The sequence below is a fragment of the Parasteatoda tepidariorum genome, chromosome 9 (genome assembly GCF_043381705.1).
Source record: "Parasteatoda tepidariorum isolate YZ-2023 chromosome 9, CAS_Ptep_4.0, whole genome shotgun sequence".
Taxonomy (NCBI): Eukaryota; Metazoa; Arthropoda; class Arachnida; order Araneae; family Theridiidae; genus Parasteatoda; species Parasteatoda tepidariorum.
Genome location: NC_092212.1, coordinates 60,420,550 through 60,492,638, shown reverse-complemented (window position 1 = coordinate 60,492,638; position 72,089 = coordinate 60,420,550). Strand labels below are relative to the sequence as shown.

At 30.0% G+C, this 72,089-nt stretch overlaps 6 protein-coding genes across 10 annotated transcripts in view; 3 read left to right on the top strand and 3 right to left on the bottom strand.

Annotated features, from left to right (window-relative positions):
• The window catches only part of LOC139426557 (uncharacterized), a 3,696-nt gene extending 2,540 nt beyond the window's left edge, over positions 1 to 1,156 (bottom strand). Inside the window, exons 1-2 of the mRNA XM_071185830.1 lie at positions 1,075 to 1,156; positions 52 to 76 (exon numbers count right to left, since the gene is read on the bottom strand). Of these exons, the coding sequence (XP_071041931.1) occupies positions 52 to 76; positions 1,075 to 1,156 (107 nt within the window). The remainder of the gene's footprint in view (positions 1 to 51; positions 77 to 1,074) is intronic.
• A 239-nt stretch (positions 1,157 to 1,395) lies between these two features.
• On the top strand, positions 1,396 to 2,592 carry LOC107437554 (23 kDa integral membrane protein-like). Its single transcript, XM_016049611.3, has one exon. The coding sequence runs from the start codon at positions 1,547 to 1,549 to the stop codon at positions 2,216 to 2,218; it is 672 nt and encodes a 223-aa protein (XP_015905097.1). The 5' UTR covers positions 1,396 to 1,546; the 3' UTR covers positions 2,219 to 2,592.
• A 10,448-nt stretch (positions 2,593 to 13,040) lies between these two features.
• Positions 13,041 to 29,987, bottom strand: LOC107437550 (3 beta-hydroxysteroid dehydrogenase/Delta 5-->4-isomerase type 3). Of its 3 annotated transcripts, XM_016049605.4 has the most exons (6): positions 29,778 to 29,917; positions 27,399 to 27,454; positions 24,671 to 24,809; positions 22,747 to 22,911; positions 19,910 to 20,125; positions 13,041 to 17,126 (listed from the first exon to the last, which is right to left on the bottom strand). In XM_016049605.4, exons 3-6 carry the CDS (start codon positions 24,801 to 24,803, stop codon positions 16,567 to 16,569), a joined length of 1,074 nt encoding a protein of 357 aa, XP_015905091.1. In that variant the 5' UTR covers positions 24,804 to 24,809; positions 27,399 to 27,454; positions 29,778 to 29,917; the 3' UTR covers positions 13,041 to 16,566. The 3 variants fall into 3 exon arrangements, with proteins under 3 accessions (XP_015905091.1, XP_015905092.1, XP_015905090.2); XM_016049606.4 differs by lacking the exon at positions 27,399 to 27,454 and having other exon boundaries at positions 29,778 to 29,987; XM_016049604.4 differs by lacking the exons at positions 27,399 to 27,454; positions 29,778 to 29,917 and adding an exon at positions 24,939 to 25,060.
• An 8,163-nt stretch (positions 29,988 to 38,150) lies between these two features.
• Positions 38,151 to 38,834, top strand: LOC107437545 (CD63 antigen-like). Its single transcript, XM_071185829.1, has one exon. The coding sequence runs from the start codon at positions 38,151 to 38,153 to the stop codon at positions 38,832 to 38,834; it is 684 nt and encodes a 227-aa protein (XP_071041930.1).
• A 2,143-nt stretch (positions 38,835 to 40,977) lies between these two features.
• On the bottom strand, positions 40,978 to 61,900 carry LOC107437544 (NPC intracellular cholesterol transporter 2 homolog a-like). 2 transcript variants are annotated; one of them, XR_011637674.1, is made up of 2 exons: positions 44,961 to 45,089; positions 40,978 to 41,519 (listed from the first exon to the last, which is right to left on the bottom strand). XR_011637674.1 is itself a non-coding variant. In XM_071185182.1 (2 exons), exons 1-2 carry the CDS (start codon positions 61,779 to 61,781, stop codon positions 41,043 to 41,045), a joined length of 495 nt encoding a protein of 164 aa, XP_071041283.1. In that variant the 5' UTR covers positions 61,782 to 61,900; the 3' UTR covers positions 40,978 to 41,042. The 2 variants fall into 2 exon arrangements, 1 of the variants encoding a protein (XP_071041283.1); XM_071185182.1 differs by lacking the exon at positions 44,961 to 45,089 and adding an exon at positions 61,764 to 61,900.
• Positions 58,045 to 66,364, top strand: LOC107437549 (uncharacterized). 2 transcript variants are annotated; one of them, XM_016049603.3, is made up of 2 exons: positions 58,045 to 58,606; positions 65,181 to 66,364. In XM_016049603.3, the coding sequence occupies exon 2, from the start codon at positions 65,200 to 65,202 to the stop codon at positions 66,229 to 66,231; it is 1,032 nt and encodes a 343-aa protein (XP_015905089.1). In that variant the 5' UTR covers positions 58,045 to 58,606; positions 65,181 to 65,199; the 3' UTR covers positions 66,232 to 66,364. The 2 variants fall into 2 exon arrangements, with proteins under 2 accessions (XP_015905089.1, XP_071041282.1); XM_071185181.1 differs by lacking the exon at positions 58,045 to 58,606 and adding an exon at positions 63,689 to 63,787.
• Positions 66,365 to 72,089: the final 5,725 nt, after the last annotated feature.

Genomic DNA, 72,089 nt, shown 5'->3' with positions numbered 1-72,089 from the left:
TCAGTCCACTGCGGGACTAAAGCACAAATGAAAATGCATAAATGGACATACCATAGTTTCAGTTCTTTCTCGAAGTCTAAACGTCAAATGAAGTTAAAGAAGTATAGAGACAAACACGTGTGAAGTGGTTTAACCAATACGAACAGAGAAATCACTTGATTTCTGATGAAACTGGCACATTTGTATTGGGAAAAAGAAGTTCCATGCTTGGGCTTCAAATGGGCTTTTCATTGGCAAGGAGGAGATTATATTTTCTGAAGAACATATGAGAAATGAATACCTAAAACGATACTTACGTATTCTTTTCTCAGCAAAAAAGTTAAATAAAGGTGTCATAAGATTTCCTTTGGGTTTCCGAAATAAAATGAGAGAAAATTAATTTTCGTAAATATGCCGAATGGTCAAGAAAAGTTTGACAAATAGTGAAAATCTTTAGCTGTAACAACGACCTCTCAGAATCCCAGGGCACCAGGCCCTTGATGTTGCAAGCAAAATTTATCTCCCTTTTACTACCAATCTAAATTTCGACCATTTTTTGACAAAACAAACTAATCAACACAAAATCAAAAAGAAGAAAATAATAAAAAAATAACACAATGTTTTTCAAATGGAAAAAGAAAGAGAAAATAATTCTACTTTAGTCTTCGTCTAAACAAACTTTCATCAATATTGAATATTTCTTTTACTTTCAAAAGCAAAACGTTTTCAGTTTAGATAAGAATATTATCGTTTTCTCCCTTTATAAAAAGTGGTTTATAAAATTTATTTTATAATTTTCTTCCTTTTAGTTGTTTGTCTTTTAGTTTATTTCAGAAATAAGTGGTCGAAATTTGTTTAGAGATAAAAAAGGGAATTAATTTTGCTTGTAATATAATAGAAACAAATATAATTTGAACAAACTGAAAAATATAGTTTTTAAATTTTATAGAGATGTCTAAGCTGAAGTCACTTCACTTATCCCTGTCAACGCAATCCATCACTGATCATTCAGTTAGATAGTAACCAATAGAAATATGTTTCTATTGGGATGGGAATACGTATTATCCAATTGGAATAGTGTAAACAGCTAATTACCATTCCCAACCAAAAAATCACGATAATTGATTGATATATTCCACTCCACTAAAGGATCTTGTTCAGCCTCTAGCTTGGACATCTCAATATTTTATTTTAGGTACCACCTAAAACAAAAAATTTGCAAGTGTTGAAATTCGCACTGATATAAAAGTACACGATACTTTTACCGGAAGTTTAAAATTGGGAAAAGTATTAACTCAAATCTTATTTTTTATTATTATAGGGTATTTTATTTGTTATGACAGTTTACCAGTATATTTTGGCACGCAAAAGCAGAAATTAAGACAAAGGGTTAATATTGCAATATATAAAATAAACTTGCTCGAGTGTTCTAAAGATTATAACCGATCTGTATTTTCTAGTGTTTTTTGCATTTTTCTCAACGTAAGAGAACTGTGTTCTATCTCAGATTTAGAATACTTTAATTTAATTTTGTTTGCATATTTTTGCCTCAGTTAAATCTGCCAAAATGGTGCATGGTTCTATGAAAATCATCAGGAATTTGCTATTCGTAATTAATTTCATATTTGTGATATGTGGCATTGCTCTGATTATTGTTGGAGCTCTAGGGACCAAAAAGGATATGACGCATTTCTTGGATAACAAATATATAACGGTGCCGTACATTTTAATCGTCCTAGGATCTGTTATATTTGTGATATCATTTTTTGGATGCTGGGGTGCTATGCAAGAAAATCATTTTATGGTGATGGTCTTTGCTCTTCTCGTATTTGTTCTGATGATGATTGAGCTTGCTGGTGGAATAGCTGCATACTTTTACAAGGGAGAAGTTGAAGATTTTTTGAGAATGAACATGAATGAAAGTTTGGCCCAACAAAGAGAAGAATCAGTGAAAATTTGGAATTTCATTCAATATCAATTTGAATGCTGTGGTATTGATGGCGCTCGGGATTACATGAAATTAAATCTTAAAATTCCAAACAGTTGCTGCAAAGATAACGCTCCCTGCACTGAAACAGATGCATTTCAAGGCTGCTTTAGTCAAGTACTTGAACTAGTCAAAGGTTCTATTACAATCATTGGCGGTGTTGCTATTGGTATCGCTGTAGTTGAACTTTTAGGGTGTATGTTTGCTTTATGCTTAGCTCATGCAATCAAGAAGGATCAAGAAAGAAGATAGACATAAGGAAAAGGTTGTGTATTTAAAAGTTCTACTAGCTCAATGAATTCTAAAATTTTGATTACAATTGAGATAATTTTTCATCCCATGTACATAATTTCAATTTCAAAATTCTTTTTCTGAAACGTTTATGTTTCTAAGAAGTTATGAAAGAGTAGAAACTTTTATATTAAACTATATTGTAATTTCATGACTTGGACTCTTAGTCTATTTTTATTATTGATTATAAAGTTGTAAATAATCGATCTGAAAATCGAAGTATGCTTAGGTTTATTATTTTTAACATTGTATTTTTATTATTAATTTCAAAATTCTTTTCATTTTTAAAAGATTGTTGACTTAAATACTAAAATAATAAAAGCTAGTTCTGCTGTGATATTTTCTTAGCGTTACCAATGACTCACTAACAATACACGTCAGTATGATATTTCCAAAGTAAGCAAAATTTATGTCATATTTTTCTTTGAAATATTTTAAATAGTAAACTTATGTTTAATTTAGGAAAACCTTTATTAAATAATTAAAAATTTTAACTTTATCTATGTATATCAATCTAATAGTTCATACATACATAACTATACATCTTTCATTATTTTAGTTATATTACGTCAAACGGCCTTATATATAAATAACACTGATTAATACATAACAATTACAAAAATAGATAATTCTGCTGTAATGGTACTAAGGTTTCAAATATTTTTAAAATTTTATTTCCTGATTCATAAACCGTTAACTTACTTAAATAGTTTTTTTTTTTTTTTTTTTTTTTTTTTTTTTTTTTTTTGCATCTGGAAATTACTTTCGCAAGATTTTTACGAATAATAAAGTATTCGTAAAGTTTTTGGCTTTAATAAATTTTCTTGAACTTAAGCGTTTTCTAAATATTTTTGCTTCCTTGTAATAAATATTTAACTTATTTTTTAACTACTGATAATGAGTGTGTGAACTTAAACATAATTTCAATAAATAGGTTTTTTTCTTCTTTTCCTCTTATTCAAGATTATTTGGTTTAATTCGAGGCAGTTTAAAAGGAATATCAACTTGCATTTACAAAATTACCACGGGTGATTAACAGTGCAAAAAGTGGTGTGTACTAAAATTTAAAATTTTAGTTATAGAGATTAAAATTAAAAGCTTTTGATAGCATATTTGTTTTTAGTTTAACATTGAAAACGAATGTAAAGAATGCTTTTGCTTTAAATATGAATAATTTGAAATGTAAATCCTGGTAGTAGTTTAGATTGATTAGTTAAAGAGTAATAATAAATAAATAAATATGAATTGAGTTTCTGCCACTTTTTACATTTTTAGTCGAAGATGGAATCCATTAATTGTAGAAGTTATTCTAAAATTCATCCCCTTTAAGTACGAAACGAAGAAGTTTGTTTTATATTTGGCGACCGAATCACTGAGAGCAAAAAAAACTTTCCCATAATAATTATACTCTAATTAAAACTACTTGACAGAAAGTTAAATAAAAGGAGAAATAAACTGTCACTAATGGTGATTGAAAATTTGCAAACTATATTTCTTCGAGGAATATTACATTTTAGTATGACCTAATGATGCAAGCAACTTAAAACTTACTATAAAACTGGCTTACAGTTCGATGGAATAGTTTTCTGCCCTACGAAAAGTTTTGGCAAAGTATTTAAACTCTGGACTAAACATTCACTCCTTTTAAAGGAGAGAAAAAGTTAGTTTACATAAATATTTTATTTTAACTAAACAATTATAAAAAACAAAATAATTTCGTGTTATCAAAAATAGTTCAGCTGGAACAAATTATTTATTTTCAAAAACAAACAAACTTAAGTAGTCTTATAGCCATTTTTTCCCGTGATTCCCTTGATCCGTTTTATTCTTCATTTTTGATTTCCTTTGATGCTCATATTAAAAACTCAATGTTTTTAAATTCATCATACAATCGAATAATTCATTCAATCAAAATCGCTAAAAATCGATAGAATTTGTTTTTTTAGCATATTATTTATATACTGTAACTTCTATAATGTTAATAATTCTTCTAGACTTACTTAATGCGAAGTAAAAATGTACTCTGTTTCTATACAAGTAAACAAACATATATAAATCTGCGTACTCACAAACTTAAAAGGTGACGAAATCTGTGTTGTAATAAAACTTTCAATATTTAAAGAAATAAAGACTAAAATAACTAATTTTGATGTATAAATAATTAGGAACCTATTTCGGCACCTTTGCGTAATATTTAGTGCAGGTTTTCGAAGGCACTGTGACCATAAAAATATCGTCATTTCTTTGGGTCTGCACTGTATTACTTCCTTAAATCTTAATGATGAATATAAATTTTTTTAATGTAGCATTTTTTTAAGTAATAAGTAAAAACTTTCAATTGATCTGAATAGGGAAATAAGAATGTGTAACAATTAAGAGCATCAAATTTGAATAAACTTATGCTGTAATAGAAAAATATTCTTTTTTCTTTTCTTTTTGGAAGAGGAAATGTTACTTGTATCCATCGACAGTTATTAATTATGAACATAGCCTGAACAACAATCCATGCAATTTTTCTATGTTACGTTGTTACGTAGCTATTTTTCTATGTTACGTAGCTTGATAGCTGAAGCTATCAAGGAAGCTTAGTATCACTCGCCAATCGAATTAAAATTTAGCAAACACAAAGATTTCATAGGAAGGAAATAATAACTGAAATTCTTCTTGTCTAGTTTGAAATAGTCCTACGTTACGAAATAACCATCTTTAATATTATATATTTAAAATACTTGTGAATGGGAAAAAAAGTATGGATATTAGAGGTTGCAAATTAACTTTCAAACGAAGAAAAAAACAAAATAGTCATTGAAATCTAAGAAATCACTAGTAGGATAAGCGGGTTAAAACACATGAAATCCAGTTTAATTACGTAAACAACATAAGCGGAGAGATACACCGGAAGCGGAAGTTTTCAAGATTCCGTTCTGGTTTTAGAATTCATTTGAGAAAATCAGTTTAAAAACAGGAGAAATTTTGCTAAACTCCTTTTTTTTTTGTTGAAATTCGCATTATTCAAACTCTTTAGGTATAACTAAGGCTCCTATACTATGAGAGCTGTCCTATCAAGCAATATTGGAGCAAACAAGTTCGCAAGTTAACGTTATGTTAGTATTAGTTATGTTATGTGCTTATGTTAGCTCTTGCTCCAAAAATGAATGATAAGTCGGCCTGTCTAATTCAGGGGCTCATTTACGGAAAACTGTTTTTTCTTCTTTAAATAAAATTTCCTAATAAATTTTTCTGTTAATAAGGTTAGAACGCAGTTTTTGTGTTCGACGGAATTTTCGCTTTACATTAAAAAGTGTCCCTCCTCATACTTAATTATCTGCAACTGTTCTTTTCAAAAGCATTTCCTTCTTCCTTATAAAATTTTAAATGCCTGAACAACCAAACAAAAACTCAATACAACATTTTAAACAAATAGAAAAATAAGAAAAAAAAAACCACAGAAGAATTCTAGAATAAATCAACCAAAAATTCATTCGTAATGTCCACATTGCAATGATTGTTATATGTATTCTTATTTAAAATTTAATACAATTAGGTTATTGTTTATTCATAACTCGACCTGCCCTATTTAAGGGCATACGAATACAATTAGGTTATGTACTGCATAAAATATAGATTAAAATAGTATTTTTTTTAAAAAAAAGTTGCAGAAAAGAAAGTTTTTAACGTTCGTTCAGTTAATGCAATTAAGAGAATAAAATAACTGACGTATTCTTACCTCAGGTACATCAGCTATTGTTTCGATAGATCGGAACAAAATTTTAATAAATATTGCTTGCAAGTAAAGAATTTTAACAAAATACATTAAACAATACACCCAGACCTTTTATTCAGAAAGAATATAGTAATTCAATAGAAAAGAAATGGCAGACGGTAGGAAAAAAATTAAAAGAATAACTGTAATAATATTAAATTTAAATAATCGTTTAATCACGGCAGTGCAAACGATTTTTATTCTTTGTTATTATAACCAAACTAATATAAAATTTAAACAATGAATTGGGTATAATATAGCCTACGTCACAGGTTGTGTTGTTCCTACTAAATTTAACCCATGAACAATATTAAGCTATAATTTTCCTCAGTGGTAGTAACTAACGAACATGAACAGTGGTAACAACTAATGACATTGCAATACTAAAACATTTGAACATAGTTTCTTAAAAAAACAGTAAGAGATGTGTTAAAAATATCANTCCTACTAAATTTAACCCATGAACGGCATTTTCTGCGAGCCTAACTTCAAGCCACAAATAAACAAACGAAGTGTTCGATCGTTTAAATAGCTGCTCGCCAGATTTTATATTGCATGATAAAGAAAAGTTATTGAAACTAAATGCAACTAAGTAAACAACAACAACTAACAAATAACAACAACTACTAATAACAATAACTAAATAAACAACAACTAAATTCCATTCGTTTAGCATTGCGTCATATGTTGTTCCTACTAAATCGAAGTAGTTGTGTTTTTTTCATATTATATCCAATTAAACGCTGCAGTGCAAACGATTTTAATTTTTTGCTATTAAAACCAAACTAAGCAGTAATTATACATTTCAATAATAAATAACAACAATCATTCGAAAATTCAATGGAAAAAAAAGTTAACACATCCTTTTACTTTTGAGTGATTTATTTTTTCAGTAGTAGTGAACTAAAGTCGAAAATTTTAAAATTAATCGAGTTTTTATGAAATTTTATCAGAACTTAAAAACATGACCCTTTGTGTACCTGACCTTTTATAATATCTGTTTAATTATTTAGATTTAGTGGGGATATTCGTTAAACTCTCAATATCATCATTATTCTCTCATTATTCAATCATTAACTCTATATATTCGTTGAACTCGTATTTATTAAAATGTTAATATTTTACTTTTCCTATCATTAGGACTTATATTTTTTCCGAGATATATTCCGCAGCAGTAGGAGGATATGAATTACAATAAACACAGGGCACATGATTCCATAATACTGCATATGTTTTTCTACTTTTCCCTGTCAGATTCAGTCGAAAACATCATTTATTTAAATAAGTTACGTAATATGTATAATTTATGTTTGGCGAAAAATAACCCATACTGACGCTTGTCTCTAAATTTCATTCATCTGGTGTTAAAGTTTTATTTAAATATTTGTTTATTAATTAAAGCTTCATATTAATTTTTATCAGCTATCTTTATTGAGCTCAAAAAGATGAGCACTTGGAAAATTACGAACATTATTTTAAAGAACACCTTTCCATTAAATTATTTTAGTAAAAACATTTTTTAAAAATAATTTTTTTAAATTTCTTTCTTATAGTTTCTTGATTGATGTTTAAAGGTACTATAAATATATTAAAGAAATGTACAATCGGAAGATTCAAACAGGAACAATTCAGAAATGTAATAAATGTATGCGTGTAATCTTGAAATCAGGGAAATTTTTGAATCATGCGTGTAATCATTATCTACAAAACTTGAGGGTTCTTTGGCGACCTTTTTTGTTTTTGCTTCAAACTTAGTTTACGTCACTGTTAAATTTCTCAGTCTTGAGTGTATCTGAGTTTGGCGCAATAAAGCCGCATCTGGTTCACCAAATATATTGGTTAAGACGTTTTGTATTTCTTGATACTTTTGTAGAGAGAGGGATTCCGTTCCACTGTTTTCTCCCTGCTCGTAATTATAACCATTCTACTATACCTAGACACCCTTCTATTAAGCCGTAGATTTCGTCGCACTGTAAAATAAAGAGTAGTTGAGTTTTTCAGTAGCCACACTGTACGCTTGCATAAAGAGTGCCAATTTTTCCAAATTTTTCTTTCCAAAGAGTTCCAATTTCTTTTTTTTTCTTTTTTTCAGTATCGAGTGATTAAGGATTAACCTTAAATATGCTAATCAATAAGCGCTATTATGTCTTTTTATTTTGTCATATCTCGGGATAATTTTAAGTAAATTAAAATATTTTTGCACAAAGTAATAACATTCACTTATCCAAAGAAAATTCATTTGTTAAACATAACTTCTAGTTATTTTTTCATTTAATAATAATCAAAAAAGTTTTAATTGCAAGGTATGAAATTTTTACTTTATTTTTAGTGGCATAATTTTTAATATCAAAATACAAAATTTAAATGAAATCGGTTGAATTATTTCTGAGTTAGAAATTTCAAAAAAGCCATATTTTGTAAGTTTTTATCTCTCTTGAGCAATTACTACTGATTATTCTAAAATTTTGCACTTTGACAAATAAATTTTAAAAAAATGAAAAAAAAACATATACTATTTTAATTTTTAGACCAACATAAAATAAAAAAATATAATACATAATTATTGAAAATTAATTTCACATTTTAATATCTTACAATAGATGAATGTTATAACTCTGATTTAATTAAGAAGTTCCTGAGTTATGGTGAAATACGCAAAACGTAAAATCAACATTGAAGAAACAAAACTTTTGGCCACTGTCTGTGCTAAATTATTGGGACCATATTTTCCAGATATCTGATCCAAATTTAAGAATTCAAATCTGACGGGAAAAAAAGTACGTTTCTTCCGAGAAAATACCTTTTAAGGTCCCATTTTGTAACCTCATTAATAGTTATCAATAATTAACTAGTAAATTTGAAATCAGTTCCTTGAACCATTAATTTCACCTAGTATGTTGAAATCCGAACTTTAGAATTAAAGTTATTCAGGGTATTAGTTTTTCTTTTAGGCTCATTGTGAGTGTGTGTGTATATACAGTCAAACTTCGATATCTCGAACTTGAAGGGAGAGGAGAAAAAATTCGAGATATCGAAAATCGCATGTTATCGATGGTAGAATAAAGAAAAATGCTCTTTACCTTATTTACTATTCCATACTTATTCTAAAACACTTTTTACACTTTCACTTAAAAAAAGATTCAATTGTTGTTTGCTTTAGAGATGTGTAAGAAAGTTAGCCTATAACACTTTCTAAGTGAACTATAGCTTTAAATGTCTCCTCTGACATATTCGGCTGCCTCTCAATAAATCTCCTTACAGTGTCCACTGCAGGAAGTGCTTGTTCGTTAGTAACATTGGGCGGTAAATCTTCGATTTCCTCATCATCTTCTTCTTCTGATAGTTCACAAGAAGCTTTCGTTTGAGCGTTGATATCATTGTCATCCCACTGACCACACACTGTTACTGCATGATCTACGTTTACAAAGTCATGAAATTCCATGTCATCAAGCTTCATGAGTCCGGTCAATCTGTTCCAATCAATTTCGGTGTAGTTTTCAGCAGAATTAACGATATTGATTGTTTGACTACTTTTGTGATCTTAAATGAATCCAGACTTCTTGTAGCCATTCATTATCGTAGAGGAAGACACATCATTCCATGCCTTGTCAGCCATTCCTAAGATTTTTTTGGGAATATTTTTTTAATTTTAGAAAAAAAATCTACATTATTTATGGAAAAAAATTCAAGTTATCGAGGGATTAGAAAAAAAATTCGTGAAATCAAGTTTTTTTTAACATTGGACACAAATAGGAAATTTGAAGGTAATTTTTTTTTCTTCGAGATAACGAAAAATTTGTGAAATCGAGGTTCGAGTTAGAGAGGTTCGACTGTATATATATATATATATATTTAAATNAAGGGTTGATTTCAAAGATACGAATTACTTTGTGCAGATCACAGACTAATAATTTAAGTAGACTGCTGTCGCAATGATAAAATCACACTCACTTTAAAACTAGTCTGAATCAGCCACTCAGCGTGACGAAAAAGAAGGAATGGTAAGCAATATTGGCTACTTATTCCTATATTTAGCGATAGTAATGGAAAGAAAAATATGTTTTCTTGATGTCATAAAATGCTGTTAGAGAAAGCACCTGGAATTTCGCGTTTTCCACATAGCGAACAAAGGTGACTACCTTTAATGACGAAATTACTTTTTTTTTTAAACGATTTAAAATGGAATAATTATCTACAACATTAACTATTAATCTTTCATTCGTATATTTTATCACTAATGTTTAGCAAGTTGGGCCACCTAATGTATAACATGAAAAAAAGAATGAATTATTTATAAATCGAGTCAAATATAAATATATCCATTCCACCATCCAGTTACAAATAGTAATTTATTAGAATAAATCATTTAATCTTAATAATATTTTTTTATCTTTACAATAATATATTTTTAAAATTGATTTATATATTTTAGAATAATTTAATATTGTAGATATTTTAGTGTAGTAATGTTTAATATTTTGATTTAGTAGCGTTACAATTTCTGCTTCATTTATTTATCCTTTACTTTTATCTATTTATATTCTATAATTTATTTAAAGATTTGAGCCGGGTGATTTTGCTTTTGGCATATTGGCTTCAATATTATCTCTAACATCTTTATCACTTTAATGTCGTTTTTTTATATCCTTTTATGTGTGGCCAATCTGCTGGGACCTTTTTCTTCTTGTTATCGCATTCCGCGTCTTTGGAAGCTGGTTGAATTAAAAGAAAATTTTCTTCCGAAAACTTGGTTTTGAATGTAATATTCATAATAAGTCATTTAGGGCTTTGATTTTTTTAAAGGTTTAAAATTTTTTTTATTTGTGTTCTTTGTCAAATTTGCGTCCACTAACTGTGTTCTTTAATATTTTGCACACCGTCCTCCGACCCATCGTCCATCAAAATAAAATTATTCTCATCAAAATTCCGGTCGGAGAATACTCTTTCATCTTGGCCATGTTGGTCAGTATTGTTTTTTATTTCCTCATCTTTGTTTCTAAAGCTTAAGAAAAAAGATTTTATGTAACATTTTACACCTAAAGCTAGCGAAGCTGTTTAATGAAGCAAATTTTTTTTAATTACAAGACTTCAATTGATAAGACAATATTAACTGATAATTTCTAGAACTGATATCTTATTAGCTAGTCTATATATCTTAAAATAATTTACGAAATTTTTCATATCATTAAATTACCTATTATATATAATTATAATTTACCTTTTTTGATAAATAAAGTTAGATTTTTCATGTCAGCAACCAAGAAATCTTGCATGGAACTCTTTAACTAAAATATTGTCTACTAGGAAATTCAAAAATAAATAATTAACTACGCAGTGTTCTATTGTGAGCAAATACAAAATTCCCTTAATTGAAAAAATTTTAAGACTAATTCGATCAACATTTTTATTTGGAGTAGTTTATCATATTTATACTAGATTGGTAAAAGTTAATTCAAATAACTCTATTTTTTTTCTTATTGAATGTTCCCTTAATTAGAATTAAATTAAAACTGTTCTTATAAATTTGTTCTGTTATTCCTTTTAAAATATGTGTTAAATTGCTTTAAAAAATGGTCAAGTTCCGTTATAATGATACGAAAAAAATCATTAATTTACCTTTGCATATTTATGTAAATCGATCACAGTTTAAAAAGAATATTCCATAGAAAAAAAAATTCTTACGGTTAAAAAACCATGATTTTTAATGTATCTTCTCATAAAGTTTATAGTATAGATGTAAGAACGAACTTGTGTTCTATAACATAACTTGTTTTGAATTTATTAATTTGTTTTTGAGTTTTTTCAATTTTAAAACAATATGCATGTATTGAATACTTGACTGTCTGTAACAAAACTGAGAAGAGCTTCGTATTTACAGTTTAGCTTTTTAATTGAAGTAGAATATATCGATTATGCTTCATTAATTAGTAAGTTATTGTTTAGGAACATATTCAATTTTTAGAACTTAATTTGTGAATCAGTTATGTTATATATCTTTCATATCCCTGAATAAACTTTATTGTTTTAAACCAAAAAAAAAAACTAAGTTTTATATAGTTATTTATAAAACCTTGATATTGTTATTGTGCCATCGAATATGAAAAATAAATAATAATAGTTATTGGAAGGGTGAAAAAATATCGACTTACAACATGCATACGACTAAGGGGGAAAAAAAATCAAAAATTAAGTCCTATTTTTTTAAGAGAAATATGAAACACAAAATATGTTTCCCTTCTAAGAAGAAAGAACCTCTCCCCTTTTCTTTTTCATTGGACTGTGAAACCAAGAATCACACCTGCTTATAGAAAAAAAAAATGGCCCAACAGGAGAGTGGGTTACGAAACGCTTTCATTGGAAAAAGTTTGGATTGGAAAATCGTGAAACAGTAAACGAGTCACGTGATGGGGTTGCTCGTTTCCGCATGTAATGCCTCATGAGCAGTTAATCTATATTATAAGTCTGTGGTGCTAAGAATATTAAAAGTTTCAAAATCAATAAAAAAAAAACTAAATTTTTATAAATAAATATACTATTTAACCATTTTGGATATTTGAACCTAATAACATAGAGGGAAGCTCGAAATTTGGAAATATGATCAAAATAGTTCAATTAAGAAAACTGTCAAAGGATTGGATCTATTAATTCTAATTCGGCATACCTCTAGAACTATTTAAGCAAATCAAAAACTCTCTGCACACAAATTATTTATCCACTCAATTTATCGCGCTCATATCTTCAAAGATAATTCAACTGAAAAACATTAAACTATTTATTTTTATTATTTAATTTTTTATACTCTTAAATTGCAAGGTATACTAATTTTTCATAATTTCAAACTATCCCATAATACATACATGTACGTCAAGATTTTTCTGAACTTTCCCTTATAATATAGTGCTTTTTACTGTTGATTATTTTTGGAATATTTGTTTGGCAGATTGTGCACTCTTGTTTTAAGCTCTGGAATAATGCAGTGGAGATGTAGCTGAAAGTTGAATAATCCATCATGACAAACAATACTGTATTAATGCATAACATTTATTGTTAGACGTATCAAAAAGTGCCATACAAAAATATAAGTTGTATAAAATTTGTTAATGAAAATAAGTAAAAATGTGCAGAACAAAAGTGTCAATTATAAATAATTTCAGTTTTGAAACACTTCAAAATATAGCAAGATATAAAGTAAAACAATTAATACCAAACTGTTTATCACATACACACGTGAAAACAGTGCCAAATAATTAACTCCAAAACCCTGTATGTTTTAAAAAACCTATGGTGAATCCCATTACTTAATAAGAATTATTAAAGAAAAATAATAAAATATATATTAAGTTCTTATTAGGGTAAATAAAAATGTTTATAGATTCTTACAAACTCTTAAGATCTTTACAAACTTTTATATGCATGGTGAGTCTGACAAAACTTTACTAGGTGATAACATCTTTTCCCATTCTTGTGTTAATTCTTTAAATGTGATAGTTTAAAATTTTAACTTCTCACTACTTGTGTTTCAATCATACATTCTATGACGATTGCTCCTATAGATGCGTTCTATCAGGCGGTAAAGTTTTGCAGTCTTATTCAGACACACCCTGTGTGTATGTATATATATATTTAGTATTAGTTTTATACACATATATAGTAACAGTTTTAAATATATATAGAAATAGTTTTATAAATGAATAGTAACAGTTTTAAAAATTGGAGAATTACAAAGTTTAATACAGGATAACTATGCAAAGAAAAAATAATACAAAGCCATCTTGTAACAGTCAAAACATAATGTAATTAGTGTATAACAAAATAACATAAAACAGTCATGTATTCTAATTATTTATTCAAAAATTCAGTGAGCTAAGTGGTTAAGCTTTGAAAATATTCTTTCTCCTACTATGAAGTTTATCCTAACCTAAGTTTTGTATATTTCAAATTAATTAACATACGTAAATAAAAAGTCTAAATAATTACTAATTTATTTTCAGTTTTTAAAGTATTAAAAAAATAATAAAATAAATAAAAAGCTATTTAGCTTTGTCACTACATTGTATCAGTATTTACATAAGAAAATAAAATGAAACAGTCTACATTATTAATTTAAAATTTCAGTGGCTGGATAAAATGTGAAAATATTCTTTGTCCCACAATAAAGATTATCTTAAATTAAGTTTGATACATTTTAAATGAAACAATATGCGTAAATTCTAAAATAAGAAAATCATTGAAAAAGAAACATGTAAAATCTATTGATCGAAAAACAAGTAATTTTAAGTAGATTTCAGTTGAACACAGAAACTAATAACATCTATTAACATAATTTTTTTGCTGTTTCTTTTAATTCAATAAAAAGAAATTAGTTTCCTTTTTATATTTTAAGTTACACTATTGTAGTTTTTTCATTAGCATAGCAACATTAAAGGTTGGAGGTATTGTTCACATCAATTATTTACAATGGCACCACCAACTTTACTTCCTTACGAAGATTTTCAGTTTGCGGTCATGTATTTTATATTCAAGTAATTTGGAACAAAAATAACACTTTGATATTAATTAGGTAGTATTTTGTATAGTACTTGCTTTCTAGCAATTCAGTTATAAAAAATAATGAAAAGGTATTTCTTAAATTACAAGATATTGCATTTTATTTCTTAAGTAAGAAGTTTTAAATAATCTTAATAGGAAATAGCTAAAAAAATAAGACTAAATATTTTCATCAGTAATATAATTTTTTGGTCATTTTTAATAGGAAACATTTAAAAAGCTCTTATATATTCAGCTCTTATATCAAGAAGCTCTAATTTTCACAGTAAATAAAATCAAAATGGGTATTCAGTAGATTGCATCAGAGTAGCTGCCAATATAAAAGGAAACAATTCAGTAAATTTACGAAATAATGTAAATTTTATGTTAACTATTGTGCATGTAATACTTTAACTATTTTAGATAAGGCGAATTTTGGGAATTTTTTATAAAACAGCACAAAAACTTTTTTATACTACATAATTACAAAAATCTTAAATCCCCGTGCATAAGTCAACTTAAACACCAATAACAAAGTAGGACATTCATTGGTAGGGAAATATTGATTCACAATAAAGAATTTCTCTGTATAAAATTATGCCTTTCAAAAATTATTTTTAATATATTACATACAATTAGTTTTGCATTTTCTGTCATCATATTTTCTTTATACATAATTTTTTTAGTAACAATATTTAAAATAGCGTTTAAAAAAATTAGATTACAAAAAGTTTATTTATTCAAGAATATTTCAAAAAATATAATACAGTAGAGAACCGACTATCCGGAATGATCGGGACCATCGCGATTCCGGATAACTGATTTTTCCGGTTTTCTGAATCGCTACAAAATGCCGTTTTTTTAATGTTTATAAAACGAAACTAAAAAATTATTTTGAAATAGTTTTAGAAATAATAAAAAATGATAAATAATAATACACTTAAGTTTAAATAAGGAAAGAAATTATGAAATAAAAATTATATACAGGCTTATATAATGTTATGTTAATTGTTATTAATGTTATTATTAACATTAACATATATAGGCTATTTGTGCTTATGTGAGATCCGTCCTCTAAATCAGTTCTTTCGTCAACTGGATACGCCGTACGCTCTAAATAACAAAATGGGCTCAAAATCTTGCAGGAAAAAAAAATTTTTTTTAATGGAAGAAAATTAATTTCCGGTTCCGAATTTCATTCCGGTTATTTGGTTTTCTGATTTCCGGATAAGAGGTTCTGCACTGTACAATTAAAACACATTATAAGCCTATAAATTTAAAGATTCCAGAGCATCATCTGTACTAGATTCAATATAATTATCTTAAATAATGATAGATATTGTGGAATTTATTTTAAATGGTTATAACAAAAACTTTAAAATAAAAGTGCAGAATTTTGAAAAACAAAAAGAACTGGAAATTTAAGAATATTTAAAAAAGAAAAGTTCAAACTCATCATTGCAAATGAAGCTAACTCCATCATTAGTAGTAATTTATATTTAAATATACAAACAAGCAATAAACAAGATAATAAAAAAAATGTTTCTTTACTTGACAAGTATTTTTTAACAAATTTCACAGTTAATGGTATTCTCTAAAATACATAAATCCTAGAAAATTCTTTATGAAATCAGATCAGCAGAAATAGTTTAATTCTTGTAGAGTAGGCAGCTACACATCAGCATCTTCCCCACTTCATTAATTATATACTACAATGTGCATAATTACATAAATAGTAATTTAGGAAGAAAAAAAGTAAACATAATTTTTGTGTGCCTTACATAATGCACTTGATTAAAACTAAAATAATCTCTCTCAAAAAAATTCAAGATGCTACCCAAATGTGAGATTTAACACAATATTCATAATTCTAAGTGTAAATGAAACAAAATACTAGAAACTGGAATGTTCACAAATTCGAAAAGAATATAATACACAAAAACCCAAAAACAGTAGATTTGATTGTGTTCAAAGGCAAATACATAAAATAGTATGCATATTAATTTTTATAAAGTTAAATTTACAATGGCACCTTAACATAGTATTCCATGGATTTCTCTTTAGCCTCTTCTGGTGTAAATATTGGCTGGTAATCCAGGCGTAGAGTGGCTTTACTGCGATTGTAGAAAAAAGTAGAGCACATATAATTCAATTGTGAGACTGGAGGTATGTTAGGATTAAATTTCACAAAAACATTAATAACGCTGATCAACAAAATAAGTAGGGAAAGAAGTAGCCAAGCCAACCAATAGGGGAAAATAAAGGTGCTTACGGTGAACCCTCGAGCGTTTAAATATTCAGCTGCATGTTCATGTATATCAATTATAGGTGTGTCATCAGTTATGTAGAATGCTTCACCAGAGATTGTTTCATCAACAACTAATCGGTTCTTGGCATTAATGTGCGCCCATGCTGCATTGCCAACATAACAGATTTGTAATCTCTCATCCAACGATCTGATTCGCTGATAGTAACCATGGTAATTTTTCGTCATTTTCAACATTCTATAAAAAAAGTGCTTGTCTTCTTCACCATAGAAAGGTGTAGGACGTATGGCTGCAGTACGTAATTTGTCCTTACCTATGTAAAAAAATAAATAAATAAATAAAGTAAGATATAGTTGTAATTCTTAAGTCAGATTAGTCCAATCAAATTATGTTGTTTCGAAAATCCAAATTTCTCAATTCTTAAAATTAATTTTAAAATCTGCATTTGAATTTGGTGAAAACAGATGTTCCGAACACCCACAAAAATCACGAATATCATTATAAATAAAGATAAAAATATTTTTCACCATGAATATCAGAACAACTACAACCTTGAATGTAGGTATTCAAAAACCATTTTTATAGCAGAAATAATTCTGAACACTGTTTATAGAACCATATTCATTATAATGTTGACATGTTAACAATAAATCTATTTTTATGTACTTATTTTTGTATATTATGAAGTATTGCAACTTGTGCCATAAAATAAATTATAGACAAACATGGTCGTTCTTTTTAAACTTTAAAAATCCTTCATTTTCTCCCCGATAGTATTCAGTAGTAAGTTATGATATTACCCCCTTCCAGTTATGATTTTTGCTGTATTTGCAAAAGTTTCTGAAAAGTGTATATTTTTCTTTTTCGAAGAATTTTTTTTTAACTGCAATGGTGCCAAGCAGGCAATCAGATCAAACTGCATCAGATTCGGATAATTTAGATGAAAATTGAAAAACTTATGCACTTGCGGTGATATACAAGTGATTACTAAAAAGTGAGTAATGTAAATAAAATAAATAAGGTCAAGAAAATAATTTTTTTAAAAATAAAGCATTTTTTATTTCACTGAAATGTCAGAATATAAAAAAATATATTAGAAGTATCTTTAAATTTTCTATTTTCTTTTTAAAGGGAAATATGATTAGTCAGTTAAAAACATATGTGAAGCATAATATTTTATGAAAATATGTATTTGTTTAAACCTACACGAACACATCAGTTTTAAGAATTAAAATCAGCAATAGCAAGATAGTTAAAACACTATTTTCCTTTATAACAGTTAACACTAAAAAAAATAGATTAGTTAATTTCTTCACAATTTTCAATAGTGCACACAACTGAGTTATTATAGAAGTAGAAAATTTTAACTACTAGAAGGTTTAGCCCACAGTTCCCCAAACCCCAGAAAAACTTTTTGTGCTATGCCTTTAACAAAATAAAGTTATGACTTTTTTCTTTCAATTACATAATAAAAGATAAATTTGTATAAAAGTTTAAAAAAAAGGAGAAAATAATCACAGTTTGACATTCTAGGATCATCTTATAATGTCTAATATTTGTTGTTAAATAAAAGACTTATTCAAGGGTCCTCAGTATAACATAACCCACAGAAACATCACTTGACAAACACATTATCATGTCAAATGATTAATACTAAATGTCATATAAATAAGTGAATAATAAAAAATAATGATAAAGAAATGTAGTAACACAAATCATGTGAAAGAGTATGTTGAAATGAAATAAAATAAATATGAGGAAAAAGGGTAAATAATAAGTAACAAAAATAATGATTATGTGGAAGTCGAATATAAACAAAGCATGCAACATAACATTCAGTTTAAAGTATTAAATTATTCACTTTACACAATTTAAATAAAATGTGAGAATTTAAATAAAAATTAAACAAATTTTAAAGATATGCATGTCAGAAAAAACAATACTTCATCACGGGACACACTGCCATGCCAACATGCTAGAGCCTTTCTGTAGCCAGTGGTTATACTAAAAACAGATTGTGCCCCCGAGGCCCCATATTGGAAAACTCTCTTTCAAAAAATTTGAAAACAAACCAAACTACCAAATAAAAAAAAAAAACGTTTTAATTAAGTATACTGCCATTTATATTCACTAGGAACAAAAAATCATAATCTTGCCGCATAAGTCTACTTATGCTCCTAAAATGAAAAATATCATTCAAAATTCATAAAAAAATGACTAAAAAAGGGAGAAAGAATCTAAATATAGAAAATTACCAAGAAAAAAAAATTACAATAATAAATTATAATACCATAAAGGGAAAAAATAATAAAAATATATTTTCAACTCCCTAGTCTTGGTAATTGCACACTTGCTAACTTTTGAAAAAAAAATGTGATTACAAAATATACATACACATACATGCATATGAAGGTTTTCTTTGAACTATTCATAATTTAAATCAAAATGTAAACTTAAATTATAGAAGGAAAGATATGCAACTGCTAAAATGTTATTAAAAAATAAAACAATTCTTTTAAAAAATCTTTCACAACAATTAAAAAAATTAATTCTATAAAGCGCTTGTTTCTGGCATCTGAAAATCAATTTTTTTTTTAAATCTTTAAATACCAAGATAAGTCATTTTTTTTTGTCAGCCTTTTGTTAGTGCTGTTATGAAGCCTTTTTTTATATATATATTTTTTAAATCATCCAGATTGAATTTTGAGCGTAATTTAAAAGTCAGATTTATTTTTATTTGCCAAACATGAATGTTGAGTTTTCTCACACAGTAATATTAGAAAACTAGAACTTAAAACAATGTTTCAAAGAGAGACAAATTTTTTTTCTTGGAATATCCTTATTAAAATGAAAGAATGACTAATTTTATACAGAAATTTATCAACAAAGGGAATGATATCAACATATGAGCTCACAGATAGCAGCTGAAAAACAGAAATGTAAAATTTGGAAACAAATATATTCATATATCGTATCATGAAATTTTAGTGTAATTTCCCTAAAAATTTGAAGATTGTAATTAATTATATATACCAGAAAGGGATAATGAAGTGGAATTGGCATAACTCATTTAGAGAAGTAAGAATTGATATTTACCATTTGATAATGTCTTTCCACTAGCTTCAACCACAAGTTTTTCACTTAAGCATTTAGTTTCCCCATATTTTCCTATCATCCAAGTATTAGGAATGGGAGTTGTACTCTCGGTTCCATAAAATATGTGCTCACTACCACAAACCATGTCTGTCGTGCTGGCAAACACCAGGCGTGGTACATTTGCTTTAATGCAGGCATCAATGACCTTTGCTGTACCTGTGAAAAAGAAAAAATTACTGGAATATTTAAGAAGTATGAATTTTAACTTTACAGGTATAAAAGAGAGCCTTTTGAAAAAAAAAAGGCATTTAAAGATGTATTTGAATAATTACAATGAATAAAGGGAAAATTTTTTAAAAAAAATAAATGATATCTTTTAGATAGTTGAATAGAAAAATATTTTAACAATGGTCTAAGGTAAATACTATACCAGGGATGGCGAACCAGTGGCACGCGTGCCATTTATGGCACGTGACACACTATTCTGGGCACGCCACTGATCACAACGTTCACTATGAAGCATATTAACAATTAAATTAAAATTCACAAAAAACAAGCAAAAAAATAAACAATTATTAACAAAACATTAATATTTAATGCCAAAAAAACAAACAATTAATAACCATAAAAAACAAGCTAATAATAAATATCCAGAAAAAAAAGATGTAACAGTTCTGCTTAAACTAACATCTTACAACCTAATATAAGTTATTTGTCATCTAATCTGCAACAACAGAAGTCACACTGATGTTACTTCAAGTTGAATTACACTTATAACTGAGACATTGCAAAATGCTTTTTTTTCATAGTAAATAAAGAGTTTTGATTTGATAGTATTTAGTATTATTATTTTCCCAATAATCACGAAGTCAAAATTATTTGACGGCACGTCTATGACCTCATTAAAAAATTTTTGAAAAAATGACAAGTTGTTGCACAAAGGTTCGCCACCCCTGTACTATACATAATGTTGTTGAAGGAAACCGTACTAACAAATTAAAACTTATACTTATTTTAAAACTTATAAATATTTCAATACTTTCAAAAATAGCTAAAAAAACTTACATTTTGGATTATGATATATTTTTTTATTTTTATTAAATATTGCTTTGATAATGACCAAACTTCCCACCAAGCTTTAATCATGGGGATCAATTCAAAAACATACTTCATATTAAGTATAGATTACATAAAATTATAGGGAAAATAAGCTTAAAAATGTTCTAACTTCCCCCCCCCCAAAAGGGCACTTATTGAAAATGTTATTAATTAACCATTAAATAGTCAGAGGAAGGCAAAGGAGGAGAGGGAAAATAACATGAAGATCCCCATTCATAGGGGACACCCAAGCAACAACTCAGGAAATCAACTTATTACATAACTAAATTTTTTTAACAAGTCAATATTTGACTCAAACAAAATATTTTATTAAGAATAAAATATGGGATAAATTTAACAGGGCAGTTTTAGATTATACAAATTTAAATATTCTTCACATTTAAGAAAAAAATGAAAAATATTTCTTGGCAAAAATATATTTTTTTACCAGAAAATAATTTTTACCTTAAATTATTTAAAAAGCCGATTTAAAATAAAAATTTTGATTTTTATGGATACATATCTTTCCCACATTTATTTATTCAATTTTTTGCTCTTCTGTTTTGAGCCATCTGATCAAGAAGTTTGTTCTAGGAAACATTACAACCTCTGCATGCCACAGCTGATAATATACATTTAGTAGTATACAGTTAGTACCGAAACAATCGTTTTTGAAGATGTTTCTATAGTAGCGTAAAATGTCTTCTTTATTTGCGGAAAAGTTACATTGTTTTTGAACTCCATATAAAAAATAGAATATTTAAGGATGACTTGGCATAATTTAAATGATTAATAAGAAAAATGTTTCAACGCTAAAAATTAGCGGCTTAAAAGAGTAATTCATAATTCTGTCGTGTGACTCTAATTAATTATCACGATAAAATAAAAATTAGCTAACAAGAAGATGAGGAAAAGGCTAAATATATTGAACTAAACTCTAACCAATAACAGCAGAATATATCTTAATAAAGGTACAGAATTTGTGCTTGATTCAAAGTATATATCCTATCCTTTTATGAGATAATATTCTAAGGGCTAATTATTGCTCAATCCTTTCAGTGTTTGGTAAAGAATTTTTTGTATCGGGTAGCTTTTCTGCATAACAAGTAGGTTCCTTTTTAAATTATTCAATAATTAGGATAAAATATATCTTGTAATATTTTCCAAAAGCTTCATATTAGAGTTTTAAGTGAAATACATAAGAAATTAAGATTAAATTTAGTAAAAGAATAAGTACAATTTTTAAAAAAATTAATGTACAAATTAATATCAATACAATTATGGCTTTTACTCTATAAATTTTAATTTGATAACAGACTTAGATTTCAATAGAATAAGTAATACGAAACAAAAATCAGCTAAGAATTTTATCAAAAGATATATTTAAAATTTTTCTTTCTTAAGTACAGGTACAAACTAATATTTATACAATTATGTCTTCCACTCTACAATATTTTAAAATGATAACAGACTTAGGGATTTCAACAGAGTGAGGAATATATTAATAAAATGAGCTATAAACTTTATTATAAAACAATGTTACATTGTTTTATAACTTTTACTCATTCAAATTTAAATGAAGAAATTAATTCAAATAAAAAATTTTAGAAAAAAACAGCTATTTCCAAACTGATATATAAACTGCCCAGTTTTTAGATTTAAAAAATTTATTTTGAAACAAAAGAAAGTTGATTACAAGATAAGAACACTTATCATGAATAATAATATAAATATATTACCCTCTACATTTGTGGACATCATTTCTTTAACGTCAGGATTGAGATCAAGATCAATAACGCAGGCAGCGTGTATGACACAGTCTGCTCCCTCAAAAGCTTGGACAAGTGATTGCATGTCTCTAACATCAGCTATGTAGTGCTTCATGGGTTTTGTTTCTGAATGGCCTAATTTAAATAAAATAAAAAACATTTTTAAAATTCCATTTCCTAAAACAACATTCGTTTTCTTTTTTTAAATGAAAGCAATTGAAAAAAAAAAGACTATTATAGGATGTATTTATGAAGCAAAAAGATTTTCAAAAGTACCCAAGATTTATAATATTTGATGTAAAAAAGCTTATGAAATGCCTATTGGAAAACACTTGTTAAATTATTTACTGTTCAAATTTTTCAACAAAAAAAAAATTAACTTGTAAACAAATTATGTAAAAAAAACCCAAAAAGACAGAGCTTTCTAAGCTTGAATAATTAAAGCTGTATATGTATTGCATTAAATCTTGATGAACAGCAGTTTAGAATTTATACAAAAATGATAAATTTATACATTGATTAATGTAAACTGTTTAGTTAACAACTCAATTAGATAAGTAACTCAATCAGATAAGGTATTTAATAGCATAAAATATTTCACATCTGAAGTGAAACCTGATTTTTATAGCCATGAAAATTGGCTTTTTAATTTATACGAAATAATAAAAAATCAAAAGTTTTCATCATTCATTTTTTCAAATATAATCATGATACATTTATTTAAGAGCATTTTTATTTCCGAAACAAGATTTACATGTTTGTTAGTGAAATATCAACTATTTTTAGAGCTATATCCAATTTACCCCACTCTGGGATAAATAGGATACATCAAAAAATGCTCTTTTAAATGCATTACGGCAAGAAAACATACAGATAAGTTATACTTCATATTTATTCTATATGAATTCAATGTATATAAAATGTGTCAAAATTTTCGGTAAAATTAATTCAATGGTTTGGTTTTAGAGCCTTTTTTTTTTATAAAAAAAAAGCTTGATTTTATACCTACTTTATCCCACCAGATAAGTAAATAATTTAAACAACTTTCAATATACTCAAATATTAAATTTTTGTGATTCTAATAGAAAGAGATTTAGTGGTTAAAAAATGATTGTATTAAGCTATTAATTAGTTGACATTTATCATAATAAATTTTAAGTTTTATATTACGAAAAAAAATAACACATAGTATACAAAAAATATAAATTGTTAAAAATAATTTATTTACCAGCTGCAATTGATTTTTTTCCTCCAAAAAAATGAATGAATACACATAAATAGATGAACCAGCAGCTATTTTAAATTTCTAATCAACATAGAATTAATTGCAGATAGTTAATAAAAAAATTTCCAACTAATGCATTTTAATTATGAAACACATTTTTTAAAAAGTAATATTTTTATTATTATACGGATTAATTAAATAAACACTCAAGACTTTCATTTAAGAATAAATCTTTGTAAAATAAATAGTATATTTTAGTTTTATGTCGATGAAACTAAATCGATACCTAATTAAAAATATCCAATTCAAAATTACAAATATACAAAGCAATAAATTATTTATCTATAAACAGAGTTCAACCTTTATATATGAAAATATATAAATATTTTTTAGGTGATTTCTTTGACAAAAACTAAATAATTTTAATGAAAGAAATGCATCCAACCTAGATAATTTAACAGCAGTGTGAAGCTTTACTAAATAAAAGAACAAGATAGTGTCATTAGATTCTTTTAATATAAAGTTAATGTAATAACATTATTTAATTAAAAGTTTTTAATGATTTAATAATCAAAAAAGTCATTAAATACAAAATATTATAAGAATATTTATTTCCAAAATTAAAAAAAAATTATATATATATATATATATATAAGTTTCAAAATTTACCTAAATTATTTGAATATGGTTTTTTATCAAATAATATTATTTCCCCACAATTATCATCCTTTTCTTGCAACAATTTTACAATATGCTGTCCCAAGCAACCGCTTGATCCTGTGATAACTATTTTTTCAGTCATTATGGCCTAAAATATGTAAAAAAATTAAATAACAGAAAAATAATATTACAATTATTATATTATAATAATAAACATTAAATTAATGTCCAACCAGGAAAAATAATAGAAATAGATTTAAAAAAACAAAACATGTACCATGAAAAAGGAGACTTTCAATGTCGCAAATTAGAATTTAACTTCTCAACAGCATAATTTATTTTATCCAACCTTGGCAGCATGCCATGAGAATTATCATATTAAATAGATTCATGTGTGTTCAGTTGGAATAGGAAAGCTTATGACAAAGAGTTTTGATAAAAAAGATGACTGGGAGATTAATAAAACTGATATAGAGTCTAAGTACTCTGAGATAAAAGAAAATTCTAAAATAAATACATTTACAGCTTGAAAAATTTGATGCAATGTAGCTGAATCATAAAAAATATGAAACTCTTAGAGCTATATTAGCTTTACTGAAAAATGAAATTTAGTTAAAAACCAGTAAAATAAAAATCAGAATAAAAATTGAATTCAAAATACTTTTTTTAAATCAGTTGGTAAATATCACAGATAAAAATATTCTTTTTTTAAACTTATCAGTAGGGTGCTGACAACTGAAAATATTAGATATGGTTAGAAACATCCACAAAGCTAAAATAAATAAATTTACAGCTTGAAAAATTGATTTAAATATAGCTGAATCACAAATAATATGACCTAGTTTAAGAGTATCAAAATGATTAAAAAAATTTTTTTTTTCTTAATTTCATTTTTTTATCAGAGGATAACTAAATTCAGAGATAAAAATAGTTTTTGAGACATTGCAGGGGGTGTTAACAATTTAAAATAATATTAGATATGATTTAAATCATCCAATGAAATCACTTAATTTAAAGGGAAATAATAATAAATACTATAATATATATATTTTTTTTAAATAAAAAAAAAATAAAAAAAATCATAAATAACAGAAACATAACACCTATCAAGATAATATGATAATTTGCTATCACATTCATATTTGCTTGAAATTTTGCTATGTACTGAGGATATCAGGGGTGATTGTGAGCCCAAGTCAAAATTCCGAAAAATTTCTTAAGTTAAAAAAAACAAAAAAACAAAAAAAAAACCCCATCTAAATTGAAAAAAATTTAAACAATGTTTTTTTTCTTCTTTTTCTCAATATTTCTTAGTTTACTTAAAATATATTTAAAATTTTACACATACCTATACCATTTACACATGCCTATGATGACCTGGAGAAGTAATTAAAATTTACAAAAATGTCTTTCTTGAGTTTATGATTATAACAACTATTTACTAATAAAAAATTAATATTAATCATGAAAGTATCTTTCTGGCTCTCCCTTATAAAAAAATAAAATAAACTGTGTTTTTAAGTTCCACCCTTGAAAATTTGATTTCCAGAAACTTCTGTGATCAAAATTTTTTTTGAAACGTGTGAACCTTCGATCTCCGGAAACTTCCGGATCACTGTTAGCTAAAAATCCGGATTTTTTCCGAAGCACAATCAGCCCTGGGATATTAATCATACTAAAATGGCCTGCATTTTAACCTGACTTGATTCGGATAGAGCATGCTTGGCTGACAAGTTGCAGCCAGACAACCCTCTTCTACATGTGTGTTGAAACTTCGGAAGCAATGTAGCTAAGTAGAGTAATCTTCCTCAAAACCAGCTTCATAATTTGATAGTCAGCATACCTAGGCATCGTACAGATTGTATTTCTTTGTATAGAAGACATACAATGTATTGACCATCCTAGTAACCATGTTATATTTAATGGTTTCAAAGGAGATATTTACACATTTGCTCCAGGGAGAAAAAAAAATCATACTTTTCATGAATGTTATCATACGTACATCATCCGTTATGTTCTTTAACTCTTGTTTAATAAATGGACTATGAATAAGTCATGTTTGTTTTGTTTTTACAACCTTTATTTGGTGCAACTTAATTTATGTACACGAGTGTATTACAGCCAATATGTTGTGAATCCCATATCATAATAATTCATTGGTGCTTTTAAATGAATAATAGTTAAGAAAATAATAAAAATTGGAAGAATTCTGCTTTACAATACAGAGATGTTATTATATGTTGGTTATTTTCATTTCAGAAAATGGATTTGTAGTAACACGTAGACTCCAAAAATTAATTTTAATACATTGCTTTTCACTGGAAAAACAATCCTAAATTATCCAAATTCCATAAAAAATAAAGAAAAAAATAAAAAAAAATTATTGATGAAAGGGGGAAATTTTAGTGTTAAATACAAAACTATAATTGATATTAAATTCAAACTTGTAAGAGTATGCAAAAAAAGGACTTTCCTTTTTCTTATATATATTACTTTCATTAATAAACAAATATTATAATTCTCCAGTTAGAAACAAAATTAGATTTTAAACAATCTTAGGAGAGGAAGGATAAAAAGACCAATGACCAACACAATTTTATATATTTGCAAATTTCGAATATTTCAAAAATTGACTTCAACTATATCATTTTAAATATCAGACTTAGCATACTTGATTAATACATTATAAGTAATTAACAATGTAGGTTAAACAAAACTTTATGAATATATTATTTACCTTGTATATGTTTAGATTGTAGGTACAATATTTCTTCCAACTACCAGAAATACTGTCTATTACAAGAATAAAAAATAAATAAATATTAATTGAGAAAATTGCTCCAATTTTACTAAAAATAGGTTTTTAAGATACCAGTCAAAAACAGAATTAGTTAATGTACACATCTACCACACTTGCAGAATAATAATTATAGTCAGTTAATTTGTTGAACAATATACAAAGACAATGCGAGATTAGTGTACTCTCTATTTTTAATTAGAGTCTTCATCATAGAGTGCAAAATATAACATTTTTCTTTAATAGAGTATAAAATAAAACACAATATTCTTTAATAAAGAATAAAACTTTATTATTAAGAATTTTATATTTTCCAGATTAATTCTTATGATTTTTTAGAACTTGCTCCAATAACTTATACCTACCTTTTGCGAAGTAACTTTAATTTATTTTAAGAATTGAAACTTTACAGTTGAGTTCTGATAATCAGCCTCCTATGAGAGTTTGATAAAATTCTTTTATTTCTTTATTGCTACCAAACTTGTTCAATAAAGAACCTCTCTAGATCTGGGTATATTCGCTAACCAATAATTTTAAACAATACTGGTAAATGTTTTGAAAGGAAAAAAGATAAGAGTATTTTACAGATCACCTATAGACCATGTAACCAGGGTTGGCAAGTTTTTGACACATGACGGTTTTTACCGTCATGTCAAAAAAACCCTCTGTCAAAAACCCATAGTTTTGGTAAAACTGTATTTTTGAGTTTAACTGCTTATAATTTAAAATTAATTCATTTTTGGGCAATAAAATTAGAAAAAAAGTTGTTAAAAGATATTTAAGAACAGATTCTTGCATTTTCCCAACATGATTATATCAAAACATACTATTTGAAGTAAAATATTAGGATACTAAACAAAATTTTCAACATTTCTAAACATCATTTTGTTTGGCATATTACATTACTGAAGAATGTCAAGTCATTCTTGACTTAGAGTTTGTTAGTAGTTGCAAGTTTTGAAAGTTTTGTTTAGCTTATTTCTAATATTTAAGAAATGCCAAATTTTAAATTCTTCTTTTTAGTTTTTGAATTTATTAATAGTTCCAAGCTTTTTTGTTTGTTTGTTTATTTCTAACAATTAAGAAGTGCAAAATTTTGAATCCTTTGCAAATCAAGCTATAATGATAAAAGTATGAATGTACTTCTTAACTATATATGAATGTATGAATGTGGAACTATATTAATGTATATCCTTCTATTAGAATACATGTATATCGTTGCAAAATCAACAGCAATCATTTACAACATTCATTTAAAAAGGCAATTATGTGAAAATAATATAAATATTGTCCGCTACATGCCATAAATTAAAGAAAACAGTAGGTTTTTGACGGTTTTTACCGGTAAAAACACGGTTTTTACCACTGTCATGTCAAAAACCAGTTTTTGACGGCAAAAACCCAACCCTGCACGTAACCATAAAATCTATTAAAGTAGGTTAAACAAATTAAAATATTTTACAGTAATAACAGCTCATCATTCAAAGAAGCTGTTAGTTTCTTTTAAATATATAAGTGTCGTGATGAAGAGATGCTAATATGACACTTCAAAACAAAGAAATTGTAACATGAAGTTAATAAAGAAAGACATAAAATAACATTTCTTTTACTTAATTTCATGTTATGTATCACAATGTAGTGAATAAAGTTTCAATGTCATGGTTAGATATTAGTAAGTCAAAGAATAATAATTAATAACAGATTAAATTTAACTCTCGAAATAACAATAGTTAAAAAAAATAAAGGAAAGAGCAAACATAAAATTTCTGCACAAAAAAATTAAAAAGTAAAAACATTAAGTAAAAAATATTAGCATTTTTTAAAAAAAATAATAGTTCTCAGTCTAGGGAGTGACTAGTTTCTTTCTAATATATAAGAGTTAACATCAACAAACAATATTTTGACACTTCATAACAAAGAAATTGAAACATGAAGTTTTTTAAGGAAAACATAAAATATCAAATGTATTTTGCTTAATTTAATCCAATTTAGACCCCAAAAAACTTTTAAGTCATGCTCAATCATTTATAAGTAAGAGAATAAACTTTAATAACTTAAACAATATAAGCTAAACTCTAAAAATAACAATGTTTTGCCTTTTAATACAAAAAAGAATAAAAGTAGTACGGCAAGCAAAGAAAATCAGGAGTCAAAGGCATTCACATTAAGTAATTTTATTAGCAACTTTGAAACCAAACCATTATTAAATTTATAGATATATTTTGAAAAGTATGAAATATAAACAATTGATAGAACAAATTTTAAACGGTATTTAAGAAGAAAACTTAGATAAAACGAAAATTAACACTGAAAACAAACCTTAGAACTTTCAAGGAAGAGACGTCCTGCTGTTCTGCTCTTTCAAAATTTATTCAAGTACATCTTCTTATCTTTAATTAACGACTTCCCATGTTTTCGATTTCATTCAACGTCACGTCTTTTGACTTAAACCGAAACTCATTCGGAATGTCATTATCACATGACCTCAATTACACAATAATGCATTTGATGGAAATTCTATGGAAATAACTATATTATTATTTATGTTTATACATTTTATAGCATTTATTTTGGATTTTCTTTTACCTTTGGATTTTCATTAAATAAAAGGGATTAGTGAATTTAAATATCGTTTGAGACGAAAGCACATTTTCTATTTTAAATCAAAGTTGTAGTGTCTTTAATCTAGCGAATCTCTAAAAGCTGTGCACCGATCTTTCATATGTTTGAGTTTATTCCGTTTTAAGAGAACTATTAAAACTTTTCACTTTTTACGAACGTTAAAAGGTGTCGAATTTTTAGTGTATTTCATAAGTACTTCAAATTTTAAATCACTCCATTTGTAAACAATGGTAAAGTAAACAAAAGCAAGGTTATCCTTGATATGTCAAGATCAGTATCGTTTATATAGCCCGCGGGTTAGAAAATTGAGTTACAATACAATTCTTTCTTCATAGTAGTTATCTAGTTATGGTTGATGAAATAGTTTTTCTATATAATTAGATGATCAGGTACTTGCTAGTATTGCTGGTTAACAATAAAGCAATGATCCTTTCCTATTGTGTTCACAATTTATTTCGAAATTTTAAATGGATTCTTTAATGTGCATTTGCTTTTTATTATAAAAAAGGAGAATTTCTTTTGTAAAATTAGTTTTCACTTTTTTTATAGTAAGTAAATTACATAACAATTAATAAAATTCTATATTTTTATTTTTTCGAACATTTTTGTTATAGTTATTTAACATAACTCTATTAGCAGGGGTCTGTCTAGGTTTTTTTTAAAAGTACCTATTTTGTGAAAATGTTGACATAATTTGTGAAAAATTAAAAATTATATTAAAAAGTCAACACTAAAACATGGTAAAAATATAGATTTATCGTTTCTTAAGGGAGACAAAAATAAAATTTTAAGAAAAAGTATTTTGTGAAAATACCGTTTTTCCTAAAGTTGAATTTGTGAAACTACCGTTTTACCTAAAATTGAATTTGTGAAGGTACCGCTAAACGGTAGTAAATTCGGCCTGGACAGACCCCTGATTAGTAAAAGTTTTTTTTTTTTTTTAGAAAAAAAAAGTCGTACAATTATTTAAATTTTAATAAATTGGTTGGAGTAGTTATTGCAATAAGTAAAACATTAGAATCATATCTCGTACATTACAATCATATCTCAAAAAGGTTTGTGAACAAATTTTGATAATTTTAATCTCTCATTTTAATCATAAGTTAAATCTCGTACAATGTTTTTTTTATAAATATAGTCCATATTTATTTTAACAAATGAAAAGTAATGAATATTAAAGTTTGCAATTTTGATTATAGTGTATTTTTGCTATTTAAAACATTTAAACAAGAAATAATAAATTGGAATATTCTTATTTAATTTATGAAACGGGAAAATTATCTAATATTAATCTTATTTGTTTCAGTATACAGTTTTTGTAGCAATCGATGCACTTTACTTCTTTTGAAGCCTATTTGTCCCAATCTCATTATTTTATTTTTTATATCTAGACATGTGTTAAATTTAGATTTCCTTTGCAGATATATTTTTACCCTACATTTTTTTTTAGAGTGTTGTCAACTCAATTTTCGCTTTGCTGAACTATTTCCTAGCATTAGCTACATATTGAAAAAATTATGCATTTCTGTTGTATTGATTGTTTTTCTTTCAAACACACTTTAAAGAAATCAAGTTGTGAATTTTTTTTAAGAAATCAAGTTGTTAGAGGACGTTAAAAGTATAGTAGATATAGTGCAGAATTAATAGTCTATGCAGAGCAACTAAATGATTGTTGATTAACAAACTGTAAGTTAATTGCCAGCAACTCACTAATTTTTTCATCAAAAATACACTAGATTATTTTTTTAATGAAAATGAAATAATGAATATTATATAATATTCTGAAAATTACTTTATTTCATGCATGTATCTTAACAATTTTCGTCAATGTACATATGAACCTTGAAATGCTTTCAATATTTTGAGAAATGCTTAAAAAGAAAAGAAATGCCTTACATTATTAATATCAAAAATTTTTTTAATCCTTTAAAAACTTCAATTTTTGAAAAAATAGCCACATGTTTTTAAAAGCAATTACTTTTAAAAATGCTACAACTGGCCAGTCATTTTTTCCTAATTTTACTCTATAGTAAATATTCATCAGAAAAAAGACGCTTAAATTTATTATTGCGTATTAAAAAGAAACATTTCTGTTCCCCGACAAATGAGTGATAAAGTAAGTTTAAGGAAATTATTATTTTTTCCTCCAAAAACATAAATGCAAACATTTATATCATATCATGAACTCAAGTAAATATTTATTTCTAGCATCTACTTGACCCTACTTTCATTAAATTGAGAAAGTCATTACAACTCTTTATCATTATCTTGTAAATTATTTTAAAATTAATTATATAAATAGCCAAAATGTGTTTTGATTTTTTTCCCTCCTTTTTTTTTGTCAGACTAAAATTTGAAACTAAATATGGCTATATTTGACTTATTATAGCAGTTTCAAATATGAAAACAAAATATTTTAAAATATAATTTTATAGCAAATCACACTCAATTATTTATTTATTACATTTAAAATTCTATCATATTTTGATTTATCAGATTGATTATATTAATATTTGTTTAAATTTTATACAAAATTCATGACATGCAATCCATAATCTCCAAAAATTGAGTATTAAATTTTTTTGTTTCACATTTGAGTGACATATCAAATATTGTCAAAATTAGTCTAAAAGTTTCGCACAGTTAAAAAATTCATTTTTAATTTCAAAAGGAATGCAACATAGCATTTGCATTGAGATAAAATAATACCTAACATAATTTATACCTTAAAAAGTGAAGATGATGCTAAAACTCATATTTTATTTGAATTAAGTAGTCAAATATAAATTTTATTAGGTAAGAAGCTAAGTTACATAGTTGCACTTCTTTCAAATAAATTCGCAGAAGCAAAATAATAGTATTAATTTTATTTTAAACAAAATTTAAAAAGAAACTTTTGAAAAAAATTTTTTTACACCATTTTTATTTCATAATTTTAAAAAATTCCATAAGATTAATTCCAAGAAATACTTTTAAATTAAATTTCGAAGGAACTCTTTTTGAAATTTAATATTTTGAAATTTAGCGAAAATGGAATGTTTAAAAATTAGTACTCAATAATTAGCTACAAGAATTATACATTAAAAAGTTTTAAAGCATAATTTATTTTTCTAAAATTTCTATTTTGTCTTGAAATCTGATAAATTTATGTTTTCTCTTTTAAGTAGTAAAATTTTAAAATATATTTTTCTCAGCTGTTTTCATTCCATTTAAAAAGAATGTGTCTGCTGACCCTTTTAGTCTAGCTTCTGAAAATGGTCAAACTTTCTTGGTTTGTATGATGAATAACTACATTTCCTCCTCTTCAAACTTGGGCTTTTGTACCCAGTACCCTATATGCTAATGTTCCTATTTTTAAATAGCTTCCTTTTTCAAAAAGATAATTTTATGTTGATACTATTTATGTTTGGAAAAAATTCATTTCATTCTAATTTGTTAAAATATATGTACAATACCTTTACTACTATTTGGGGGGGAAAAAAGTTTAGCAAATTCCGCAGGATTTGGAAGTTGTTTCTAAATCCTGCGATTTGATGTTAAATGATTTGGAAGTTAATGTGCTTGTCATCAGATGTTCCCTTTTGTATATTACTGCAACATGTTACTAATATGTAAATAACAGGAAGAAAATATTATTCAAATTAAAAAAAAAAAAAAAATTTTTTTTGGAAAGTATTTTTTTATTTAAACAATATTTTTGTTTTATTATTTTCCTTGAGCATTACTTTAAAAATTAATTGTAAAATCAAAAACATTTTAAGTTAAACAAATATTTTTAAATTTAATATTTGTTAATGATCGATAAATTTTGATGGCTTTTTATTCCTTCCTCTTTGTGAAACCTATTAAATGCGTATTTAAAATTAAATTTCCTCTCTATTATCTTCTTTCTGTCATCAGGACGTGCTTGACGAGAATGAAATTCAACTTCAGAAAAGATATCCAAAACTACGATTTTTATATTTTCTTTCCATTAAAGAGGAACTTGAACCAACAAAACCCTGACCTGTAGCCTTACCATCAACTACAACGGAATTTCTTTAATTTCAGAAAATATTTTTCCTAGTGGAGCAAAGGTAATGAATAAAAAACTACACATTAATAAGTTGAACAGATAGATAAAAGGACATAACGAGAAATGTTTATCTCTTAAGTTTTGATAATAGGCTTCAACTATTTTAAGCTCTTACGAATTTTTTCTTCTTCTTGTGGAAGAGAACTTAAGCAAGATGTTTTAAAACAAACGGAATTAAAAAAAAAAAAAAATTAAGAGTTACAGCATTTGTCTGTGTGACTTTACCTGAATCTGTTTAAATTACTTATCCTTAGTGGTGGACAAATTTCTTTTCATTCCAATTTATTAATATATATATATATATATACACTCCTCAAAAGTGAAATTGCAACACCACGAAATAATGCACGTAGCTTCATGCAAATTTCAGGAGCGATAGTAGTGAGATGGATATGCAAATGATTAAAAAAACAGACTAATAAAATCATTATAAAGCAATTTATTCAATATCTAATGTGGCCACCTCAGGCAGCTATACAGGCCTCAATCCGGCGAGGCATGCTATCAATGACTCCATTGATGGTTGCCTGAGGTAACCTTTGCCAAGCCACATCCACTGCTGTGCGCAGATCATCGATGGTTTGCGCCATTGGTCCTCTGTTCATGCCACGTCCAATGAGATCCCATAGGTGTTCTATGGGATTCAGATCTGGAGAGGCTGCCGGCCAGGGAAGGATGTCAAATCCAGTCAGGCTGTTAAGAGTTCGCCGTGCGACATGCGGCCTGGCATTGTCTTGCTGGAATACCGTGTTGGGTGCGCCCTGCAACAAGGGCAGAACAACGGGATACACNGAGAAACAAGCAGATACTATTAATATATAAAATATATTCTTCGCTCCAGAATTAATTATAAATTACTGGGAAACTTAAAAATTAATAAATTATCGTAATAATCTTACTTTTATAATTTTAAAATTCCTTATGGTATAATCTAAAAACACTTTTTCACTCTGCAAAGTAATTATGAGATCAGCCACTTTCAACATTTTGTCAGGCCAGTACTTTTCACACTTTTTCTAGAGAATATAAAAGATGAAGGAAAAAATAATTATATCAGAACAAGTATGGGTTTTAAATATTTAAAAAAGACAATTGAAATCGTATTACAGTACAGAACCCGTTATCCGGAAGTCAGAAAACCGGAAAACCAAAAAACCGGAACGAAATTCGATAAATTTTCCCGCCATTTTTTTAAAAAAAAATATTTTTTTCCTCATAAGATTTCAAGATTTTCTTTCATTTTTGAAAGATGTTAACCTTACCATCATTTTGGAAACAATCATTAGTGTATTACTTCATCGTTTTTTCTTCTTTTTAAGATTATTTCCAAATATATATTTTTTTAGTTGAGTTTGACAATAAAAAAACGGCTTTTTGCAGCGATTCAGAAAACCGGAAAAATCAGTTATCCGGAATAGCGATGGTCCCGATCCCGAAGAAAAATATCCTTTCCATTGTAAAGATAATTACTAAAAAGACAAAAATTCATCAGAATATATATATATATATATATATAATTTTTTGTGGAATAGAAAATTTTAATTTGGCAACTGCTACTTCAGACAGATTTGCCTTGGATGCCACTAGCAACTAAAAATATAAGAAGTGGTAGAAACTACAATTTATTTTTATTAATTAATTTATTGAATTATCCAATCGTAACTACCACCCCGGGTGACTAAAAATATAGGAAGTGGTAGAAACCACAAGGCATTTTTATTTATTTAATCTATTGAATTCAATGGTAACGGTCACAACTTACGTTGAAAATTATTAATATTTAAGTTGAAAACATTTTCGATCCACCTTCAATAGTAAGCTGAAAGATACTTATAAAAAATTGCCTATTTTAATCGCTTTTTGAAATATTTTTGCTGATTATCAGTGACCGCTTTTTACATGTTTAGTCTCCTGTGGCATCGTTGTTATTGTAGAGCAGTGTTTCCCAAAGTGTGGTACGCTTACCCCCAGGGGTACGCGTTCTTATGCGGAATATATTGCAACAAATGAAATTAAAAAAAAAATATTTAAAAATAAAGCTAGCCGTGAAAATTTTATTTTATTTACGTATTTTTCTATTGGTTATTTTTTGAAGAGTTAACAGTTAATAACTAGTTACAGCAGCCAGTTGTGATTTTTAACTTTCGGGCAATTTTTTATAGCAAAAAATATTTTAATTTTTTTTATTAGTGTTACACAGCGTTACGATAAATTTAGAAAGGGTGCACAAAAGTCATAAGTTTGGGAAACACTGTTGTAGAGGCATGCTTTACCTCTTTTTTGCTTAAAGATTAATGGTAGCTGACTGATACAGTTTCATCGGAGTGCCTATCCTAGGGGGATATCTGCTCCTTCATCTAAGCTATATTTATATGAAGGATAGGAAGGGTGGTGCGGGGGTTAACTAAGTTAAGTCTCAATTGGAAACATTTTACAATTAAAATAAAATCTGGCATAAGTATATGCATGTTAAATCGAATTGGGAAGTAAAAAATTAATTAGAATAACATTAAAAATAAAAAGGGAAAATATTGACAATTATTTTACAAGTGGGGAAGACTCCCTCGCCTCCCCCCTGTAGTGGTAGCTCTCATACTCATATGTGGTAGTTATCTTAGCATCAGTCTCGCGAGCGGCTCTAACTAATTTATCTGAGTGGGAATGTATAATAAAGTTGGGGTTCAGTAACATTTACTGAGAGAAAATTAAAATAAAATAGCGAGATTAAAGAAACAAATTTAAAGGAGAGAGTATAGAGGTTTTTGCGGCTCAGACTGCCTCGCCTCCCCCGGAGGTATTATCCCCGAGCTTCGCAGGTGCACAGTAGCCACATAGCCTCAGAGAAATAGGAAAAAATACATGATAATAACTGCGCAAAAATATATAGGTGAATATCGAGTGAAAAATTATCTGCATCTATTTACAAAATTTACGGGACAGTACCCCATCGGATAGGAAAAGGGCGGTTGCCGGGCTCAAAATAAAAGTTTTTCAAAGTAGTTGCAACTGCACTTATTACAGGAAAGTGCATCTCTGAAGAAATTGGTGAAGGTTCAGAAGCAAATAGTTTTATATTTCTAGTGGTTTGTAACATTTTAGCACCTCACCGTAAAGAATTCAACGCCTTTTAGAGTATAGCTCAAATCTCAGTGCACTGCCCCGAAGCGACATTAACTGATTCGTCGGTTTTTTTAGACGTATAATTGGGGGAATGTGTGATGTGGAAGTAGAGTTTAAACGCCTTATTTCCGTTATGGAACATCACCCTTTTCCAAAAAAAATAATAATAATAATAATTATTATTATTATTTCGTTGTAAGCATTTAATTTGGGTAAAGAAATACTCTTGCGCTCATGCCTCTCGACTCGACTCGATCTGGTTATTGTTGAAGTACTCTCCCGAGCTAGCGGGCACCAAACTTTTAAATCTATACTTTGCCCTAGAGCAACTGTGACTAATGGCATAGGTATTAGGAGGAAATCAAGGCAGTTGGTGGCTGGAGTAGCATGTTGTTGTGTACAGCTTAGGTAATGATAGTAATTAAAGATATAACGTTAGATAAAAATATATAGGTACCTTAATAAAATGATGATTATACATTTAAATTAACATAGTCAGGATGAATATAAATCAAGTTTACCACCACTACAATTTGTTTGGTTGACCATTGGGAGTCCTGTATTTTGCGGCTAGATCATAAAGAAGTCATCATCATCTTCACTCATGTTTAAGACCACCTCATCATTAATAAGTTTTCTCTTTCTTTTGTAGTACGAAACAAAATATCGAGACAAGAAAAAGTAAGAAAAAAAATTGGGAGAGGGAGGTATAATAACTACATAAAGCATTACCTTGCACGTTGTGCGTTTAAAAAATTATAAACAATCTGTTTTCCCATATGCATCTCTATCGCCAAATATACTGTGTTTTACCTCCGATTTCGGGCATTCTGACTTAAACTGATCTTAATTTTGCTTCAATTAAATGTACCAAAATGAACCTAGGAACAAAACTCATAAGATACGCGCTAATTGCAATTAACATTATCTTTGTGATTTGTGGAATAGGAATGATAACAGTTGGAGCTTTGGGTACCAGACAGGATATGACACATTTCTTGGGTATCAAATATATATCGGCGCCTATAATTTGTATTCTTGTAGGATGTATTATATTTGTGGTAGCATTCTTTGGATGCTTTGGTGCTCTCAAATATAACCACGTTATGGTGCTGGTGTTTGCATTGCTCGTATTTGTTATAATAGTTTTGGAGATTGCCGGTGGTATTTGTGCATATTCATATAGGGTAAAGACTGAGGCTTTTCTTAAAAAGAGCATGGAGGAAAGTCTAAGTCGAAATCATAATGACACCTTAAAAATCTGGGATGCGTTGCAATCACATTTGGAATGTTGTGGCACCAATGGTCCAGCAGATTATAGAAAACATAATTTTACAGTTCCAAGAAGTTGCTGCAAGACCAGTGCTAGCAATGCTACGTGCGTTGAAGCAGATGCTTTTCAGGATGGCTGTTATCTTAAAGTAAGTGAAGTATTCAGCAGGCATGTAATCGCCATTTTTGCGGTTGCTATTGGTTTCGCTATAGTTGAGCTTCTGATATTCATGTCTTCTTTGCTCTTAGCTCATGAAATCAAGAAAGAAAATGAAGCACTTAATTAAGCTGTGTGTTTTGTTAGCATGCTTATATTATTCTAATGCGTAAGATTATTTCTTATTTTTCAAATTTCAATTGGCTGTAAATTTACTTATTCGGACAATGAAGTACAGATAAATAAAATAATATTTACTTGAAACTGAATTAATTTCAAATGTTTGCGGGCAGGAGACATCGAAATGTCTTGAAAACTATTTAGAAATATCTCATTCCTTGACTACAAATTTAAGCGTATAAATATTAAAAGACAATAATATAAATATTAAAAGACAATTAACAAAGTCAAGAATAAACAGCTTGCTTTTTGCCGTCAGTAGAACAAATAATAACAATGATGTAGGGTTGTCAACAACTACGCTCTTTGCAGAATATTTTATAGAGGAGTAAACAATTCAAAACTGTAAAGCTTTCAGAATTCCCGGTAATTATGCTTACATTTTAAAAGCCGCATCACAAGATTACAGGAGCAAACTGATGTTTCATATGATTTTTTAAATCCTTTGCATGTAGTGGTGTGGAAAATAACTTTAAATCAAGTTTACGAAACAAAGATTCATACATTAAAATGTAAACTTAGATTTTGGAAAAGTTCAACGGAATACAAACAAATGTCCCTGCTCAACAACAGGACGAAAAATGAAGGGATCTTGCTGTAAGTGTAGTGAAATGACAATCGCAGATTCCGAAAAGCAGTGAAGAAAAATGTGTTGTAAAAATGCCATGTAGATATGATTAATGATGGTTCTCTATCAAATTTTCAAAAACAGATTTTCAATTCTAGAGTTAAATTGTACTTTAGGTTAATATCTGTCTGATCTCTCGATATTTTTGGTTGAAAAAAAAGCACTTGATTCATGCATCAAAACGATCCTTCAGGTACCGTTATAAGAGAAAAGTTGCCAGGCTTCAAGTCAATTTTTGGATTTATAGCTTAATATAATGCAAATCAAACCTCGAACCTTCTCTAGGGTGGATTGTCACCAAGTTCTTGAAATCCTATGATCAATGATAGCGCATTTACTTTGTCAATGAGTTGTTATTGTCTACTGTTAAAATACTTGAAGTGGCTAAGTTAAAATGTGAATTTTTAAAAAAATTATTACGGATTCGTTACTTTCAGTCAAAAATATACAAGAAAATAATATTTTCACCTGAAGGACATTTTTTACTCTAAACAAAGTCATCAGTTTGTAAAATGCACAAGTGCTGGCGTAATTTTATTATTTTTATTGGATATATTTGCTTCTGTTCACAACCAGGAATGCCAGGTTTATTATTTGCAGAAATTCGTTTGAAATAGTTATTACTTTAGGAGACCCATTTCAGGATGATTGGATTGAAGTGGGCTTGAACTTTTGAACTGGAAAGACTGTGGCTTGAACTTTTCAATTATGAAGATGTTGTCGTAAACAACGTAGCTTTAAATCAGATTCAATTAATAAAGAATTTAATGTTAAAATACAAATTTTGCTGTAACCAGTAATTTTTTTTCTCTAATTTGTGCAAGTTGGCATTCATCTACTGCAAAAAAATATTTCTCAAAACTTGAAACTTTATAGAAGCTGATTGTTGTATTTTTTTATTTTACTTCTCTCGAAAATAAGTCCTAGTCCTAGTGTTATGATTTTATTGGGCACCTGGGCCGCGAAGCGACCCCTATCCCATCCATCTGGAATTTTAATACAGTTTTGTTTGAGCATTGAGGTAAGCAGGCAGTGGAGTTGTCTCCCAAAAATAAATTGGAAATGATTTAGTTTTACTATCAGTTTTTTAAAACTTTTTGTGGTAAGTTGTAGCATTTGTTATTCACCATGTATCCTAAAAAAACAAACAAACGCTACCGGAAGTCTTGAGGTCCTCTTCTTACGTCATAACATTAAAGTGACTATTTCTTTTTTTGACGCTCCAGATTTGTTTGTATATACTCGGAATACTTAGTTTTTCTTAATTTCATTTTTGTGAAAAAATGTGTTATCCATATTTTAAAATATCATATAAAGGTAAAAAAAAATACTTTGGGAAATTATCCTAAATTGATATGCAATTACTTAACAGCATATTTAATTGAGGTAATTACGTTTAACAATTAAGCGTGCCTTAACATAGTTTATAATGATCAACATATTCAATACGAAAGAAATATGCAAGTGTGTTTCGCAGCATGTTTAATAATGACAAATACATTCAACACAATTAAGTATATCTCAGCATATTCAATAATGATCAACATATTCAATAGGAACTGTAAAACACACAATATCATCCCCATTGTCATCTTTTAGTATAAATTTAGACAAGTAATCATAGTCTGGTGCAGTCACATTGACCGTATTCTTGTAAGTGTAGGATTGTCCATTCCTTAGTGGACATTTTATACTTTCATTCTTGCAAATGTCAGAATCAGAGTAGGGAATTGTCTCAGGATTTCCTTCCTCTTTTCCATCTTTCGTTCTGTACGCCTGGTATACACCAGTTACAGAATTGGAATCTACGTGAGATACAAATTCGAGTGTTATGGTATCCAGGGTGTTTTTGACAAGTTGACAAACGTCTTTTGTGTCCGGACATCTGGAGAGGGTGAGACTTGTAATCTCCCCTTTTGTTGGCTGGTCACAGTTTTTGTACCCAGTTGATGCGGCGTAGCTAATCATCAAAAGAAGAGTCAAACATGAGAGACACGGCATTTTCATCTACAATATAAAATGGAAACTATTAATTTTAACAATACTTTCTTAAAAGTCGACGGTGGCTCAAGGGATGGAGCGCTCGCCTCCCAATGAGGTGAACCGGGTTCGAATCCTGGTGATGGCTGGTTGATTCGAATTCCACACCCGGCTAGCACAGACCACAGTGCTGACGTAAAAATATCCTCAATGCTAGACGGATGTTGGGTTAGCGTCTCCTAGCTGTCAGGCTAACCATGGGAGGTTTTAGGGGTTTACCACTCGATGTAAAAATGACTCCTTCAAAAAGTCCTCCACGAAGACAAATTTCTCTCAATACTTTATCCAGGAGTTCCCTTGTCTTCTGGATTGGATTCAAAATTACAAGGCTACGGAGTAGAACATTGGTAGTCGTAAACTGAAAATTCGGTCGGCTGTTCAACGACGGTTATAAAATAAAATAATTTCTTAAAATAAAATTAAAAAAATAAGACTTATAATAAAAATATCAACAAAACAAAAATATGCGTTTGATACGCTAGTTCATGCATAGTATTAACTGAAGGGCGTGGTGCAATATAATGATCAGCTTCATTTTCAAATTGTCCAAAACATTGTTTTAATGAAAAACACTTCGATATCGCAGAATAGTGTGCTACAAGGTAATGGTAATTCTGATTCTTGTATGGTGCCTATCAGGAAACAATATAAAGGAACAGTTGGATGTAAAAACGTCACCCGTTGAAAAAAAAAGTTATACTGAGACTGTCCTATGTAAACTAAGATGATGGCATACAGGGTTGCTACGGCGGTGAAAAATCATAAGTGGTTGCTAAGGTTCCTCAAGGCTACTAAAAATATATAAATTAAGCCCTCCTTCAAGGCTGACAGTAAAATTAAAAAGAAAAAACTGGTATTATTAGCTATTAACTATTTCTTTATTAGCTATTTTTTCTGAAATGTAAAATAAGATATTACTGATGTTAATTATACGCTATTCATAACTATCTAAAAAGAAGACAGAGTATTTGTGCTGCGTAAACTAAAGAAAAAACAACGCGAATAAAGTACATAAATGGGCATACTATAGTTTTGGTTCTCTAAACAAGGTTCAATAAATTTGTTTAGAGAACCGAAGCTATAGTATATCAATTTCTGTACTTTATTTCTGTTTTATTCACATTATTTTTTTGCTTTAATCTATTCAACACTATTCACTTTTTCTTGGGTAATAAAAAAAAGCATTATGTTATAACTGTGAGGAAAAAAAATCTGGATAGTCACGTATAAGTTGGGATGAAATCATTTTCTCCCTGTTTTTGTTCATTTTAGACATGGTATCTATAAGCTTTCAGACCATCCTTCATATGAGCATTGCAAAATCATAACTGCATTTTTTCTTTCTTTATGTTTTGGCACCTATTATGCTTTTTTTTAAAATGAAACTTTTTTCGGTTGATACGAATGACCTAAATCATCGATACATTTTTTTAATCGATTTTACTACAATTTTTTTTTTAAAAAAAAGAAGGATCTTAACGTGGCAAAAATGTTCGTCCTCCGGAAAATTAAAAAAAAATCTGGTAATAAAATTAGTTCATATTTACTTTGTCTTCTGGGGAAGTAAAATAACCCTGACAGCCTAAGCTATTACTACAGTTCTAGAATACAAATAGGACTGTTTTTTATCTGTGAAAAGAAAATAGTGGTTTAATCCGTTCAAACGATTCAATCTGATATATTTAATAATTCATAATTTTATCCGGTTTATGTTACACTGAGTGAATTGTAACCACCTCCTAAATTGTACAGTTATGGTACAGTGCACCAATAAAATAAATAAATAAATAATTAAAAAAAAAAAAGCAGACCACCCTGGATAGTTTTTTTTTTTTCTGTCTAATGATCGGTAGGTAGGTAGGAACTTTATTTACATCGCACTAGAGCTGCACTCATCCCTCAATCTTAATGGTTCGAGGGGGTGACCTCAAATATGTTAATTAATTAGTGCAGACGATATTTTAAGTTACGAAATTAGACACAAAAACGCACTTTTTCTGAATGAACTTTTTTTCGGCGGATTCAGATTTTTGACATCCATAATGTAGGGGGTAGCCGCAATCTGGAAAATACGGTCCCCATAGATAAGTCAGGAGAGCGATTCAAAGTATGGACTTTATAATGTTAATTTTATTTTTTATGTAATTCGCCTTATTTCTAGAATTTTTAAACGAATTGAAATTTTTTTGTATATGATTATAAAAATCGTTTATCCAAAGATAATTTCCATGAAAAAAATTAATTTTAGTTAATATTTATTTTTTCATTATTTTATTTGCGAAATACGCAAAAAGTAAAATTAACATTAACATGCGTCCAAACGTCGGATCGCTCTCCTGACCAAACTATGAGAACCAAATTTCTCAGATTGCTATTGTCCCCCTATATTTTTGGGGTCAGAAATCTGAATCCGTCGGAAAAAAATTATTTATTTGATTCAGAGAAAGTGCGTTTTTGTGTCTGATTTCTTAACTCAAAATATCGCCTGAGCTAATTAATTAGCATATTTGAAGTAAACTCCTCGAACCATTAAGATTGAGTCCTAGAACGTGAAGATCCAATCGTTAAACCAAAAGTTATTCCGGGTGATCCGTTTTTTTTTTTTTTTTTGACTCTCTGTATAATGCAAAAAGTATAAGTATTAGGGCAAATATTTAAAATATTAAGTTGCAAATAAATATTGTTATTTTATAGATGTTATTTATAAAATAACAAAAACGCATTCTATATCCAACGAATCTTCCTTGAGTATATGGTGTAATTAAAATTATCATAATCTGTTATGATTCTTGTTCTAATTTTTTCTTGCCTGTAGGAACCAGAAGTTAATAGATAGAAATTGAAAATCGATTCTTCGAAATACTTTTCCGTTTTTTCCAGCAATAAACCAAGTTTTGGCGACTTCCATGTTTATTTCGGCAGATTTTGATATATCGCTTTTGTCTTCGCTTAAATATTAATTTTCGACTCCTGAAAGGTATACTTTTTAGCGTAATTTTTGGCAAGGATTCCGTAATCATCTAACATAATTGTCACTTTACGGTCATTTTTCCTTTAAAAAAAATCAAATAATTGATTAAAATTAAATAAAATAAGTCAGTGGGATACTATAACATCACTACTAGACAACGGGGCAAGAGTTAAAGATCCTATGTTAAGGGTTAAAAAACATGGTTTTGAAAAACGCGATTGGAATTGACTTGTAGTCTTAAACACCGTTCATCATTGAAAGATGCCGCTTTTTAGATTTCGAAAATTCACAATTAACAATAATTAATAGTTAACAAAAAAATCGGTTTTCAAAAAGGACCCTGAAAACTTCAGGAAGCAAAGAAGTTTTTGGGTTTTAAGAAGAAGATTAAAATAGAAAGTGCATAAATTATCCATTGATATAAAAAATATTCTTACTTCTGAAGAAGCTTTGATCTTGCCTAAAAGAGACTTACTTTTCAGGAATAAATACTGAATCGTGTAACAGATAATGTGTTAACATTAATGCATAAATGTTCCTTTTGCAAGTCACGTTGTAGAATTAGTTTTGAATGTGTAATAATGTCTGCGTCGCGTTTTGCTGTNAGTCCGACGACCTGCACTGTCTTGTGTTTTGTTATTTAGGTCTGAATAATAAATACACTAAGCATGCAAATTATTTACTTTTTTTTATAAGTATTGGCCACGTAGTTTGCATTATTAGTTCTCATCTGAAATAATTACACAAGGTAGCAAATTTTTCGTGACATACATAAAAGTTCTTGATTTTAAATTCGGGTGGGGAGAATTTAAATTTGAAATTTGTTTTGTTAGGAAAGCTAGGGATTTTTTTAAAATCGGAATTTACAAGTTTGTAAAGATTTATGTACATATACACTTGTCTGCTTCTTCGAAAATAAAGACCACGTATTGCACCTTAAACTGATATGTATTATGGCCCACTTCACACACTAACTACGTAGCGGAGAAGTGAAGACACTTTTTACTATTCACACGAGTGAATTTTATTTTATTTTATAACAGGCAGCGTTGAACTAACTACGTAGCGGAGAAGTGAAGACATTTTAGTATTCACACGAGTGAATTTTATTTTATTTTATAACAGGCAGCGTTGAACACATGATCCAATTCTGAGTTTACGACTATCGATGTACAACTCTGTAGCCTTAAAATTTAAAACCCAATCACAAAGACAAGGTAACTCCTGGATCAAACTATCATTAGGACAAACTTGCATACATGGAGGATTTTTTGATGGAACTAACCAACATTTGCTTTACATGTCGAGGAAAACATCCCACGCTTAGGCCAACGTCAAGGAGACTCTAACTGGTGATCCGTCTATCACAGCAACTATTTTACGTCAACACTGCGGTCAGTGCTAGCCGGAAGCAGAATTCGCATCAAACAGTTATCTCTGGGAGTCGAACCTTGGTCACCTCTTTGGGAGGCGAACACTCTATGCCATGAATCACCACGGTTCTCTCAAGTGAGACTTTCTTTTAAAAAATGTTCTGGTTAGGAATACATTGGTAGACGGAAAAAAGGGTCCCGGTAAAAAAGGTACCTCCATAGGGAAAATCTGTAGAGATATTTCCCCTCTCGCTTTCAGGGCAGCATGAATGCTCCTCGCTGTTTCAATGAATATTCTTTTTATCTGTAATAATTCAGATTAGATCATTGAGGTAAGGAGAAGGGTAAGGGGGGGGACTTATGGGCTGGTTGTATTACGCTTTTGTTTTAAAATTTTATTTCATTTATTTATTCTTCTTTGATTATTTTTTAAAGCGGGAAGATACTATTTAAATTTTTCAATAATGTTTTACTTTATTTTTGTAATTTTTTTTAGTGAAAAATGTGTTATTTTCTATTTTAAATTACATTTTGTGAAGAAGTTGCTAATGTGAGGCTTAAAGTAGCCAATCGGGGAAGTTGGGAGGATTTATGTGTTGGAAGTTTATTCGTGATTGGAGGTGAAAGTATTGGTCCTTTTTAATTAGTTGAAAACGCACGACACGAAAAAAAAAAAAAATAAGCCATGCACGGAACATCAAAAAGCGCTTCAATCTAATCTTCTCATTTCAAATATTTTCCCTTACAGAATTTTCCCTACTCAGGTACCTTTATTTACCGGGACCTTTTTTTCCAGGCACCTTTTTTTCCGGGACTTTTTTTCCGGTACCTTTTTTTCCTAGAATACATTAACAAATTTTATAAAAACTATAGCTTGTAGAATGAAAACGATTGCAGATTTGATCACAGGCGCTAAAGTATTGAAGATCTGTTAAAAAATCTCATGCAACAGGTGAAGCAATTTGCTTCCTAGTGTTATCCCTCCATAATTTTTTTTAAAAATATTATTTTAAACTGAATGAGATTGTTCAACGGTACGTTAAAATATCAGCGGTGGTCCTTTATTAGTCCGCGAAGGCTATTGAGGCATGTAATGTTTCATTTTTGCCTCATATTTTGTTGAGTCACACACATTGTTGAGTGGTTTGACACGGAGAGAGGGTTTTTGCCGGTAATGGCGTATCGAAAGCACTTCAGAGTGGCAAAAACTGAAGGGGTCATTTTCTTGAAAATTTTGCCGTCTGAATGATACGTCATTTAAAGAGCTAAACTTTAAAAAATAAAAAATAAAAATCGAATTTTATGTTTCGTGTTTCTTTTATGTTATGAAAAGAAAAGGAGCAGTATAAAGATGTGACGAGCTTGGTGGAAGAAGCATGTAAGTGACATTTTCAGTGGTACTTAATCATCAGGGAAATCATCAGAGGTACTTAATCATCTGGGTATTGAGGTGACACAAAGTGGTCATCTCAATATATAATTGTTTTTTATTTCATTTTAATTTTGACATAAATAATTCACATTAATTTTGCGCGTGCTTGCATTATTTTATTATTTCAAATGAAGCAGTGACAAATAAAATAAGGCAAGGACTTATTAACCTCGCCTTTCTAATGAATCTGTATTTATTTCATTGGACAGTTGACCCATTTCTGAGTTTACAACTATCAATGTACATCTCCGTAGCCTTGTAATTTTAAATCCAACCCAGAAAACAAAGGAATTCCTGGATCAAGCATTTGAACAAACTAGCTTTAGCAAAGACTTTCGTGATTTTTCTCTTCATGTGAAGAAACCACATTTGCTTTACATGGGGTGGAAAACCACGAAAACTTCCTTAGCCCAAAGGCAATGGGATTTTAACCCAGGATCCGTCTATCACTGATGATATGTTACGTCAGTACTGTGGTCGGTGAAAGCCGGTAGCAGAATTTGTATCAACCAGTCACCATTGGGATTCGCACCTGGGTCAACTCATTTTGGGATGCAAACGCTCGATTTCTGAAGCCACTGCGGCTCTAAAGAATTTTTAAGAAAATAGTTCTATATCACTATTTTTTTTTATTGGTTATAGCCACCCTTTATTATAGTCACTCTGAATATTTCACATGCCTGGTTCCTCAACTTACCTCTTCATTTAAACGTAAATAAACTTTAGAGTAAGATAAGATTAATTTCAGAGTTAGTATAGTCCTTATAAAATTTAAAATGTTATGTTAATATTCTAATAAAGAAGTTGCCAATTAGCAATTTTCATTCGGAAATATTAAGCTTAGAGGTGAATGTTAACTTATTAAAATACATTTTATTTTCTTAATTCAGCTATCATTTTTAAAAAATTTTATATTCTTTTCCGTAAGCACTCTGAGTTTGTATAACTTAAATAAAAATGCTACAATTTCAATAAAGATAGGATACAGTGATGCAAATTAGGAAATCCTCTATTATCGACTGTGACTGATTTACTCTGAAAATAATAGATAATGATCTAGGACACGATTACTTTATGTGCTTTCATATCTTAACTAAAATTCTTTTTAACTGGATGATAATATCCTTGTTGAACTTTGTACAGCATAACTACTTTACATTTATCACATGATTAAAAATAGCTTTACTCAATATTTCATTAACTAAGCATTATTTTTGAAGACGCAATTTTGATAAGATAGACAGTATAGGGTGTATACCAATAATACTAAAACATACTTTTTTCGATGTACTTTTTCTCAGCATCTAAATAAGGTATTGCTTCAGTTTTTTTTTCACGGAATATTTACATAAACAAGTTTACACTGTAATAACCGTTAATACATATCTTCGGCAGATTCTTTTTAAAATTATTCACAAGAAACTTTTAATTTTTCAAAAAGTTTTTTTTTTGAGCAAAAATCTTTCATAACTCAAAAAGTATTCCTGTTAACGCTAAGACATTATCACAGCATATAACTGATATAATCTCAAACATCCCCTCCCCTCCAAAAAAAAAAATTTCAAAGTGATATCATAAGTAGTTTCTTTAAGGAAAAAAAGAACATAAAAAAAGGCCAGTTTTAGAATTGTTGATATATGCCATACCGACTTCTCTTAAGGCTAAATATATAATGATTTTCGTGAAATAGATTTACTTTTAATGTGTATCTTAATATGCTGTATCGTTATTCAATAATAATGAATACGTTGATTTGACAGAAATTGAGAAAACAGCTAAGTTTGATAAAACTTCGTAATTTTTTAGTGCAATAAAATTATTATGCATATTACTGTTACAATAGAATTACATTCATGTTAAAAATTTTCAGCTTTTCGCGTCAAAGTAGCCCAGTGATTAGCGAATCGGACTCCGGTCCGGAAAGACTGAGGTTCGATCCTCGACTCCGTTAAGACCCACTGAGTACATTCAATATATTATAAATAGTACATATTATATCGATATATTATGTATATAATACATTCGATTCGCTCGTAAAATCTATGGAGTCAAAAATCCTGTAGTCGATCACTGAATAGTACCATGGGTACATGGATATTTAGTAGGTTTCTTTCAAGTGCTTCTGCAGACAATCAAAATTGTGATGCTTGTCCTCTGATCAACCTCAGGGATGTTTTACAGGCCATCGTCACTATCGTGTTATACAGTTCTAGTGCCACGTAAATAAAATGCTTACCTACTTATCGTCGGATGTTTTTGAAATATACTTGTCCGCACTGAACTGATCGTAAAGACATGCGGTTTCCAGTAGAACACCGAAGTCGAGCATCACTGGCTGAGGTCAGTAAGCGGATGGGTGACCTCTTTGACCAGTCTGCGTATAGGGACCGAGTGTGCGCTGAATCGGTCCTCGTTTAAGTGTTCTGCCGTAAAATGCTCTACTTCGCGCGCTAGTCGTCTTGCGACTAACGCAGGGGAGCAGTCCCCTCTGCACAGGAGCAAAATTGCGATGGCATGTCTTCGGATCATCCTCCAGGGATGTTTCCTAGACCAGTGTTTCCCAAAGTGTACCCCCAGGGATACGGGAACAGTGTAGCGGGGGCACGCGTTCTTATGCGGAATATCTTGCAACAAATGAAAATTTCAAAAAATTTTATTTAAAAACAAATCTAGCCATGAAAATTTACGATTGCGTGCTTTTCTATTGACTATTTTTTGCAGAGTTAACAGTTAATAATTAGTGGTGTCAACAAATTTTTAACTTTTGTGCATTTTTTATAGTAAAAATTACATTCCTTTTTTTATTAGAGGTACACAGTGTTACGAAAAATTTAGAAAGGGTACACAAAATTCATAAGTTTGGGAAACACTGTCCTAAACCATCGCCAATAGCCCATTGTGCAGCTCTAGTATATATAGTACCTACCTATACTTATGCATTAAATACAGAACAAGAACCTTGCATAATAAAGAACTTTTATTATTGATACTTTTTTTTGTATTTTTATATCCAAGAACAACGACATGAAGCGAAAAATATTTCATCTTATTTTAAAATTAAATGTCGAAAATTAAATGAAAATTAATAATTGCATAAACCAGGCGGTAAAGGAAAATTTTGATTCGTCATAATTTCTTTTTAATCAATGCATTAATATAATAGAATGACGTCACTGAGGTAAGAGATTAATATCTTTATTACTTCTACGTGAATAATCTTTCAATGATCTATTCTCGAGGTCAAGATTAACGTAATTTCTATACCTTAATGATCGCCTTAAATACACAGTTTAACCGCTTCCCTGGTTGTCCCATTCTCCAGGTACGAATAATTTTCACGAGTATCGTAATTATTTAATGCTGCACATACATATGCATGCTTATAGACTAGACTTGAAAATTTAAATTTTCGGACAGTAACCAGCGGCCGGTAGACTCTAATGACTAGTAGATTTTTTCCTCAAACTTAATGAGTCGGTGACCGATACCGATAGGTCCTTTTTCATTTAATAGCCACTTTTTGTGAAATGTATTTAATAAATACATTATAACTTCGAAATATGTGCATTGTTAAAGAATTATCCTTCCACATAATTCTTTCTTCCCATCACAAATTGATAGATTTTAAAAGGTTAATTATTTTCATATTTTAACAGCAGACACTAAATTTATCGTTCTTCGTCATAGAAGGTGCTGGAAGAGCTGCTCATTTTGCGTTGCCTGGTGACATGTAGGACCACCTTTAGCCCTCAAAACTGCTAGCACCCGCAGTGGCATTGATACCATAAGGTGCTGATAGGTAGTCTGAGGTATCTGGTACCAAGCGCTCACTCCAGCAATTCCCACACATAGCGAGGGGGTAGCGTGGTAGCACGAATTTGATTTTCTAAGTAGGACCGCAAATGCTCTATTGGATTAAGGTCAGGTGAATTTGGGGGCCAAGACATGACTTGAAAGTCACTGGAATGTTCCTCGACGATTCGACCCTTATGACTTGGTGCATTATCCCGTTGGTAAACACCATCCCCCGCAGGAAAAACTGTTGCCATGAATGGGTGAACCTGGTCTGTAAATATGTTCAAGTAGCTTACAGACTTCTGAGATTGTCCTATGAGGATTATGGGTCCTAATGTGTCCCATGAAAACATTGTTCCTGGGCGAGAAACCTTGAAAACCTGAGTGAGCACATTGTTATAGATGGAGAGTGGTCATAATGTAATGGCTCTTCGGTGTATATATATACGTTTATATACATAATAAATTATTATGACCTCTCTCTCGATACACTGTTAGACTACCTTTAGCCCCGTAACATTTCTTTAGCCATGTTATGACTTGCTTCATTCTGAGCAATTTGACACCAATTATAAAATATAATAATATTCAAAAATCTTCCAAATGTTACAGCAAAAATACTGTAAGCCACTGTCTGAAATCAGAACATAACACATCCATTTTCTGAACTGGAATCGTCAGCAAACTCAAGAATCATGTCTAATTTATTCACCGTTTCGTCTGGAAATCTGTTTTTCTTAATTTAAACTTTTTCGCCTTGCTCGTAAGATTTCTCGACTTCTAATTATTTTATTAAGCTTGAACTTTGTAATTTATTTGAATATAGCATATTGCTTGAATTCATTCTAGCATTTGAATATCGGTAAATATTTTACATTTTTTTTTAAATTCAAAATAAAGAAAAATAAAAATCCATTATTTAAAAAATATTTTTTTATTTAATTTTAAAAATGTTTTTTTTTTGTTGACATTTTTTTGAGTTAGTATTGTTTTAAAAAAGAGCATGTTTGACTGCCAATGACAAGTTATTTAAAGCCATTAATATGATTCTTGTGACTTTTATCACACACACAAAACGTCACAGTATCAGTTTTTAATTCTGTTATTAAAGTTCTTTAAAATGTTATAAAAAATTATTTGTATTCAAATAATGTTTGCGCTTATGTTAAACTTCTGTAAAAAAATTTAGAATCTTAAGTTAATTTTTAGGTAAGTTATAGAAAGTCAGAAAAAAGTTGTACATCTTGCTTTCTTAATGAAATCAAAACCATCTAGATGACTTGAATGATTTTGTGATTGAATTTGAGAATTCTTTTTTCTGATTTAGCTTAATTTACGCAAAACCAATTTTTTTTTCTCGCCTGGCTTAGTTTAAAGTATCTATGCTTAATGAGAATTATGCGTCAAAAAACTTGATTTGGATAATTTAACTTATGCCTGATAGTTCAAGTATACAGGTTAATTACCAGGTACCGTATTTTTAAGATATTTCACGATATTTGTACCTGGAAATTGATTTCTAAATAAATTATGGTATAATTGCTTGTTAAATGGCATGAAAATCTTAACAAGGCTTCAAGGGCTAAAAATATTCCAAAATGATTTTTTTATAATTATAAAATAATAAAAAAAAAATTGAAAACTCAGTGCAAACTCCAGACAAGTACCTGCGCCTCTTTTTTTCACCACTGAAATTTCCTTATAATTTCAGGCTTCTGACTTGCAGAGAAACTCAAGACTTTATTTTACGATTGGAAATTTTTGACAGCAGTCTATGCTAGTTCCTTTATTTTTTATTTTTATAACCATTGTTGAACAGCCGACCCAATTTTTTTGGGCAACTCCGTAACTTTGAAGCCAATCCAGGAGACAATGGAACTCCTGGATCAAGTTTAGAGAGAAATTTACCTTCGTGGGGGACTTTTTGATGGAACTAATCCGTATTTGCGTTATAGGAAGAGAAAAATCACGAAAACCTTCCACGGTTAGACTGATGGCAGGAAGAATCTAACCCCTGATCCGTCTACCACTGAGGATATTTAACGTTAGCACTGTGGTCGGTGCAAGCCGGATGCGGTATTCGAATCGACCAGATACTTGTTGTTTGGGAGTTTTGGAGAAAAATAATTTTTTCGAAAAATATGACGCATATTCCTACTTTGGAAACTATTTTCGAATGAATTCCGTGGAGCAAAATTCGTATAAAATTTTGCCAGTTAACCATATGATTTTTTCACCTGACTCTTGATTTTGAGCGCATTGTACGAAATTCTCCTTTAAATATTTCTTGGCAAATAAGGGCATTTTAAAAAAAAAAATATCCGTATTTTTATATGAAGAATAATTTTTCCACACATTCCACGCACGGCAGAATGTTAACTATTTAGTTTACATTCTGCCGTTTCAAAAAGACTCTTTCAAAAATTAAACTCGAAAGTCGGTGAAAAAGCATCTCTACATTATTATGCTAATTCCATCTTAGAAGAATTAACTCTATCTTTGAAATTAAATGCGGTTTTAGAAACTCTATAATGAACAAAAACAGCAGCATAATCTCTCAAAAATTAAAATTTTACGGGCATCAAAACTAGGCATTCAAGTTACAGATACAAATTTAATCACCATATCTTACATAGATAAATTATATCACTTAACCCTTTGCACTCCGTGTTACCGAGTAAAAAACGGACACATACAATAAAACTTTACAAGACAAATTTATATAGTTTGCACTTTTACCATATACATAACTTCAAAATATAGTGGTCACTGTTGAGACTTCCTGTTAACAGATGGCGTTAACTCCCTGGTGAGAAGCTTTTAAAGAATAAGTTTTAAAGAATAAAGGTTTGAGAGCGTTTTTCGTTCATAACACGTGATACTTGTCATCAATAAAATATTGATAATCAAGTGTGTTGTATTCATAGTATAATTATTTTAGAGTTTCTTCTTGTAACACGAAATATTATAAACAAAACACGTTCTCAAAACAAGAGTGAAATTTTTTCTTTAAAAGCTTCTCAACAGGGAGCTAACGCCATCTATTAACATGAAGACTCAACAGTCACTAAACATGGCGATGTAAAAACTTTAACATTTAGAGTAGTTGGTAATTTAAAAGTGATTGTGCCTTAGAGGCACTCTTGGGGTAATAAGAGTTAAAAACGCATTTCGTTCTAAAAAAAAAAAAAAAAGTGTAAACAGTGATCGAAACCAGCTTCGTATTGAAAATTATGAAAGTGGACAGGAAAGATTTGTTGTTGTTGTTAATTTACGTCGCACTAGAGCTGCACAATGGGCTATTGGCGACGGTCTGGGAAACATCCCGGAGGATGATCCGAAGACATGCCATCACAATTTTGATCCTCTGCGGAGGGGATGGTACCCCCGCTTTGGTAGCCCGACGACCTGCGCGCGAAGTCGAGCACTTTACGGTAGCACAGTTTAACGAGAACCAATACCACACACCCTCGGTCCCTACGCAGACTGATCCAAGTGGTCACCCACCCGCACACTGACCGCAGCCAGCGATGCTTGACTTCGGTGAACCGTGTCTTAAGGATCAGTCCACTGCGGGACGGACAGGAAAGAATCGCATTCGCTTATTTTATGAACAAAATTTCTTTGTTAACAAAACGGCTTTTTAATTTGCACAATTTGTATAAAGAGCAGAATCTGCGACCTGTTATATTTATAAAATAATGTTATAGCTGAAACTTAAATATTTTGCTATCAACCTAAATTTATCATCTTTTTTTCTTCTTTCTGGAGTTTGTGACTCCTTATAATTGGAGAGCTTGGAGCAGCGAAATGTTAAGTGACAATCTGAAAACACATTTTCAGAGTTTTAAAATAAGTTTCTGAATGTTTAATTAAGGTGATTTTCCATGTGAATGAAGTTTTGAAACTAGCATCCTAAAGTAATATTCAATGGAAAAAAAATTAAAATCGGTCGTAAAAATATTGTTTATGACTATTTTAAAAAACTTTTATTAGCTTAACTTTATTTCTAACATATGTAATTTTTGTAGGTACGCGAAGATAGCCCCCGAGAATGCGGAAAATCAAAAATTCAAACTGCATTTGTTTGACCACAAATAACCACTTTTTAAATTTTTTTGACCACCCTTATTTTGGACATAATTCTGAAAATTTAAATCGGGGGCAATAGTATTCTCATTTTTGCGAAAAATAAATCAAAATCCAATTTTTATATTGTATTTGTTTGACCACAAATGACCATCATCTTTTAGTTTTTTTGACCACCCCTTATTATAGCCGTAATCTTAAAAGTAAGACTTGGGAGAAGTGTCTGGTTAGCCCCCGAACAAAAGAAAAATAAAATTCTTAAACAGCATTCGTTTGACCCCACAACTGACCACTTTTTTTAAAATTATTTTTTTTACAACCCTTATTTTAGCCGTGATAACAAAATTATTTCTATTAATATAATTTATTATTATATTATACCACAAATATTTTTCTGATTGTCGCCAGTATATTATAATTTCCAAGAGGCTTGAAATGGAAAGTAAGTAACCATATATATGAAACAATGATACTTAAATGTTCAAACGAAACAAACTCCTATTAAAGAAATTTTACTTATATTAATCACAATTTACTACTATAGCTTTAAGGCCAAATAGGAACTCTGATATCTGAATAAGTTAAAGTTCAATCTTTAACCGATTCAGCGTAGCACAATCTTATAAGTATTTGATTTGAGTGCCATAGTTTATACAAAGAAAATGAGCCGCGATGGCTCTGAGAATAGAGCGCACCAATGAGGTGAATCGAGTTCGAATCCCAGCGATGGCTGGCCAATACGAATTCCGCATCTGGCTTGCATCGACCACAGTACTGACATGAAATATCCTCAGAGGTAGACGGACCGTGGGTTAGAGTTCCCTTGCCGATAGGCAAAGCGTGGGAGGTTTACTGCATGTAACGCAAATGCGAGTTAGTTCCATCAAAACGGCCTTCACAAAGTCAACTTTCTCCCAATACTTGATCCAGGAATTCCTTTGTCTTCTGGATTGGGTTCAAAATTACAAGGCTACGGAGTTGAACATTAGTAGTTGCAAACCCAAAAATTGGGTCGGCTATTCAACGACGGTTATAAAATAAAAATAAATACATTAGAATATACGCATAGGGGAAGAAGGCTAGCTTCCGTAGACATAATGTAAATCAGTCCCCCAAGGTTTGGTGCGGTTCCTTTGTATAAAGGAAAAAAAAACAACATCTAGGGACACAGCAGCAGAGGTGCAGAACAAACCTCTGCTGTGCAGCAGAGTTTTGTTTTGCACTTTTATCCTATTGAAAAACAGTTAACTATTGCTTAAGAAATTTTTTGTGAATACATTTATATCATCCATGTTGACTAGACCTGCTAACACATTTCGACATAGAAATAAAAGATAAAATGGTGGTTGATAGAAGACAGCGTACCCAAGATCAAAAGCCTTTTCACGAGTGACAATCAGTACATGTAATGTTCTGCTAAATCTGAGTATGTTGCTCACCCTGTAAGTTGTTTTTCTGATATAGCATGCAGCACAGAACAGTTCCTCACGTTAGTTACATACTCGAAGAGCTATACATCTTCTTTCTTTATACTTTGGTTTGTCCAACAGTGATTTAGTTTCATGTTCCTAAAGTGTATCTAAGTAGTTAAGCCGGTTATGGTATACGGATGAGAATTAGTGAGTTTTTGATTGAAGAGGAACAAAATTTCATCCGTACGCTTAACAGTGTATCAACAGGGTATGGCAAAATAACCGAATTTAAAATTTGTATTCTTTTCTCTTGTTTTCAATATTAATTTTTACAATCTAAAGTATCTATTATAGTAAAAACTAATGCGTAATCGCCATATATTTTGTGAGATAATTAGCTTTTGAAAACTGTGATGGTTATACGTAAGAGTTTTGACAAATTATTATTTTTTATAAGCAAAATAAATTAATTAATTAATTTAATTTATCAATAAAACATTAGTTTTCGTACACAAAGCTATTTTCTGCAGAAACCTTTGCTAACGAACTAAAAAAGATGCGATGTTTTTATGTTTAAAGAGATGAATGAAACCTTCAATAATACTGGGAAACATTTTTTTTTCTTCTGTTGCATGAGATTTTTCAACGGTTCTTAAATATTTTCACACTGCTGATTTCAAATCTGCAATCTGTTTCTCTCTACAAGCTACAGTTTTTGTGCATATTTAAAATTCAATCCAGAGAATACTAGGGAGTGTCCCCACTTCTCTGCTACATAGGGACTGGTAGAAAGAAGTCGGTAACGCATTTCCGTTCATGATGTTCGATACGTTAAGAACATTTTTTTTTTTGTTCAAAGTGTTATTTTACTGACGGTTCTGCACGTAAAAAGTCGCATTTTAACCTGCAGTCTTCTCTGCATAGCAAAACCGGTTTTCCCATGTTAACTGATAGGGGAACTGTGTGTAGGGGAGAAACATTCTCCCAATTTTGCCCATTTCCTTAACCGCCAGTGGGTTAAAGCAGTGACGAGTTCTTATGTGCGCATATATACTTATAAGTTCTTTATAAATTTGTATATTCAGGCAAAAAATAAACTAAATTAAAATTACCATTTAAAAAAAGTGCCTGAAGTTTCCGAATAAAACTTATTTTAGATATGAAATCCTCACTCCAAATTTGAAATCCGCACACTAGATTTAAACCCCCTGCCGGTCTTTAGCCAGCCCCTTCTATAAAAATTTGCAAAAATTAAGAATTATTCATCGGTTTTGATCATTTTCATTTAAATGGGGAAATCTCGCCAAATTGGCGCTTTTTTTTTAAAAAAAAAAAGGTTTACAAATTTTAAAAATATTTAAGTTATTTCTCCGTTCTAAAGCCCAGAGAATACATCACGGCAAGATGATATACGCACTTTAAAATTAAAGATTTACTTTAAATGTAAGAAATTAAAACCGTGGCTATTTCCTTTTCTTTTAGGAAAGAACTTTGAAGGAAAAAAAAATCAGTTTTAACGTGATTCTGATACTGAGTATGAAAGCGAGATCGCCAAATGTGATAATTTATTCTACTGCTGTTCTCTTTCATGAACTTTCTAAATGATTTTGCAGGTCCTTGCTGTAATTTTGTTTTGATATCGGATTCTATCTTAACCTATCCATAACATTGAAAAATTTCTTATAACAGCATTTCGCAAGTTGAGGAAAATGTCAAAAATTTATTCAACTGGAACCAATCGGACTCTTAACTCTATTTATTTTCTTTCTCAAGAGTTAATAATATTAAGTTCCTGTTGATTGTATTGTTTTTCTTTTGAACTTTTCTGACAAATTTACTAATCTTTTCTTTAAATCTCAAACGTTTGCGAACAAGTTGGCAACAATATCGTACAACCGTGACGAACGCATCTTTCTGAATAGTATCAAAATGGAGTTTTAATCATTAAGAGCATGCCGAAATAATATCTTCACGTAACATGGGTAAGTACCTTACTGATATCACCTTACTGATGTAAAAGCTAGAAATATGTAATTCACTTCCTCTCCTCATTTTGGTAGATCCGAATTTTGTATGGGTAAAAATTGCATTATTTCTAAGAGCTTCAAGCATGATCTTTCAAAATTTGCCATGCAAAATCTTCCAAAACACTCATTGGTTCTTTACAAAGTGTTAGTATAAAAAAAATTCGAATTTTTTTTTTAATACTTTCTTATAAAATCTATTGATCCGAAGTTAACTCTAATAAAAAATAATTTTTAATAAATGTTAATTATTTGCCATGTAAAATCTTCCAAAACACTTGTTGATTGCTTACAAAGAATTAGTATAGAAATATTCGTATTTGTTGACCATCAAAATGTGAATCGTTGCCGTTATCTGTCAATTATTTTAGTCGAAGTCTGGGACCCTTTATGTTAGTCTCTTTTTTAAGCATATTTTTACCATGACTCATGAATATTATTATTTTTTTTAAAAAAATCGAATTTTTTTTCTTTTTACTCTTTGAATTTCATAAATTCATTGATCCGAAGTTAACTCTAATAAAAAATAACTTTTAACAATTATTAATTATTTATTATCATATATTTTTTAAATAGTTGAAATAATATTGAATCGCAAAGTACACATCATTTTAAAATATGTACTTTTAAACGAATATATCCTCTTCTGACAAGAGATGCGACGTTGACCTGAAAATTAAAAAAGTGGTGGAAACGTAATTCATTTTAAATTTATTTCATCTATTTAACCTGGAGTNTCTAAAGCTTTTTTTTTTTGTAAATTTTTTCATGAAATAAATTCATTGATCCCAAGTGAACTCTAATAAAAAATAATTTTTAATAATTGTTCATTATTTGCCATTTAAAATCTTCCATAACACTAATTGATTGTTTACAAAGAGCTTTTGTTCACCATCAAAATGTGAATCGTTGCCACTACCTGTGAATTATTTTAATCGAAGTCTGTGACCCTTAATATTAATCTCTTTTTTCTAAGCATATTTTTACCATAACTCATAAATATTTCTAAAAAATTCGAAATTTTTTTTAATACTTTCTTATAAAATCTATTGATCCGAAGTTAACTCTAATAAAAAATAATTTTTAATAATTGTTAATTATTTGCCATGTAAAATCTTCCAAAGCACTTGTTCATTGTTTACAGAGTCAGTATAAAAATGTTCGCACTTGTTCACCATCAATATGTGTATCGTTGCCGTTATCTGTCAATTATTTTAGTCGAAGTCTGGGATCCTTAATGTTAATCTCTTTTCTAAGCATATTTTTACCATGATTTATAAATATTTTTTTAAAAAATCTAAAGTTTTTTTTGTACACTTTCTTATAAAATTCATTGATTCGAAGTTAACTCTAATAAAAAATAATTTTTAATAATTGTTAATTATTTGCCATGTAAAATCTTCCAAAGCACTTGTTCATTGTTTACAGAGTCAGTATAAAAATGTTCGCACTTGTTCACCATCAAAATGTGAATCGTTGCCGTTATCTGTCAATTATTTTAGTCGAAGTCTGGGACCCTTTATGTTAATATCTTTTCTAAGCATATTTTTACCATGATTCAGAAATATTTTTTTAAAAAAAGGAAACGAAATTTTTTTGTAGACTTTCTTATGAAATTCATTGATCCGAAGTTAACTCTAATAAAAAATAATTTTTAACAATTGTTAATTATTTGCCAAGTAAAATATTCCAAAACACTTGTTGATTGCTTACAAAGAGTTAGTATAGAAATGCTCGCATTTGTCAAAATGTTCTATCATCAAAATGTTAATCGTTGCCGTTATCTGTAAATTAGTTTAGACCATGACTCAGAAATATTTTTAAAAAAAATCTAAAGCTTTTTTTTTTTGTAAATTTTTTCATGAAATAAATTCATTGATCCCAAGTGAACTCTAATAAAAAATAATTTTTAATAATTGTTCATTATTTGCCATTTAAAATCTTCCATAACACTAATTGATTGTTTACAAAGAGCTTTTGTTCACCATCAAAATGTGAATCGTTGCCACTACCTGTGAATTATTTTAATCGAAGTCTGTGACCCTTAATATTAATCTCTTTTTTCTAAGCATATTTTTACCATAACTCATAAATATTTCTAAAAAATTCGAAATTTTTTTTAATACTTTCTTATAAAATCTATTGATCCGAAGTTAACTCTAATAAAAAATAATTTTTAATAATTGTTAATTATTTGCCATGCAAAATCTTCCAAAACACTGATCTGAAATTTACTCTAATAAAAAATTCATTGATCCAAAATTAACTCTAATAAAAAATAATTTTTAATAAATTTTAGTTATTTGCCATGTAAAATCTTCCAAAACACTTGTTGATTGCTTACAAAGAATTAGTATAGAAATGTTCGCATTTGTTCACCATCAAAATGTGAATCGTTGCCGCTATCTGTCAATTATTTTAGTCGAAGTCTGGGACCCTTTATCTTGATCTCTTTCTTAAGCATATTTTTACCATGACTCATAAATATTTTTTTGAAAAAAAATCGACTTTTTTTTTCTTTTTACACTTTGAATTTTATAAATTCATTGATAGGAAGTTAACTCTAATAAAAAAATAACTTTTAATAATTGTTAATTATTTATTATCATACAATTTTTAAATAGTTGAAGTAATTTTGAATCGCAAAGTACACATCATTTTAAAATATGTCCTTTTAAATGACAGAATCTTATCCTCTTTTGACAAGGGGTACGACGTTGGCCTGAAAATTTAAAAAGTGGTGGAAACTTAATACATTTTAATTTCATTTTATCTATTTAACCTGTTAGCACCAGCGTCATATTTGTAGGACAGTTTCTCTTTTCAAAAACATATATTGTGGTGGGACAATTGTTTCAATTTTGTCTCTTATCTAGGAGAATTAAAAGTTTCCCTTTCACCATAATTTATTAGTGATTTAAGTTTCTATCACTAGATGTATAACTATAAGGTGCAGGGACATTTCGAACAGAAATGGTAACAAATAGTTGATATTAGCCATTTAGTTGATATTAGCCACACATACCACTTTTTTCATAAAGTCACTTATTGCACCATTTCAATTAAAAAAAGTCGCGATAAAACGGGTTAATTATTCAACTGAACTATAACTTACTGCATAACCCTTCAACATTTGCGGTTAGTGCGAGATGCATTTATCACTGGCAGCAAACTTAGCTGAAATTTTGAAAACAAATAGAATTCTTTTAAGACCTTGAGAAGAGCTTCGGAGCATGACCATTTCGAACGAATAAGCATCCTTTCTCCTTTAACTTTGCTCAATAATAGAAAGCTTATTTTTTTCTATTAATACATATTTTTAATACCAATTAAGCATCATTGTCGTCAATAATAGAATGGCAATTTTTTTGTGGTTCCTCTGAACAAATAAACACTTTTACTCCGTTCATTTTGCCTTTTAGTACACAGTTTTATGATATTTTTGTTTTCAATATGCGCATATTTCCTAAATTAATTATGAAGCATTGACGTCATTCTTGTATTCTTGACATTTCCCTAAGCGAATTAATGTCACTTTTCCATTAATTTTGCCTTTGAATACATAACTATTTTTTTTCCCATTACAATTACCAATGATTTTAAATTACTTTTATACAAAGGCATTTTAAAAGAATTATCATGAACAAAATAAACACGTGGTATTAGATAATCTTAGAAATATCAATTTGGTCACGTAATCCATGAATGCTACTTTTTTTTTTTTTGCTTTGTTAATGTCGTTTTTTTTTATCTGACAGACAACATTTTTTTAATTTTTATTTTATTTCCAATGAGCTGCATTATCGGTCGTGCCGATGAGCAGACCTAGTGCGTTCTCCGGAGCTGATATCCACTCTTTCAGGACCACCACAATGGGTGAGATACCGTTGGTCATGTTAAGTCATGTTAATTTGGACATCTAGTTTCTGCCACACTAGATGGCAGCACCGAGACTCCATTCGGATGCTAAAGTGCACTAGGAATTTAATTTTGCCGGAAATGCCAAGAGCCATTAAGGCACTCCAGCGATCTTTTACATGCCGCATAATCATACGACATGGCCGCTGAGGATTTTCTGCATACCGAAAATCCGGTGTCTGGGCCGGGGATCGAACCCGCTGACTTGGGCTCAGAAGGCCGACGACAAACCAACTGCGCCACCCAGCCAACATTTATCACGTGAAAATATTTATGTATTTTTCTATTACACAGGGATGCCGCAGGTGACATAAAAAGTGAAAAGTGGTAGAAACTCTATTTACTTTTATTTATTTATCATCTTTTTAATTGCTCAATCATATCTACCACTATGACTTACATTTCAAATTATTTATATAAAATATAAATTATTTGAAATAAATTATTTACATAAATTTTTAATAGTAAACTAAAAAATATGATATAAAAAGTTACAAATTTAATTTGTTTTAATGAAATATAGAATTATATAAGTCAGCACTTTTTGCAATATTAGCTTATTAAAACTATAACTAATTGGCCGTTTTTAATTTTTTTTATTTATTTACTCCTAAAGCTGTAACAGCACTTTCACTTATCCGGTAAAAAAGAAATAACTGGCAGTAATATTATTTCGCTTCGCTTACGTTTAAGATAAGAAAAATTTCCACCACTAATTAGATACTCAATGCTACCAATTACTACGCTTTTTGAAAAATATTTTGTAGAGTGGTAATGGCTCATTATTATATAATGTTTATGTTATATATGTGAAGTTATTCACGTTGTTCATGTTATTCATATAACTTCTTATATGCTACTAATCAATTTAAAAACAAATGTAAATAAATTTTTTAATATGGAAAATTTTATTTATCAAATTCTACATGTATCTGAAATAAGATTACTTACTAGAATAAATTATTATTTGTTACCTAAATTTAAAATTAATTTGATTAGTTCATATAATAGATAAATATGCAAATTTTGTTGGTGATGTATGCCAGGTATAACAACTAATTTCATACAATACCATTTTATAAGAACACATATGAGATAAGAAAACTAAAAACAATATATTTATTTCAGTATTATAAAATTTATTTTGTTATAGTTACTTTCCCTATATGATACAATATTTATAATAGTTTTCCTATATGATCAACTTTCGAAGGGGCTTAGGTAAGCTTTATAACTATTTTAGAAATTATGTATAATTTTAACGCGTCGATGAAATTTTCCTAAAATATTCATGAGTAATAAGTAAAATATTCATCAATTCATGAGTGTTATTAAATTACATTTAATAACACTTGAAGACAAATTTGACTTATTTCAGCAGTTAACAAACCAGATCTTTTATTATGCAGGATACATTTAGTTCTTCATAATAAAGGTCAATTTACAAAGATGATTAACTTAAAAGGTTTAAATGCATTATTAAATATGTTAACAAAATATGCTTAGGCTATAAACGCAAATTATGTGTAAAATCAAAGTTTTAAATTTCTCTCGTCGTGCGCTAAAATTAATATCCGTCGTAACTAAAATTAATCTCTTATGAGTTTATGACTTATTCAAATCATAGGAGAAAGATCGACTTTAGTTACGCTTATTTTATATTTTTATAAATAGGGGGTTCTATGACAACCGTTATTACGATTAATTTATGATGGTCTTGTTATTGGAGGAAAAAAAATACGAGGAAAGAAATTAAGCGAATCAGTTAAGAAATGTAAACGGGAATAATAAGCGAATCACTCTGTTGTTATTACAGATCATCATCTAATTTTTTTAAATGAATGTATCGCGTAATTCAACAACCGCAAGTATGAATTGCTACTAGGCAATCATTACTTAATTTTTATGTTTTTTTTAAATGAATAGCGCATTGCAATAACAACCGTATTATAAATAATTGCGTACTTGCAACTCAAGAAGAAGTGAAGTGATTATATCTAACCATGTAATTTGAATCAGATTTAATTGAATACCTTTAAGCGATGTCACGTGTTCGTGTCGAACCTGATTGGCTACTGGATTGAAAAATGCCTCGATTTATTAACAATGACGTTACTTGCAGGTATCCAATTCTCATTATACATGATTATGCTTAACCACGCGATTTAAATCAGATTTAATTGAATACCTTTAAGCGATTTCACGCGTTCGTGTTGAACCTGATTGGCTCCTGGATTGAAAAATGCCACGATCTACTGACAAGGACGTTACTTGCAGGTATCTAATTCTTATTATAGATGTTTATGCTTAACCATGCGATTTAAATCAGATTTAATTAAATACCTTGAAGCGATTTCATGCGTTCGTGTCGAACCTGGATTGAAAATTGCCACGAGTTACTAACAATGACGTCACTTGCAGGTATTCAATTCTTGATATTAAGTAGGGAGCAGAACGAGGGAAGGAAAAGAAGCGAATCGATGAAAGAATTAATTCACGGATCAGTTTGCAAATATATAAAAATTTTGATTAACTTATAATTTGTGGTACAACACAAATTTTTAATGTATTTAAAATATCTGTCTTCTTATTATTTATTTATGTTTGTTTTCAGGATACCATAGCTAACTACCATGGCTTACAAACTGTGGAAAGCAGCACTTCTGGTTATTCTCATCAACGAAGCACTTTCGGAAGAATCTTTTTGTGACAATAAATGTTTCGGAGAAGGGGTAGTAACTTCACGCTCTTGTTACTGTGACAAAGCCTGCACCATTTACAAAGATTGCTGCTCGGACTCAAAGCATTTTGATCCCAGTAAAGATTCAGACTCCAGCTCTTCATCTGTAGTGTGCAAGAGAAATACTCTAGTGGTCAACAGCTGCCTGCCTGAATGGAAAGGTCCAGATTTCATCATCAAATCATGCCAGGAATCTCACAATGAAGTTGACCCAGTGGGAAATTCCCCGGTTACCAGCGAGACTACTGGAATATCCTACAGCAACTACTACTGCGCCATTTGCAACGGAGATTCTGAAGAAGCCATTGTATGGACAATCAAAGTATCTTGTCCTCTTTTAAACCCCAGCATAGACTTGGATAAAGAAGAAGCATTCAAATATATATTTTATAACATACCAACGAAAGAATGGGGGTATGTGTCGCGGGAAAATTCGACGCAAAAACTATCATTCCACGCATGCGCAGTTATTTCTGAAGTACCTGAGAAATTTTCTTCAAAAGTGAGGAAATGTTCGAGCGATGAAGTTCGAAGTTGCTCTCCAAACTGGAAAATAAATCTCGTAGAGCGCATGTGTGATGCTTACAGTGATCCAGTTTTCCATAATGTTACCAAATACAAGAATTTATACTGTGCCATTTGCAATAACGTTGATCAGTCCCTTCTCAATTGCGGAGATGGAATTGGCCCAAGAATGAAAGAGGTGCCAGAATCGGAAGAGAAAAATAATCTAAGTTTTTCTTTGCTTTTAGACATTAATTTTTCGGAAGGTAATATTGTAGGTAGGAGACTTTCAGTTATGAATTGTTTACCAGGAGAAATATTTGATCCTTTTGCTAGGAGGTGTCGAAATATTGTGTGCGCTATTCCTGGTTATATACTGCAGAATGGATTATGTATTGCTGGTAGTGCATCGCCAATTTAAATAAGTGTATTGTAAATATTGTGCTTTTAACTCTCCAATTTTATTATTATGTTACCAAATACAAAACTGTGCTATTTGTAACTGTGCATCTCCTATTTAAAACAGTGTATAATAAATGTTGTACTATCTACGATCCAATTTCGTAATGTTACAAGACCTTACTATTTAATTGTTTTGTAAAACAATGATGAATTAGGATTGATAAAAGAATGAGCAGCCTTAAAAGTCGTTAAAAAAATCATTTGATTCATAAAATAGTTGGTTATTATAACTTTAAGTAAGTACAGTTTGCTAATATGTTAATCGTGGACTGATCCTTAAGCCACGGTTCACCGAATTTAAGCATCACTAATTGCGGTCAGTGTGCGGGTGGGTGATCACTCGGATCAGTCCGCGTAGGGACCGAGGGTGTGTGGTATTGGTCCTCGTTAAACTGTTCTACCGTAAAGTGCTCGACTTCGGGTGCAGGTCGTCGGGCTACCGAAGCGGGGGTGCCATCCCCTCTGCGGAGGATCAAAATTGTGATGGCATGTCTTCGGATCATCCCCAGGGATGTTTCCCAGACCGTCGCCAATAGCCCATTGTGCAGCTCTAGTGCGACGTAAATGAACAAATCAAATCAAATTGATCGAAAAGACGAGAAAGGATACCTGGATTTTAAAAGTAATCAACTATACTTAGAAAAAAAATTACACTTAGAAACTTTTTAATTCTAATTTCCGTTATTCATTTATTAAATTTATTCATTTTTGTATTATTCTCATTCATTTTTTTAATCATATTTATTCATTTTTTAATTACTTTTGACTTTAACTCAAGCACGAACCTATAAAATGTAGATTGTGAGAGAGTTTAGTTTTTCCACAACAATAGACAAATAATTATTATTTAAAGCAAAAAAATTTTGGAAAACTCCTGAGAAAGGCACTTAAAATTTCAATAATTGTCAACTAAAATTGATGACAGTGGTAGCCCAGTAGTTAGAGAATCGGAGTCTGGTCCTGTGAGTCAGGGGCAACGTTACTTTTAAAAAGTAACGAGCAAAAGTACAAGTATTTTCAAAAAAAGTAACGAGTAAAAAGTTCTTATTTTAAAAAGTAACGAGTAAAAAGTACAAGTAAAAGTACAAGTACTGAACAAAAAACGTAACGATTTAAAAGTACATTTCTAGGAAATCGAAAATTCAAAGTAACCTAAAATTTTATTGAATAATATTCTTATGTTCTTTAATGTTTTTGCAAAATTGTTGTTATTTATTTAATTATTTTTAATTTTGAAAGTTATGGACATTAATTTATTTTTAAATTCGGAAGAATATTATAATATAATTTTATAATATAATCGTATAATATAATTTTAAAATCAAATATAATTTTAATATCAAACTTTTTATGGATTTGCACGAAAAAGAAATTTTATCTATTGATTTTAATTTTTAGTTTATTATTTTTATTTATTTAAATTACCATTGATTTAAAATTGTTTTACTCTTTAGAAACGCGTTTTAAAAGCACAAACATAAACAAAGCAAACACGGGGTTTCAGATAGCTTTGTGATCTTTGAGCTAGTAAAAAATAATTGAATGTGCAGTATAAGTTGAAACAGAAGGTATTTAAACACGAAGTTAGCTGTGAATGCATATATATTGCACATTAATTTTATAAATTAAAAAAAACATAAGCATTTATTTTTAAATTAAATTTTTTTTTTTTTTCAGAAAGCTTACCGAGTTTTAAAAAAAAGTAACGATTTCATTCGATATTTCCTTTACAAATACTTGTACTTTTTCTCTAAAAAAGTAACGAAAGTACAAGTAAAAGTACTAAATTTAAAAAGTAACGAAGTACAAGTAAAAGTACGTACTTTTTACTTGCACCGGCGGTACAAGGAACGAAAGTAAAAATACTGCCATATATGGTCAGGGGTTCGATCCTCGACTCCACCAAGACCCACCGAATACATGTGATATATGTGCTAAAAATCAGTAAAATCGAAAGTCCCGTGGTCGGTAGCTGAGTAGAACTGGTACAGGCACCCGGGTACAGGTACAGGCACCCGGAGAAAATTTCCTTCCCTTTCAGATGTACGTCTAAATTGAGGAAGTGGCCTCACAAAATTGTGATGGCATATCTTCGGATCATCCTCAGGGATGTTTAATAGACCGTCGCGCAATAGCCCATTGCGCAGCTCTAGTGGGGCGTAAATAAAGTACCTACCTACAAACATATTTGAATTTCGATTAAAACTCTTTTTTTATTTCATAAATAAAAGTGATCTTTCAACACGTGGAATTTCACCGTTTTAATTGCATTTCCATGGACTGCTTTCACACGATATTTTTTTATTTCAAAATTAACAGTTAATTCTCCATGAATTAACTGTAGAATGTTAATTTCTTTTAATCAATTTGTTGCAAATTTTGCTACACGCCTTGGTAATATTAAGTTTCGATGTCTTACAGTTTTTAACAACTAAATGTCCCGCAGTGGACTGATCGTTAAGACACGGTTCCCAGCAGATCACCGAAGTCAAGCATCACTGGCTGCGGTCAGTGTGCGGGTGGGTGACCACTTGGATCAGTCTGCGTAGGGACCGAGGGTGTGCGGTATTGGTCCTCGTTAAACTGTTCTACCGTAAAGTGCTCGACTTCGCGTGCAGGCCGTCGGGCTACCGAAGCGGGGGTGCCATCCCCTCTGCGGAGGATCAAAATTGTGATGGCATGTCTTCGGATCATCCTCAGGGATGTTTCCCAGACCGTCGCCAATAGCCCATTGTGCAGCTTTAGTGCGACGTAAATGAACAAAACAAGCAAACAAATTAACAACTAAATATTGTATCATAAAGCAAAACATTTGAAAACTTTTTCGAAAAAGTACTTACAGTTGTCCTAATTTCTGAACAAATTGTAATTTCTGTTAAGTTCACAAACAAATAAGGTTCTATCAGCATGTCAAACTTCAGATTTGTAGTTGCATTCCCACGACCTGCAGGTTTGCCCGCACGGTGTTTTTTTTAATTTTTATTTTGCTACAAGTTTACCAATAATTCTGGCTCTAATTATTCGATGTTACATTTTTTTATTTTACGCTTCTCTTTTTAAATGTTTATACATACTTTCCGATTTTCAATTTTCTAAATCTTATAGTTTCAACGTAGTAAAATAAATTGTAAAATTAAGCTGAACATCCAAAAAAGTGTCTGTGGCTTTTACTCGTTGTCCCGCCTCTTTCTGAGCTGCTCAATTCTGATTGGACGTCGTCCGTTGTCCTCGATTTCTTTGCGGATATCTTCCGTACGGTGTTTCAGATCAAGTCCCCGCACTAGAAACTTAATATTTCTCGGGGGAATGCTGGGAGAGTTCGGTGGATAAGGCTCCGTCGGAGTTGGATCTGCAGGGATGATCGCTGGTGTGGAAATGAGACTGGTAGGGGAAGGCTCCTTGGGATCGCTGGCTTTTCGAGTCTTTTTCTTCCTTAGTCGTTTTTTGGGGGGACTCTTGGGCTCATGCTCTTCGATTACACATGTCTCAGTAGAGGATTCAGCAGGGTGAGATTCCACTGTTGGGTCTGAGGTGTCGGCTGATTCTTTTGGATCCTCTGTCGTTTCGGGAATGATAGGCGTTTCTGTAACCATTGGCATTGGTGGTTCTATAGGTTCCTCTGGAATCGGCTCTTTCCTCTGATATTTCTCTGGGAAAGGGTACTTTGTCCCATCGTCCGGACATTCATCATGAATTTCCTTAAGGGTGGAGAGGACAAATTCATCTTTAGGATCAGTCGGTAAATTGGCCATGGCTTTGTACAGCTGGCGGAACTGCATGTAGGTACCTGATTTGTTGTCGATGGCGTAGTTGTATCGGACATAATATTCCAAGGTTCCATCAGAAATATTATTATTCCTGGCATTTTCTGCATCGTAGTTGGGAGGAGGTGGGGGCGCGGACCTTACGGTCCGTCGCTTCCCGCCTCTGGCACAATGATGCATAGACATAATAGCAGAGCTCGGTCACAACACAACCTAACTCAAGCAAGGTCGGTGAGCGAATGGTGTGACACAAATATGTGACAGCATGAAATCGTATCAATCAGGGTAAAAATATAAAACTGGTAATCAAAGTATTTCTTTAGCCGTTTATTTGTGGGCGGAGTTATAATTGTTTGATTTATTTAATTCACCAATACTTTGTTCAAAATAAAACTATGTAGTTATACTTTGAATTAACATTGATTATATATATGATTAAACTAACAATAATTAAAGTAAAAGCAAAGTAAGTCTGTCAAATTAGCAACGATTACATTTAAGTTACCGTTTTTTATTTAATTACAACTTGATTCTGATTTTGTACGAATGCTTTTCAGAATCACCCGTCCCCAAGGGGTTAGCACGTTCACGCCGGGTGTTGCGCCTGAAAGCGGGACGGAAAAGACAAAATACTGGTAGAAGAGCTATTTCAATATTAGATAATATTCGGGAGGAGTTAATCTAATCTATTCTCAACTATAACAATTCACTGTATGGAAGTTTATCACTATGCCTATGCCTATGTCAGATAGTTATCTAAGTATCGGCCCTGTGAAGGGCCCCAACTCATTCATCTCAATGGGAAGTGAAATAAAAGTGCCGAAGCATCTGAGGCAGAAAAGATGGGTGGGGTCCAAATTCGTTGTTAGGCTTGGTTGGAATGGTAGAATCATCATTGGGCTGGGGTGTTCCCCTGGATCAGTGTTTGAAGAAGGTTGAGAGTCTCTTTGTCCTTAAGAAGATCTTGCAGCTCTTTAACTAGAGAAACTAGTCGGTGAGCTGAAGTAGTCTTAGATGTGGTCTTTTTTCTTGAATGATTTTTTCTACAGGGGCGGGCCTCGCACCCTGAGAAATTGGAGGTGTGTGATTTCTGGCAGTTGCAGCATGTAGCTGGAGTGTCCTTAGGCTTAGTGCACTGATAGGAGTAGTGCCCCTTGGCACACTTCATGCACCTGGGTGGATCAGTGCAGGAGCTCTGGGAGTGTCCGTAATTCTGGCAGCGAAAACACTGAAGTGGCCTACGGCCACCGTGAAAACGCTCAATGCTGACCGGATAATTCTTAATCATTTCAGTGTAGAAGATCTTTTCATGATTCGGCAGCTTGGGGACTATCACCAGGAAAAGTGGGAGGAGCCTATAGGCTCCACCCACCCTCTTCTTGAATTGTACGATCTTGTATACTTCAATGCTCAATTTCCCTAATTCTAAGGAAATTAAATCAGGGTTAAAGTCCTTTGGTAGACCACGAAAAAGCACTTTGAGGAACTTTGATGAATTCACAGCATTGTTTGATGGCCCTAAAAAGGGCCCTGGGAGGGCAGCATCAGCTGGGGCTTCTTCGATGGTTTCCATCGGGACTGGAGGGGGTGACGCCGGCTTCGGAAGAGCATCGGAAGGAGGGCAGGCAGTAGGCTTAGGTGATGAAACGGCTTGGGTTGCTTTAAGTTTATCACGACGAAGAAGCGATTCAATATAAAAATTGCATCCGTTAAAAACAATTGGTAGTTACGGATTTTTTTTTATTCCCAGAAAAAAACTAAAAAATGAAATTTATTTGTTACCAGCTTTTACTCCATCCGGCGCGCCGCCCGATGAGACAATCTAGCGTGACCGACCGGTGAGTCACCCCGGCGAGAACGTGTTAATAATGATACAATTTGCTGCATCCGTCATGTGTTATGCATGCAGACGCAGCTTTAATTGTATTTTGGCATTTTTAAAAAGGGTAATATTAGGAAACTCTGAATTATTAAAATATAGAAAACCAAATTATTGCATTTTTATTGGTACATATTCACCTAAAATGAAGTATTCCAATTTTTTTTCGTGATA

Bases quoted from the DNA above. Each gene is read 5' to 3' on its own strand.
- LOC107437550 (XM_016049604.4), bottom strand. The intron at 20,126-22,746 runs GTAATATATTTA...TCTTTTTCACAG, and splicing joins GATGTCCACAAATGTAGAGG to GTACAGCAAAGGTCATTGAT. The intron at 17,127-19,909 runs GTAAATATCAAT...TTTTTTACATAG, and splicing joins TGGAAAGACATTATCAAATG to GTAAGGACAAATTACGTACT.
- LOC107437554 (XM_016049611.3), top strand. From the start codon at position 1,547: ATGGTGCATGGTTCTATGAAAATCATCAGGAATTTGCTATTCGTAATT.
- LOC107437549 (XM_016049603.3), top strand. From the start codon at position 65,200: ATGGCTTACAAACTGTGGAAAGCAGCACTTCTGGTTATTCTCATCAAC.
- LOC107437545 (XM_071185829.1), top strand. From the start codon at position 38,151: ATGAACCTAGGAACAAAACTCATAAGATACGCGCTAATTGCAATTAAC.